Source organism: Heteronotia binoei, chromosome 15 (assembly GCF_032191835.1).
Source record: "Heteronotia binoei isolate CCM8104 ecotype False Entrance Well chromosome 15, APGP_CSIRO_Hbin_v1, whole genome shotgun sequence".
Classification (NCBI taxonomy): domain Eukaryota; kingdom Metazoa; phylum Chordata; class Lepidosauria; order Squamata; family Gekkonidae; genus Heteronotia; species Heteronotia binoei.
The window spans coordinates 60,678,368-60,737,819 of record NC_083237.1 but is presented as its reverse complement, the minus strand read 5'-3'; the positions used below and the strand labels follow the sequence as shown (position 1 = coordinate 60,737,819).

At 46.6% G+C, this 59,452-nt stretch overlaps 1 protein-coding gene across 1 annotated transcript; it reads right to left on the bottom strand.

Moving 5' to 3' along the window:
• Positions 1-1,835: 1,835 nt before the first annotated feature.
• LOC132582923 (cell division cycle protein 27 homolog) lies at positions 1,836-53,235 on the bottom strand. Its single transcript, XM_060254575.1, is given in 21 exon segments — positions 1,836-3,250; positions 7,897-8,077; positions 13,439-13,513; positions 19,537-19,665; positions 19,770-19,887; positions 22,181-22,389; positions 22,936-23,088; positions 24,252-24,424; positions 25,319-25,526; positions 26,898-26,997; positions 27,453-27,568; positions 31,735-31,757; positions 31,760-31,848; positions 33,957-34,168; positions 34,283-34,309; positions 34,311-34,438; positions 38,061-38,158; positions 41,280-41,405; positions 43,048-43,195; positions 43,920-43,995; positions 53,142-53,235. Coding segments are annotated over 21 exon segments (2,499 nt in total). The 5' UTR covers positions 53,169-53,235; the 3' UTR covers positions 1,836-3,167.
• Positions 53,236-59,452: the final 6,217 nt, after the last annotated feature.

Here is a 59,452-nt window from a genome sequence, read left to right as displayed (position 1 = left end):
GCTCAGGAGAAACGGCCCCAGAGCACAATAAATTACGCGGTAGCTCACAACTTTAATTCCAGTAACTCACAAAGTAGACTTTTTGCTCACAAGACTGCAGCTTAGAGGGAACATTGCGGGTGCCCCCAGGACAAATACACATAGCTTCACTTGGAGAACAGAGACCCCTGCATGTGGGGTGTATTATATATTTTGGGATTTAGGGCTTGTTGAAATCACTCTCCAGTATTCGTGGTTGCATTCACAAATAAGGAACTAGGAAATGTGAATAAGGAACTAGGAACCAACCTCAGCCTCATTCACCCATCAGTTGTAACTCCAGCTTTACACTTTGCTTTTAGTGTTGCCAGCCTCAAGGTGTGGCCTGGAGATCTCCCTCTTTTGCAACTGGTCTCCAGCTGGCAGAGATCAGCTCCCCTGTAGAAAATGGCTGCTTTGCAGGGTGGACTCTATGGCATTATACCATGCTGTTGGTTTCTAAGGTGTGACTAGGGTTGCCAAATCCAATTCAAGAAATATCTGGGGACTTTGGGGGTGGAGCCAGGAGACTTTGGGGGTGGAGCCAGGAGACATTAGGGGTGGAGCCAAGATCAAGGCTGTGACAAGCAGAATTGAACTCCAAAGGGAGTTCTGGCCATCACATTTAAAGGTACTGCACACCTTTTTAAATGCTTTCCTTCCATAGGAAATAATGAAGGATAGGGGCACCTTCTTTGGGGGCTCACAGAATAGGACCCCCAGGTCCAATCTTTTTGAAACTTGGAGGGGGGTAGTTTGGGGAGAGGCACTGGATGATATGCTGAAAATTTGGTGCCTCTGCCTCAAAAAAACAGTCCCCCCCCACCCCGAGCCCCAAATACCCACGGATCAATTCTGCATTATTTCCTATGGGGATAAGTTTCCATAGGAGGCATTGATGCCTCTGAAAAGATGGTCTCCAGGGCTTAGGTTGATTGAGCTGCTGGGAGGCTGGCTGAGAGACTCCAAGGCGCTTCGCCCTCTTGCAGCCATCATCTACCGAAGTGCACAGCAGCCAAGAAGGTCAGAGCGCCTGCTCCGGCTGCAACGCCACTGAGGAGGTTCTCCGCAGCTGAGAACGAAACGTCTGGAAGGAAAACTTTCTCCAGTAGAACACGGCACTTGAGCCCGAAAGATTCTACAAACCCTAATTTCTGTGATGTGCTTTCACCATCTCCCAATGTCTCCCACTGTGCGACCACCAGTGTAGAATACTTTTGTTGCTGGACTCATAAATCTCCTAAAACAAATAGATTTGTTACAGTGGGGCACAAGCCTATCTGCAGCGTGCAGTGACAATATCAGACAAATTGTTAGGCTAGTAAGAATCTTTGTTCAACAAGGAAACTGACATTTGGGGGAGGTGGGGTGAAAGAGGGAACTTTGGGTAGCAGAATTTGTTCAGAGGATAATTGCTGCCTGCCTTGTATCTGATTGTGATTCGTGCTCTCCTTTCGCTAACCATAATATCAGGTTTGCTGGATCGACTTTGCAATGGCTGAAGACACTTCCATTCAAGCTCTCACAGCACGTTTATATATCCAGTTAAATACTTCTTTTTTTCCCAAACATGAGCAGATTCACATGGTATAGAAAAGAAAATTTTAACGTCTTGTCCTGACAGTGGAAGACTCAAAATTCTCTGATGATGTTACGCTTGTCCTGGGTGTCTCAAACGGTCACAGATGAAGCAAGGTGCATTGTGTCTACTTTGAGAAGAAAGATTAAAATCCTTGAACGTTTAAAAGGAAACTAGAAAAGCCGCTCTTGAAATTTACACGGATGCACCGGAAGGTATGGAAAGGGATGACAATGCATTGTTGTGAAATTTAAACCATTTTATTGTGCATAATTTGCTTTTTTTTTAAAACTGTAAGGGTATCATACACTTTCTCGATGGTCACTGCAGAAAGGCCAACCAACCTTTGTTGCAGGAATGCTACAAAGGAGGAAATTTTTTGGCTTCTTTAACACAGCTTTAGCGTCCTTCCTCACAGAAATAGCCTCCTGGGATCTAAATTCCTACAAGACATCATAGAGGAAGTACTCGAAACTTACAAGATAAAAAAAAAACAAACAAAAAAAGAAAGAAAGAAAAAAAACAGATAATTGCACATTTTTTTTTTTGCATCTGTTCATTCAGACAACACTTTACAAAATAATTTCGAAGGGGATACTGCCTCGAACAGGTGTGGGACGCACCACCATTGTAAGGTTTTGATTGGATTAAGGCTTCCACTGTCTTCTTGGCATTCTCTCGTTGTTGCGGATGTATTTCATTGCATCCTTTCAACACCGCAAATCTACACGCTAATTTTTCTCTACGATTTTCTTTTATAGTTGCAATAGCATTTCAACTTCCCCAAGTGTTGGATGCCATTGTTAGCACCCAAGGAAAAAAAAAAAACACGTTAAGTTACCGACTTGAGTTGTCTGCGAATACCAACAAACGATGCTTTGGAAGTTAGTTCAGTAAAAGTTAACTCTTGGATGGAATACTAAAGTATTCTACGGAAGTCTCTATCCTGGCAGGTTTACAAAACTAAAAGCAGGGGATACTGGGCTCTGTATTCAGCAACGTGTTTGTTCACAGGAGATACTGTCGCTTTTGAAGTCATTTACATTCTCTGGTATTTAAGTTACACTCTATAACGGTATTCAAAAATGTCTTTTAACACATTCTAGTCCTGTAACTTCCACAATGCAGAATGTGGAAATGGAGAAATTTCAGGTCTCTGCTTACTGGAAAGAGTCAAAACTAAGACACCTGGCTGGAGAAAGAGCTTCGTTAGTTACTCCCTTATACTTTCCAGCTCCCCAAACAGCAAATCTTTCTTCCATGATAGGCTTGCCAACAAAACAAGAGGTGGAAAAAAAAAACCCCCAAGAACACAAAAAGCCCTCTTTCCTTCTAAAAAAAAAAATTCATGTTTACAAAAAAGGTGAAAGAGCCGAAGAGTCAGACTCAAAGAATGGCCACAAATGCATTGCCATTAATTCTGTGTCAATTAAAATCTGATGAAATGATGCGCCTGTGGCGTCGGTGGAGCACTAGAACGACGTTGGCTCTCTGTGGCAGGAAGGGAGGGGGAAAACCCAACAGTTTCAGACAGTCGTACATCCAAGCTCTCAGAATCCGGCTTTCGGAGTTAAAATTCGTCACTTTCTACCGCGTGGAGCTGTGTGTCATCCGCATCGGTCATGCTGCTCGCCTGCGATTCGTCCGTGCCAACTTTTTGTGGAAACAAGGCACAAATAAAGTTAAGAAGATACATGCATATTGCATATATTATAGAGGCAAAATTCTGCAGGAAAAGATTATTAAATACCTTCCACATTATGTTTGTATCCCGCTCTTAATTCCTAGGATAACCTATAGAACTATTATACCGGTTCCTACCAATGTTCCCTCCTAAGCTGTGGAGTCTTGTGAGCAAAAATTCTACTTTGTGAGCTACTGGCATTAAAGGTGTGAGCTATTGCATCAATCCATTTGGCTTTGAGGCCATTCTTCCTGAGCCGAGACAAAAATTAGCGAGCCGGAGGCTTTAAAATTGTGAGCTAGCTCACACTAACTCAGCTTAGAGGGAACACTGGTTACTACCACTGTATCTCTTTGCAAATATTCATCCCTCAACCAAGGTTGCGTTCACCACATGATTTCCCTGCAGCGACTCTGCCTAGGAGAGCAAACTATGGTTTAGTGTCCCTGCTCCTCATCTAGTCATCAAGCTTTCAAGCAGTTTGTGATTACTAATAATAATTGGACTTTGTGCTCTTAATTTAAAGACTGTTGCATGCCGTTCTTTCGCTGCACAACAATCTTTGTTAAATTCAGCATTACTGTTTGCATAATGCAGCTGAAGGAGCAGGAATGCTGTGAATGTGGCTTATTAAAAGAGTACTGGAGTTTATGGTAGAGACAAGATTCTAATATATGAACATATGAAGCTGCCTTCTACAGAATCAGACCCTCGATCCATCAAAGTTAGTACTGTCCACTCAGACTGTCAGTAGCTCGAGTGGAGGTTTTTCACGCCTATTTGCCAGGACCCTTTTTAGTTGGAGATGCCGGGGATTGAGCCTGAGACCTTCTGCTTACCAAGCAGATTCTCTACCACTGAGCCACCGTCCCTCCCCTTTAGTGGCTCTCCAGGGTCTCCAGCTGAGGTCTTTCACGCCTACTTGCCTGGACCCTTTTTAGTTGGAGATGCCGGGGATTGAGCCTGAGACCTTCTGCTTTCCAAGCAGATGCACTATCATTGAGCCACAGCCCCTCCCCTGAAGATTTCTTGATAGCTCAGGCTTTTCACAGGTGTGATACGCTAGAAAAGGAAAGCTAAAACACTGCAACTTCTCTCCCAGTTAACCCTCTTCCTCTTGATCTTCTAAATGTGTCAGCCCCTGCATGAAGCACCGGCTCATATTATTAAGCTGTGGCCAGGCCTGTTCAGCAGCCTTCTGCCCAAATGTCTGCTGCCAATTCAGTCAAATGCTTTATAAAGATCATGAGTACATAATAACGTTTTAGAAACAGAGAGTCATTCTTTGGTAAGTGGTGGTGGTGGAGAAAAGAATGGCAGTGATATACACAAGCAAAGGAAATGGTAGCCAGCAATGCTCCCTCTAAGCTGTGGAGTCTAGTGAGCAAAAATTCTACCTTGTGGGTTACTGGTATTAAAGTTGTGAGCGAGCAATTTGGCTACTGCATACATTAGTTTGCTCTGGGACCAACCTTCCTGAGCTAAGCCAAAAATGTGTGAACTAGAAGCAAAAACCTGTGAGCTAGTTCACACTAACTCAGTTTAGACAGAAGAAGACTGCAGATTTATACCCCACCCTTCTCTCTGAATCAGAGAATCGTAGCGGTTCACAATCTCCCATATCTTCTCCCCCCACAACAGACACCCTGTGAAGTGGGGGCAGATTTATACCCCGCCCTTCTCTCTGAATCAGAAACTCAGAGTGGCTCACAATCTCCCATATCTTCTCCCCCCACAACAGACACCCTGTGAGGTGGGGGCAGATTTATACCCCACCCTTCTCTCTGAATCAGAGAATCGGAGCGGTTCACAATCTCCCATATCTTCTCCCCCCACAACAGACACCCTGTGAGGTGGGGGCAGATTTATACCCCGCCCTTCTCTCTGAATCAGAGTCTCAGAGCGGCTCACAATCTCCTATATCTTCTCCCCCCACAACAGACACCCTGTGAAATGGGGGCAGATTTATACCCCGCCCTTCTCTCTGAATCAGAGTCTCAGAGCGGCTCACAATCTCCTATATCTTCTCCCCCCACAACAGACACCCTGTGAAATGGGGGCAGATTTATACCCCGCCCTTCTCTCTGAATCAGAGTCTCAGAGCGGCTCACAATCTCCCATATCTTCTCCCCTCACAACAGACACTCTGTGAGGTGGGGGCAGATTTATACCCCGCCCTTCTCTCTGAATCAGAGTCTCAGAGCGGCTCACAATCTCCTATATCTTCTCCCCCCACAACAGACACCCTGTGAAATGGGGGCAGATTTATACCCCGCCCTTCTCTCTGAATCAGAGTCTCAGAGCGGCTCACAATCTCCCATATCTTCTCCCCTCACAACAGACACTCTGTGAGGTGGGGGCAGATTTATACCCCGCCCTTCTCTCTGAATCAGAGTCTCAGAGCGGCTCACAATCTCCTATATCTTCTCCCCCCACAACAGAGACTCTGCGAGGCGGGTGCGGCTGAGAGGGCTCTCACAGCAGCTGCCCTTTCAAGGACAACCTCTGCCCGAGCTATGGCTGACCCAAGGCCATTCCAGCAGCTGTAAGTGGAGGAGTGGGGAATGAAACTCGGTTCTCCCAGATAAGAGTCCACACACTTAACCACTACACCGAACTGCCTCTACACCAAACTAGAGGGAACTCTGGTAGCCAGTGTTCCCTCTTGTTCCACCACCACCCCCCCCCCCCCCCCGCTGAGGAAGCAGTGCACATCCTGCACAGAATATAACTGCTGTAACCTTAAAATGGGAAATGGGTAGATTGCTGCTGAATGGACCTTCCTGTGTTAATGATGGCAGGGGTGATGAGTCAGCACTTACCCCAACCCCAGCCCTCACCTCACCACTCCACATTCCTTGAAACTCAAGCCTCTTCCTCTGGGTTAGGCCTAAGAGAGGAAAATGAAGATACATTTTCTTCCCTCAAGCATTTGATTCCCAGTCGTGGGCCCCCGAGACTAGTTTTCTTTAAAACAACACAAAAGAAAACGGTAGTTTTGGGAATGTGAAAATGTCACGAGATTCCAAGACAAAGCTAGACTTTACTGTTGTGGAATTTAATATAAACCATGCACGGTATTTATAATGTCTGTTTTTTAAAAATAAGGCCTTGTTTCATTCATTAGCGCAAGGACGCTTGAATTAGTATTGGCTCATTCAGTCTGCTTACAACTTTCTGCAATGCCACAAGAATTTCCTTGCTTGTTCCCGTTGTTTCGATGATCGGTGTCCTTATTTGGCTAGCACCAACCATCTTAGAACAGGGTTTCCCGAACTCTTTCCCTCCGTTGCCCGGTTCCTTCCCCGTGGTCCGAGCGGAGGACGCTTAGGGAGCAATACATAGACTGTGTGTCAGCCAGGAGCTTTCCCCAACCTCTCTGAAGTTTCTGAACATCAGAGAGGGACACGGGGGGGCTTCTAGCCAGCGCACTGTCTCAGTATTGCTCCCTGATCGTCCTCCGAGCGGAGGACGAACAGGGAGGGATACAGACGCTGAGCATCGGCCAGGAGCTTTCCCCGCCCTCTCTGACGTTTCAGAATATCAGAGGGACAGGGGTGGGCTCCTGGCCAGTGCACAGTCTCAGTATTGCTCCCTGATCGTCCTCTGGGCGGAGGAGGATTAGGGACTGCTACAGACACTGCGCACGGCCAGGAGCTTTCCCCGCCCTCGCTGATGTTTCCGAATATCAGAGAGGGACAAGGGAGGGCTTCTGGCCAGCATGCAGCGTCTGTAGTGCTCTCTGAGTGCGACAGGTGGTGGCGTGGGGGGCAGGGGCTGGAGTGTGGCACACAGCGCCGAAGTTAAATAGAGAGGGGAGGGGACTGTCGGGCTGCCCCTGGTGACCTGATATTGAGGCTTCCATGGCCAGGTCGCAACCCTGCAAATGGGAAACACTGTCTTAGAAGAAACAATGTACGACTAGTTTGTTTGTCTGCCAGCACAAACCCAGGACACAGAATAGTGACACTGTAAACGGCTCCGTGCTTTCTGAAGCTACATGAATACTGAAGTATCCCCTGTGTGCTCAGAGGAACATCGAGTGAGACACAGTTCAATAGAAATGCGGCCTTTTCTTACATGCGCTCCTAGCACTTTGAGATACAGGAAGTTCTCAGATCATGATTCACTGGTGGGTTCTTTTCCTGCAGATTCCTGCATAAGCTTTGGTAGGGCAACCTAGAACTTTGATTCATTCGATTTAGACAGAATACCTACATTTTCTGGTATTAGCTAATATTATCCGTAATAGCTTTTACATACAGTGTCATTTGTGTACCACACTGACTGACTATTGGCTGGGAAAAGGAAGTTCTTGCACTGGACTCGGAATACATAAATAGGTCTTGATAAGTTATAAACGCCTTGGAGGAGCAGTCACTCACCACTTAGCACTGACTTAGCGGTCTGCGTTGCTTTAATTCAACTCCTGAGGCCTCTGGCGTCCTCGCCGTCCCTTCAAGCTAATGCCTTTTCACAAGTGGGTTTTCAAAGACCAGCACATTATGGCGAGTTCCGAAAAACCTTGGGGTTGCTATGACTGCAAGTCCTATAAGAAGCGATTTCTCCTTTTACCTCGAGGGAAACATAGCAAAGAGGAAAAAAAAACACCAACCTGACTCGTACGGGCAGCATTCGCTGATCTGCTCCTCCTGTGTGACAGGCTCTTCGTCGTCAGGAAGGTACCGCTTATCGATGGCCTCTTTGATCTGGTTGTTGGCTCCTTTTGGATCTAAGTCCATTGCCCAGGAAAAGTTCATCAGTGCAAGGTGGGTCTGCCCTAACTTTTTATAAACCTGCGTGTGGCAGAGAAAGAGAGAGAGAGAGAGAGAGACTGAGTTAAGTCTATATGTGGGATCTTTTGTTACAGGAGTTGTCCTTGCTACCTACTAATACGTGTGTACCTGTCAAGTCCCCAGCAGTTCAATGGAAGAATAGTTTTTTTATCGATACGTGACAAGGTCAGGGCAAGATGGTCCTTGCGAAAACTGACTCCGGCGGGTGCTCTGCTCCTTCTTATAGATCAGGCTTAGACCATTACACATTCAAAGGAAAGGTGTGAAGCGAGCAGCCCCTCCCCACAGAGTTCTTCCCAGGCCGCTCGCAGGTGCGAGCTTAATCAGACAGGATGGCCTTGGCCATTCCTGAGACCAGGCAGAAAGGAATGTTTCACTTGTTACACAGAGATAGCGGTGGCGCAAAGCAGAGACAGTGGAAAGTGAAAGCACCCCCTGTTAATGGCAAGAGTCCTCTTGACAGTACCTAAGACCAAACAATTTTTATTTCGTTTTTTAAATGCAAACTTCTGTTCTCCTTGTGGTCATTCCGTATAAGGTTAGTCCCACCTCCTGAGCCTGGAGGATAAACAAGTCTGCCTGGGAGGAGGGAACCAGCCTCTTAACACCCAGATGTTGCAAAAAGCAGTACAGGAACAGGGAGGGGAGTCCCTGTCCTCCCTAGGCTCCATCCTAGGCTCCATCCGGAGGAAATGCGGGCCCTGCGGGAATTTGAACAGTTCCGCAGGGCCTGCAAGACCACCCTTTTTCGATTGGCCTTCACCGACTAAGGGGGAAACTGCTAATGAAATCCACCATTTGTATAATAGCACCAGTATATTAATTTTATTGATTTTAGAGTTTTAGTAGAATTTTAATTAAAGTGTTAATTAGTTTGTTTAAATATTTTGTAAAACTAATGTATTGATCTGTGTTGTTAGCTGCCCTGAGCCTGCTTCGGTGGGGAGGGCGGGATATAAATAAAATTGATATGATATGATATGATCCTCAAGCCTCCAGGAATTTCCCAACCTCAATCTGGCAAACCCTACCTCCAAGGCCGGGGGGGGGGGGGGGGACCTGACAACCTACACACAAAACACCCCTCTGTGAATGGACAACTCTGCATACAATTTGTGCCAGGAGAAAAGGGAACCAGTTTGCCCTGCCTTCCAGTCCTAGGAAGTGGGACCTAACCCTAATTGGGGAGGGACGGTGGCTCAGTGGTAGAGCATCTGCTTGGGAAGCAGAAGGTCCCAGGTTCAATCCCCGGCATCTCCAAAAAAGGGTCCAGGCAAACAGGTGTGAAAATCCTCAGCTTGAGACCCTGGAGAGCCGCTGCCAGTCTGAGTAGACAATACTGACTTTGATGGACCAAAGGTCTGATTCAGTAGAAGGCAGCTTCATATGTTCATATGTCTAAGGGGAGTGACGGTGGCTCAGTGGTAGAGCATCTGCTTGGGAAGCAGAAGGTCCCAGGTTCAATCTCCAGCATCTCCAAAAAAGGGTCCAGGCAAATAGGTGTGAGAAACCTCAGCTTGAGACCCTGGAGAGCCGCTGCCAGTCTGAGTAGACAATACTGACTTGGATGGACCAAGGGTCTGATTCAGTATAAGGCAGCTTCATATGTTCATGTTCATATGTTCTATGTTGATGACCTCTTAGCCACAGGAGAAAAAGCAGAATTTTGTGCCAACAAATTCCAAGTTCTCCACACTCATAATGGATCGTGGAAATTTGAAAAAAAAAAAAACTGCATGCATACTTTTAAGGCAAGTTTTTCAAAACATCTGGATTTTTTTTTCAAAAAACCTGAGAGAGTTAAGAGGCAGGGGAAAGGTCATGGTGGGACGGCAATCACCAGTGACTAAACAAGGCAGATAACAGCAGCCGACAAGAGAAACAATGTGCAGTGCAATGAAGCCAAACGTTGATGGAAGAACTATCCAGGGGTTGAATTCTAGCAGGAGCTCCTTTGCATATTAGGCAGCACACCCCTGATGTAGCTAATCCTCCTGGAGCTTACAAAAAAGAGCCTTGTAAGCTCTTGGGAGGATTGGCTACATCAGGGGTGTGTGGCCTAATATGCAAAGGAACCCCTGCTAGAATTCTATCTCTGGACCCTGTTCTAAGAGCCCTGTAAGCTCTTGGGAGGATTGGCTACATCAGGGGCGTGTGGCCTAATATGCAAAGGAACCCCTGCTAGAATTCTATCTCTGGACCCTGTACTAAGAGCCCTGTAAGCTCTTGGGAGGATTGGCTACATCAGGGGCGTGTGGCCTAATATGCAAAGGAACCCCTGCTAGAATTCTATCTCTGGACCCTGTACTAAGAGCCCTGTAAGCTCTTGGGAGGATTGGCTACATCAGGGGTGTGTGGCCTAATATGCAAAGAACCCCTGCTAGAATTCTTTCTCTGGACCCTGTACGAAGAGCCCTGTAAGCTCTTGGGAGGATTGGCTACATCAGGGGCGTGTGGCCTAATATGCAAAGGAACCCCTGCTAGAATTCTATCTCTGGACCCTGTACGAAGAGCCCTGTAAGCTCTTGGAGGATTGGCTACATCAGGGGCGTGTGGCCTAATATGCAAAGAACCCCTGCTAGAATTCTATCTCTGGACCCTGTATGAAGAGCCCTGTAAGCTCTTGGAGGATTGGCTCCATCAGGGGGGGGGCGTGACCTAATATGTAAAGGAGCTCCTGCTAGAATTCCACCCCTGGAACTACCAAAAGATTCTTTGGATTCCCATTCTCCAATGATTTGGGAAAACCACTGTAAACACTCCAAAGTCTTGTACTTTGGAAATTGCAGAAGTTACTTCAATTGTGTGTGTGGGGGGGGTTGTGACCAGAAATACAGCACTTTAACAGTTACATATTAATATTTGTAAATGTTATCATAATATTTCTTGCACTGAACACATTCACATAACATTATATCAAATGAAATACCACCCACAGTAAGGGCACTGCCCCCTCTACTGCAGCATCAGTATTATGACTTCTATTTAAAAGGAGGGGGGGGAAATGTAGGAGCTAAGGAGAACTCCCCAAATCTGTGTTGAGCCTATATAAAGCGAAACATGTCTGGAGTTCTTTGCTGTCACAGACCCTTTCTTCTCTCTAAATCATTTGCAAGAAGTCTCAATTCAAATAAAAAAACACCAATCTGAAGATTATACAGAAAAGTTGTGGTACACCTGTAAGCTGTAGAGCTGGCGCAAAATTATGCGCTGTAAGATGGCATGTTCCCAAAAAAGCTGGCACAATTGCATCACTTGGTTGCGTCAAACCCAACTAAAGGGGATTCCACACGACAACATTTTTGTGCTGCGGAAGATCTTCTTTTGACGAGTTCAGCCACTAGCAGAGCTTTAAGGGGCAGTTGCACATGGCACTTAATATAGGGTTACATTCCCCGTGGAAATCCACAGGCCTCGGATTCAGCGGGAGCTCCCAGGAACGCAGCTGCATAACATAGTAGGTGCAGCTGCATAACAACCCCTGGATGAGCTCCACCACCTATTTTTCTACAAAACGACCCCTGGAAATCCATCAACATGGGAGAGAGCTCCTCTTGGGAATAAGGTGCTGGTACTGACCTTTAAAGCCCTATATGGTTGAGGGCCTCTGCCTTTCTGCAGGACTGCCTTTCTCCATATATTCCCCAGAGAGCACTGCGCTCAGGAACACAAAATCTGTTATCAATCCCCGGACCAAGGGAGGTCAGACTGTGCTCCGCACAAGCCAGGGCCTTCTCAGTGGCAGCACCAACAATGTGGAATGCCCTCCCAGAGGCCATAACGGCACTGTGGGATCTCTCCCAATTCCGCAGGGCCTGTAAAACTGAATTGTTTCAACAGGCCTTTAATATCCGAGGACCGCCACTCTACACTGCTGAGCGACATCGCTTATGAGGCATTGCATCCACCACAAGATCACTGTCAGAAGAAAGAAAGTTATTATGATCCCGCCTATACTGAACTTTGAGTAGCACCATGAAATGTATTTTAATTGTTCCGAGTCCAGTGGCAGTATTTTAATTGTTATTGGTTATTGTTTTAAACTGTGATTTTAAATTGTGTTTGGATTGACTGTTAGCTGCCCTGAGTCCGCTTGCAGAGACGGCAGGAGAGAAAACTAGAGTAATAAATAATAAATAAACAAATAAGGCAGAAGTCCTACTTCTCAATTTTGCTCCTTCGTTTTTTCCTGTTTTCTGGGAAATCAACAACCGATTATCAGCTTGTGTTCCCAAGCAGGCTTAAGAACAGTTTTCACTGGGTGGCCAGTCGCGAATAATTTCTGCATTTATGTATTTTTTTTATGCTACTGAAGACTGCAACGACAACAATAACGTGCTTCAAAGAGAAGCAGTGAATGTGACTGGCTACAATGAGAAAGGCAGTATTTAAATCCCAGCCCACTACTGCTCCTGAAACAAAAGCTGATACTTTACATATATATATATATATATATATATATATATATATATATATATACACACACACACACACACACACACACTCACTCTGCTCCATATTTTTATCTAACCTCCTCTTGAAGGTGGCTATGCTTGTGGCCGCCACCACCTCCTGTGGCAGTGAATTCCACATGTTAATCACCCTTTGGGTGAAGAAGTACTTCCTTTTATCCGTTTTAACCTGTCTGCTCAGCAATTTCATGGAATGCCCACGAGTTCTTGTATTGTGAGAAAGGGAGAAAAGTATTTCTTTCTCTACTTTCTCCATCCCATGCATTATCTTGTAAACCTCTATCATGTCACCCCGCAGTCGACGTTTCTCCAAGCTAAAGAGCCCTAAGCGTTTCAACCTTTCTTCATAGGGAAAGTGTTCCAGCCCTTTAATCATTCTAGCTGCCCTTTTCTGGACTTTCTCCAATGCTATAATATCCTTTTTGAGGTGCGGCGACCAGAACTGCACACAGTACTCCAAATGAGACCGCACCATCGATTTATACAGGGGCATTATGATACTGGCTGATTTGTTTTCAATTCCCTTCCTAATAATTCCCAGAATTGCCACAAATCAGGTCTGAAAAATATGGCAAAAGAACAAAGAAAACGCCAGCACGTAATGGGCTGCCAGGAAGCAGTCTGGATCTTCTTTCCGAAAATACTGACCAAAGAATGGCAATCCCAGGGCAAAGGCAGAGCCCCTCCATGAATAAAACTGCCAGTTACTATGAAGTGAGGAACACTGCCAGGTGAACTTTCAGTGCAGAACCCTCGATGAGTGTGACGCTGTACTAAAGCCCATCGTCCCATAACCACCAATCACTTGGCTCCTCTATGAATCAGGAAACACAGGGGACCCTTTGCTTACAATGGCAAGTTGGAAGACAATTATCAGGCTTGCTGTTACCTTTCCTATCAAGAAGTAAACAAGAGACTCTTTGGGAACAATCTGCTTCAGTTCTTCAAGTTCTTGCAAAGCATACTGAGAAGAAAAGAAGAAATTAAAGTGATTAACTGAGGTGTTTTAAGCCACAAATCTCAGATACGCATCTGGCATCTCAGGTATAATAAAAATTATTTCATAGCCACTCCTATAATTCCGGCCATCCATTCGACAAATATATTCTATGGGTTTAGAATGTGAAATGCTAAATCCAGCTGGGAAGAGAATACTCCAACAATTCTGATCTCCTGAGAACCCACGAATATGAAATGTGTAACAGGGAAGATACGAAATTAACAGGTAGTGAGATTTGGGGCAGGAGAAGAGAATAGAAGGCAGATTCTTTTTCCCTTAGGAAAAGAGCAGACAGAGCTGGCGTAATTGTAGCACGCAAGGTGTCATCTTGTAGAAGAGCTGAGAAAAATCTGGGTGCTTTGTCAGTTGAACTCCCAAGATTTATTGCTAGGATGCCTAAATATTTCTCAAGTCTTTTTTTCATAAATGGGTACTGATATCGTGAGACGCTTCCATTTGAAATGGAGAAATGCAACTTGCTGCAACGTTTGTGCGTGAGACAGAAAACGTCCTAGTTTCAGAAGCCTTTGGCCAATCTGCCAGTTTGTTTCCTTCCCCACGAACCAGCAATATGACTTGGAATTCTGATCTGCGGGCACGGAAACAAACTCCAGTTTGTCTCAGCGCCTGTATCTGGACATCAGGGCGACCTGGAGCTCCATTCTGAAACTAGGAAGCTTTTTAGCAGCACAGGTCACAAGCAGGAGAAGCATGCAAACATGGCAACCAGCTTCATTTTGTGTGTCATGATGTTTAAAAAGATGTCTGAATACAGCAAGTAAGAACGTAAGAGCCCTGCTGAATCAGACCAGTGGCCCATCTAGCCAGCATCCCGTCTCACACAGCAAACAGGTCACGGAGAACAACCTTGTCCCCCCCACACTCCCCAATTCTGCCTAAGCATTGAGTTTCAGAAGTTTACTGCTTCCAAATACGGAGGCTAATGATTAAAAACCAACCACCATGATTTGATTCAATATACTTACAGCAAATAGACCAGGAATATGTGTCACACAAGGCTGAGGCCAGCAAACAGGTCACAACCTTCCCCCGCCCCAATTCTGCCTAAGCACTGAGTTTCAGAAGTTTACTGCTTCCAAATACGGAGGTTCCCTTTACTCACCATAGTATAGTTTCCAGTGTGAAGGCTAATGATTAAAAACCAACAACCACCATGATTTGATTCAATGAGAGCAAGAATGTGGTCGCAAGGACAACTCTTGCTATTATAAAGCAGTGTGGCCACAGGAATGAGGCTTTAGATCAGGGGTGGCCAAACTTCCTTAATGTAAGAGCTGCACAGAATAAACATCAGATGTCGAAAGCTGCCAGACAGGAAGGCAAATATATTGGGGGGGGGGGGGGAGAAGTGGAAATAAAGCAGATTTAACGTTAAATGCCTTCTCCAAGCCAGCCAATGGAGTGGTGGGGGCTTCAAGAGCCACACAATCTGTGTGAAAGAGCTGCAGGTGGCTTCCGAGCCACAGTCTGGCCACCCCAGCTTTAGATTTTTTAGTAGAGAAATCCCAAAACAAAACTCATGTAGTATCTTCTAAGACCAGCCAAAATGACCCAAAAAACTTGCAAGCTTCCAAGTTCTCTAGAGTTTTTCCTCAAGCCGGTGGACACTTTTAAAGGGTGTATCAGTGTGTGGGTAAGTTCAGGCCATGATCCTAAAGCAACTTGTGTTCATCCTGTAGAGAATGCCCTGGAGAATTAACAGGCACTGGGTGAAACTGGCGTCAGGTTGCAAGTTTTGCCCTCGAATTATTCTTCCAAAAGAGCAAACGTATGATTTGATTCCACTCCACCTCTCTCTCTCGGCTTGACTTCGCAAACGAAGATTTAAGAAAGGTGCAGTAGTCCACATCTGCTGCAGGCTCACTGGTGGCTGACAAGACCAATGCAGGACAGGCAGGTCCGGCCACAGTGGCTGCAGGGAAAAGTCTGATTTGGGGTTGGTGCTGTTGCAGTGCGATTCTTCCTCAATCTCCTTTTGTCCTCAAGACCAGCTATGCGTGCGTTCTCAAAGGAAGAGACAGCCTGGTGGATGGTGTGCCTCCATGCTTTGTGATCTGAGGCTAGGTCAGACCACTGGTGATGGTTGATGCAACAGGTATCAAGGAATTTCTTCAAGGAGTCCTTGTACCTCTTCTTTGGTGCCCCTCTATTTCAATGGCCAGTGGAAAGTTCGCCAAACAGGGCAATCTTGGGAAGGCGGTGGTTTTCCATTCTGGAAATATGCCCTGCCCAGCGCAGCTGCGTCTTCAACAGCACTCCACATAGAGCCTATGAAATCTACAGGCATTTTATGCAGAATGCTTACGTAGCAGTCTTAAGGTCAGGGCCACAAACGTATTGTTTTCTTCCCTCCCTATCTCTCTCTCAGCTAGAATGATGAGGGGGAATGACCATCAATGGCTTCCATGGTGACTAAGGAGAACCTCCATGTTCAGTGGCACTAACTCTGTGAATCTCAGAGCCAGGAGGCAACATCAGGGGAAGGCCTCAGTCTCTATACCCTGTTGGTCCTCCAGAGGAACTGGCTGGCCACTGTGTGAGACAGGATGCTGGACTAGATGGACCACTGGTCTGATCCAGCAGGGCTCTTCTTAGTATCACAGAGAATCATAGAGTTGGAAGGGACCTCCAGGGTCATCTAGTCAACCCCCAGCACAATGCTGGAAACTCACAAACACCTCCCCCGAAATTCACAGGATCCTCATTGCTGAGGGTGATGCTGTTCTTAGGTTCTTATGGGCGATGGCTCAGTGGCAGGGCACCTGTTTGGCAAACAGTGAAGAGGACCAAGTAAGAGGTTCTTTTGGGCGATGACTCAGTGGTAGGGCACCTGTTTGGCAAACAGTGAAGAGGACCAAGTAAGAGGTTCTTATGGGCGATGGCTCAGTGGCAGGGCACCCGTTTGGCAAACAGTGAAGAGGACCAAGTAAGAGGTTCTTATGGGCGATGGCTCAGTGGCAGGGCACCTGTTTGGCAAACAGTGAAGAGGACCAAGTAAGAGGTTCTTATGGGCGATGGCTCAGTGGCAGGGCACCTGTTTGGCAAACAGTGAAGAGGACCAAGTAAGAGGTTCTTATGGGCTATGGCTCAGTGGCAGGGCACCTGTTTGGCAAACAGTGAAGAGGACCAAGTAAGAGGTTCCTATGGGCGATGGCTCAGTGGTAGAGCACCTGTTTGGCAAACAGTGACGAGGACCAAGTAAGAGGTTCTTATGGGCGATGGCTCAGTGGCAGGGCACCTGTTTGGAAAACAGTGAAGAGGACCAAGTAAGAGGTTCCTATGGGCGATGGCTCAGTGGCAGGGCACCTGTTTGGCAAACAGTGAAGAGGACCAAGTAAGAGGTTCTTATGGGCGATGGCTCAGTGGCAGGGCACCTGTTTGGCAAACAGTGAAGAGGACCAAGTAAGAGGTTCTTATGGGCTATGGCTCAGTGGCAGGGCACCTGTTTGGCAAACAGTGAAGAGGACCAAGTAAGAGGTTCCTATGGGCGATGGCTCAGTGGTAGAGCACCTGTTTGGCAAACAGTGACGAGGACCACGTAAGAGGTTCTTATGGGCGATGGCTCAGTGGCAGGGCACCTGTTTGGAAAACAGTGAAGAGGACCAAGTAAGAGGTTCCTATGGGCGATGGCTCAGTGGTAGAGCACCTGTTTGGCAAACAGTGACGAGGACCAAGTAAGAGGTTCTTATGGGCGATGGCTCCGTGGCAGGGCACCTGTTTGGAAAACAGTGAAGAGGACCAAGTAAGAGGTTCCTATGGGCGATGGCTCAGTGGCAGGGCACCTGTTTGGCAAACAGTGAAGAGGACCAAGTAAGAGGTTCTTATGGGCGATGGCTCAGTGGCAGGGCACCTGTTTGGCAAACAGTGAAGAGGACCAAGTAAGAGGTTCTTATGGGCTATGGCTCAGTGGCAGGGCACCTGTTTGGCAAACAGTGAAGAGGACCAAGTAAGAGGTTCCTATGGGCGATGGCTCAGTGGTAGAGCACCTGTTTGGCAAACAGTGACGAGGACCAAGTAAGAGGTTCTTATGGGCGATGGCTCAGTGGCAGGGCACCTGTTTGGAAAACAGTGAAGAGGACCAAGTAAGAGGTTCCTATGGGCGATGGCTCAGTGGCAGGGCACCTGTTTGGCAAACAGTGAAGAGGACCAAGTAAGAGGTTCTTATGGGCGATGGCTCAGTGGCAGGGCACCTGTTTGGCAAACAGTGAAGAGGACCAAGTAAGAGGTTCTTATGGGCTATGGCTCAGTGGCAGGGCACCTGTTTGGCAAACAGTGAAGAGGACCAAGTAAGAGGTTCCTATGGGCGATGGCTCAGTGGTAGAGCACCTGTTTGGCAAACAGTGACGAGGACCACGTAAGAGGTTCTTATGGGCGATGGCTCAGTGGCAGGGCACCTGTTTGGAAAACAGTGAAGAGGACCAAGTAAGAGGTTCCTATGGGCGATGGCTCAGTGGTAGAGCACCTGTTTGGCAAACAGTGACGAGGACCAAGTAAGAGGTTCTTATGGGCGATGGCTCCGTGGCAGGGCACCTGTTTGGAAAACAGTGAAGAGGACCAAGTAAGAGGTTCCTATGGGCGATGGCTCAGTGGCAGGGCACCTGTTTGGCAAACAGTGAAGAGGACCAAGTAAGAGGTTCTTATGGGCGATGGCTCAGTGGCAGGGCACCTGTTTGGCAAACAGTGAAGAGGACCAAGTAAGAGGTTCTTATGGGCTATGGCTCAGTGGCAGGGCACCTGTTTGGCAAACAGTGAAGAGGACCAAGTAAGAGGTTCCTATGGGCGATGGCTCAGTGGTAGAGCACCTGTTTGGCAAACAGTGACGAGGACCAAGTAAGAGGTTCTTATGGGCGATGGCTCAGTGGCAGGGCACCTGTTTGGAAAACAGTGAAGAGGACCAAGTAAGAGGTTCCTATGGGCGATGGCTCAGTGGCAGGGCACCTGTTTGGCAAACAGTGAAGAGGACCAAGTAAGAGGTTCTTATGGGCGATGGCTCAGTGGCAGGGCACCTGTTTGGCAAACAGTGAAGAGGACCAAGTAAGAGGTTCTTATGGGCTATGGCTCAGTGGCAGGGCACCTGTTTGGCAAACAGTGAAGAGGACCAAGTAAGAGGTTCCTATGGGCGATGGCTCAGTGGTAGAGCACCTGTTTGGCAAACAGTGACGAGGACCAAGTAAGAGGTTCTTATGGGCGATGGCTCAGTGGCAGGGCACCTGTTTGGAAAACAGTGAAGAGGACCAAGTAAGAGGTTCCTATGGGCGATGGCTCAGTGGTAGAGCACCTGTTTGGCAAACAGTGACGAGGACCAAGTAAGAGGTTCTTATGGGCGATGGCTCAGTGGCAGGGCACCTGTTTGGAAAACAGTGAAGAGGACCAAGTAAGAGGTTCCTATGGGCGATGGCTCAGTGGCAGGGCACCTGTTTGGAAAACAGTGACGAGGACCAAGTAAGAGGTTCTTATGGGCGATGGCTCAGTGGCAGGGCACCTGTTTGGCAAACAGTGACGAGGACCAAGCAAGAGGTTCCTATGGGCGATGGCTCAGTGGTAGAGCACCTGTTTGGCAAACAGTGAAGAGGACCAAGTAAGAGGTGATACAAAAGACCTCTGCCTGAGAACCTGAAGAACGCCTGCCAGACTTTGTAGACAATACTGACTCTGAGCAACAGTCCGGTTCAGTAGAAGGCAACTTCAAGTTCATCAGGAGGACCAGAAAGCCTGAGCAGTGTTTTATGGTGTTCTGATGGGTCTTTCACACGGCTTCCATTTGAGGATTTTTCTTCGGACCGACACAGCTATCTGGAGCCTCTGTGCGTTTTATCAGAATAAACTGCGATGTACTTAGAGTTACTAACAAGTAAAGGGTGGCCTCTGAATCTGAGAGATTGCTACTAACTTCAGGGGATGTGAGCAGTACGTGGGGTTAGCGACAAGTCAGCAGTTCAGCTCGAGCTGCACGGTTTATGCCTCACCTTGTACTTCTCGTTTGCAAACAATACCGAGGCTCTGTGGAATTTGCAGAGGGGGTTCTTGGGGTCGATGTTAATGGCCTTGTTGAGAGTATCCAAAGCCTTTTCAGATTTCTTCAGTGCATGCTGGACCTGCAAAACAAACGGATATCGGAAGACTGGATCGTGCTTAAAGTTTGAGGCTCGCGGGTGTTAGTCTCGCAGGTGGGGAGTACAATTAAGCGTGATTTACTTACAACTCCGATGTGGCACAGCAAGACAGAACTCTGGGGATTTATATGAAGTGCTTTCTGGAAATGCATTTCCGCAAGACTGAATTTCTCCTGTTTGTAGTATATCATGCCCAAGCCGTACCTGCCAATATCAAACCAAGACTGTCACGCGTGCACGCCTTCTGTATTACTGGAGATCACAGGGCAGGATCCAGCGCAAAATTTCCACTTGCGACAGAGCTCCTGTGCAAGCAGAAATGCACGAAATGAAATGCACGGTAGCTGCCTGTGCTAAACCTCACGTATGGCGCTCCCGTCTGTGTTTCTGCTTGTGCAAGATCTTGTGCAACCCATTTTGGGCACTCAAATATACAGGGGCCGTTATGGCCCCTACATGGTGGAATCAGCTGCCAGAGGAGGTGAGGGCCCTGCGGGACCTTGCCCAGTTCCTCAGGGCCTGTAAGACGACCCTCTTCCGGCTAGCCTACACCTAGCTAAGATGAGAACTCAATGTAGCTTGCCAGACTTCTGTTTTATGTTTTATATGTATTTGGAACGTTTACCGGTTTTTAAGGTTTTAACTGTTTTAAATGTTTGATGGTTTATATATTTAAATATTGTTTAATTTTTATGTTGATCAATTGCTGGAAGCCGCCCTGAGCCACTTGTGGGAAGGGCGGGATACAAGTCATAGATAAATAAATAAAAAAAAAATACAGAGAGCAAAAGCATAAGGTGAAGAAGACGACATTGGATTTATATCCCGCCCTCCACTCCGAAGAGTCTCAGAGCGGCTCACAATCTCCTTTACCTTCCTCCCCCACAACAGACTCCCTGTGAGGCAGATGAAGATATTGGATTTATATCCTGCCCTCCACTCCGAAGAGTCTCAGAGAGGCTCACAATCTCCTTTACCTTCCTCCCCCACAACAGACACCCTGTGAGGTAGATGAAGATATTGGATTTATATCCCGCCCTCCATTCCGAAGAGTCTCAGAGCGGCTCACAATCTCCTTTCCCTTCCTCCCCCACAACAGACACCCTGTGAGGTGGGTGGGGCTGAGAGGACTCTCACAGCAACTGCCCTTTCAAGGACAACCTCTGCCAGAGCTATGGCTGACCCAAGGCCATTGCAGCAGGTGCAAGTGGAGGAGTGGGGAATCAAACCCGGTTCTCCCAGATAAGAGTCCGCACACTTAACCACTACACCAAACTGGCTCAGAGGTGTGCACAAGAGGAACCGTGCTAAGCCCATCTATGCTTTTGCTTGCGCATTACTGGATCCAAGCCATACACTGTGCAGGGTGGATGGAGAAAGAGCAGACAAAACCAGTTCAACAGACAGTAACTTGTTGGGGCGGGGGGGAAAGCACAGTGTCTACACAATTCATTCTACACCAGGGGTGGTCAAACTTGCTTAACATAAGAGCCTCATAGAATAAACGTTAGATGTCTGAGAGCTGCAAGACATAAACATCAGATAGTTTGTGGAGCTGTGAGACAAGGAAGGAAGGCAAATAGATGGGGTGGGAGGAGAGAGAGGTGGAAAAAAGCAACTTTAACTCTAAATGCCTTCTCCAAGCCAGCCAGATAGGGCAGTGGAAGCTTCAAGAGCCATACAATATGCGTGAAAGGTCACATGCAGCTCCTGAGCCAGTTTGGCCATCACTATTCTCAAACATAAGAACATAAGAGAAGCCATGTTAGATCAGGCCAATGGCCCATCCAGACCAACACGCTGTGTCACACAGTGGCAAAATTTTTATATATATATATATACATACACACTGTGGCTAATAGCCACTGATGGACCTCTGCTCCATATTTTTATCTAAACCCCTCTTGAAGGTGGCTATGCTTGTGGCCGCCATCACCTCCTGTGGTAGTGAATTCCACATGTTAATCACCCTTTGGGTGAAGAAGTACTTCCTTTTATCCGTTTTAACCTGTCTGCTCAGCAATTTCATCGAATGCCCACGAGTTCTTGTATTGTGAGAAAGGGAGAAAAGTACTTCTTTCTCTACTTTCTCCATCCCATGCATTATCTTGTAAACTTCAGTCGACGTTTCTCCAAGCTAAAGAGCCCCAAGCGTTTCAACCTTTCTTCATAGGGAAAGTGCTCCAGCCCTTTAATCATTCTAGTTGCCCTTTTCTGGACTTTCTCCAATGCTATAATATCCTTTCTTCTGTGCTTTAGAGCTAAGTTGTGACATGCTGCTTCTAGCACAGAATCAGCTTAAATGCACCTTTCCCATTATTGCCTAAGAAAAAAATCTTCCAAAATAATATCCTGCATAAACCACAATACACACGGAGGGCGTACTGCCCATATGGAAGGCAAAGATTTGTTTATGAGACTGACAGACTTTTGGCTTGCATATTTGGAGGGTTGCTCTTAAGACACTCCGGCCTCTCTCATTAAAAATATTTCTTACCAGGCATTATAATGCCGAAGGTTCATTCTGATTGCATTCCTGAAGCAGGCCAGTGCTTTCTCAAGTTCCTCCGTCAGAACAAATTCATGCCCCAGGAGAGTGTAGGCATAAGCATAGTTTGGATCGACTTGGATAGCTCTCTGGAAAAACTTGATGGCGATGTCATGTTCCCGTTGCAAACTGAAGCAATTTCCTGCCGCGCACCACGCCTGGCAAGAAAGCAAAGCAAAACGGTAGACAGTAGCACAATACGGTTTTCCCTCGTGAGAGAGAGGAAAGCTTGCAACAAATATGGATTCACCTATGGGGTAATATAAGGAGCCCCTTGGCGCAGAGTGGTAAGCTGCAGTACTGCATTCCAAGCTTTGCTCACAAGCTGAGGTTAATCCTGGGGGAAGCTGGGTTCAGGTAGCTGGCTTAAGGTTGACTCGGCCTTCCATCCTTCCCAGGTCGGTAAAATGAGTACCTAGCTTGGTGGGGGGGAAGTGTAGATGACTGGGGAAGGCAATGGCAAACCACCCCGTAAAAAAAAAAGTCTGCTGTGAAAACGTCATGATGTGACAGCGCCCCAGAGTCGGAAACGGCTGGCGCTTGCACAGGGGGACTTCCTTTACGCTTTTTTATGGGGTAATATGGATACACAGCAAGATCTTTATAGTAAAGGCCTTGAAGCAATTTCAAACTTTGGGTTTTTTACGTCTTAGGAGTGAACTGGACATTGAAGCATGCAGAGTCAACATGGGCACAGCGGTTACCTCTGGCGAGTTTTTATCCATGTCCGTTAAGTCTTTTGAAAGAACTGAAAGAGCCACATCTTTCTGCAGATGCCACAGTGTTGTGGAGTAGATTTCCATGCCTTCTACTCTGTAGTTTTCAAGCCTTCTTACTTCAGAGAATATCCTCTCGGCCTACGAGACAAATGAGCAAACTGCATTTCAGCAACACGAGCAGAGGAATGTGTGTGAGAATTTTCTCCGTAGCTTATTCTGGTGCATCCCAATAAGTCCTCATTGACCTTCAAGCTTATTTGCTCTCTCTCTGGATGGCCCCATTGGGTTGTGCTAGCAATTATCCCAGGAACTGCATACTTCTAACAGCAAGAAAGAAATAAGGAACCCAAATGTTATGGTTCCTGAAAAAGAAGAAGACGACATTGGATTTATATCCCGCCCTCCACTCCGAAGAGTCTCAGAGCGGCTCACAATCTCCTTTATCTCCCTCCCCCACAACAGACACCCTGTGAGGTGGGTGGGGCTGGAGAGGGCTCTCACAGCAGCTGCCCTTTCAAGGACAACCTCTGCCAGAGCTATGGCTGACCCAAGGCCATTCCAGCAGGTGCAAGTGGAGGAGTGGGGAATCAAACCCGGTTCTCCCAGATAAGAGTCCGCACACTTAACCACTACACCAAACTGACTCTCCAGATAGACTATGAGCATGGCCCAATATTTTAAAAATACAGAATACCTCCCTTATAGAAGGGCTTTTACTCTTGCCAGGTGTGATGTTATGCCATCTAAGGTAAATGAAGGGAGATTTCGAAGGACCCCATACAGTGAAAGAATCCGTGCATGCCCCATTGGTGAGGTGGAAACACTGGAACATATTCTCATTCTTTGTCCCCTCCATAAGGAAGTTAGGGACAAGACAATTCTCCCTATTCTGGACCAGTCTAAGGGGCTAATGGATAAGATATCTCTGGGGAAATTGTTGGTTGATGAAATACCAGCAATCGCTAGAGTGACAGCCAGGTGTTGCGCCCAAGCGATCACACAGAAAAATAGTTTTAAACGACAGAAGCTTTTTCTTTTGGTGTAGGCTTTGTGGAGCTATTACAAAGGACTGCCGCTATGTACTAACGTTTTATCTACATTTTAACGCTGCTGTATTATATGGACATGTATTATACCTTTGACAGATTTGTACTTTCTGCTTCTGATAGATTTGTGCTTTTTATCTGGTCTAGCATGACTGTTAAGCCGCCCAGAGTCCGCTTATGGAAATCGAAATAAATAAGGGCCATTTTTGTGCATACTTCAGCTCAGAACAACAAGCCATTTCATGCCAGACTTACCTGCATATATTCTCCCAGCTCAAAGTAAGCTCTCCCGATTTGGCACAGCACCCAGCCCGTGTTGTAGTGGTGAGAAGGCAAATGACTCAGGATGTGAATGGCTTCCTTACAGTTGTAAGAACACAAGGCTAAATACCCTTTCCCCATGTCGCGAAGAAGGCTCATCAAACCTTCTAGGAGAAAAACGCAGTAAGGACACAGGAGAACAAAAGAGGCTCAGAAGAACCTGCCTGACTCAAAGTGCCTACGGCCCAGTGTTAAGAAACCGAAATAACAATGTCAAATACTCCCCCCTGCCCACCTGAAACATTTATAAAATAAGTCTGCCGGTGCAATCTAGGGGACAGAGAGCAAGACCAGGGCAGGGAAGACCTGAGTGGGAGAGTAAAGATCAGAAATCTTTAATCTCAACAATGTTGGCAACAGCTTGCATGATGATTGCTAAATTTGGAAGAACGCCCCCCCCCCCCCCCGATTGAAATGCAGTATAATAAGCTACGGGACCGGTACATAATGGGAAAGACGATAACCCTTTCTTCGATAATGATACTGATTTGCCTATAGATTATGATTTGCTTTGGGCCCCAGTTTTGGAATTCCTTGGGGAAATTTCTTTTTTGCCTAACAGAAGGAATTATAGGCTATATCTCAATTCTTAATACCTACCATGTTATATACTGTTTTTGTAAATTGTTTGTTATATGCATTCAATGGTCTAAACTAGATTTTTATACGTTAAGATTTGTATTTTTATTATTTATTCTCCCTATGCTCCCTTTGTATTGGATTAGATTTAATAAAATAAAATTTATTAAGATAATTTTTTTTAAAAAAACCCTTCTGCTGTGAGCCAACACTCTCATTTCCGTAGGCAAGAAGAAGGTGGTGCATTTTTAAAAGATTACTTCCCCACAGCTGTGGAATTCTCTTTCCTTGGGAGAGCATAGGCGTCATTTTAACTGGACCAGAGAAGGTCAAATTTGGAATTATTATATCGTATAGCTACATGTTGCTGGGATAGCACAAACAAGCGGCCTTAAATGAATTCTTAGGAACGCTTCACACACCTGCTGCTGCTTTCTGTAACGTGAACGCTTGGATCTGTGGCGTTACAGAGGCGATCTTTCCTTCTGAAATGATGGACGAATCAAGTTTGGTGATTTCCAAGCTGTCATTTATGTTTGGCTGTGTGATTCCTCCCTTATTGGTTTTACACTTTGTCTTCCGGTTTGCAATTTTCGGTGGAAACTTCATTTTTAACTTTTTACTATTCTCCTATGGGGAGAAGAAACACTTGTAAGAACTCTGACCCTATGGCCAAAAGAGCATAGTAATTCATAGTATTCAGACTGCATGTAACTGTGTTGGTCCAAAGCAAAAATCCCCAAACAAAAGACATTACTAGGACCAAACAAAATAACACAACGCACTGAACAAGCTTTCAAGTTCTCATCAGGCTGAATGATAAAAAGCTATAGAAGGGAGAGAGAAGACATTAAGATGTTTTGGGCCCTAATCTTAAATCCCCACACATCTACTTCCTGTACTTTATGTGAGGAGGTCTTGAATAGACTGAGCAGTGCTTGACCAGAAATTCAGACAAACCTTTTGTGGTTTATTTGTAGGCCATTTATTAGGACATACTGTTTTATTCTGAAATTAGAATCACAAAAAATGGAAGGGGCAAAACGGCCACATAGTTCAACCGCCCTCTACAAAGTAGGGCCTTCCAGTTCCCCACTGACACCTCCCCCATTGACCCACACAATCCTCAATAGAATTGAGCGCATGTACATGTGTTAACAGTCAAATAGCAATATCAAGGGTTGTGAGGCAGGCAACGGCAAACCACCACTGAATGTCTCTTGCCTTGAAACCCACTGGGATTGCCATAAATCAGCTGTGACTTGACAAAAGGAAGGAAGGAAGGAAGGAAGGAAGGAAGGAAGGAAGGAAGGAAGGAAGGAAGGAAGGAAGGAAGGAAGGAAGGAAGGAAGGAAGGAAGGAAGGAAGGAAGGAAGGGAGGGAGGGAGGTTGGTTTTATATTCACCAAATGCTAAGCATCATCTACAACAGGGGTGGCCAATGGTAACTCTCCAGATGTTTTTTTGCCTACAATTCCCATCAGTCCCAGCCATTGGCCATGCTGGCAGGGGCTGATGGGAATTGTAGGCAAAAAACATCTGGAGAGCTACCATTGGCCACCCCTGATCTACAATGGTAACACTTTCATTACACTTTTAAGAAGAAGAAGACTGCAGATTTATACCCTGCCCTTCTCTCTGAATCAGAGAATCAGAGCGGCTTACAATCTCCTATATCTTCTCCCCCCACAACAGACACCCCCTGTGAGGTGGGTGGGGCTGACAGGGCTCTCACAGCAGCTGCCCTTTCAAGGACAACTCCTGCGAGAGCTATGGCCGACCTAAGGCCATTCCAGCAGCTGCAAGTGGAGGGGTGGGGAATCAAACCCGGTTCCCCCGGATAAGAATCCGCACACTTAACCATTACACCAAACTGGCTCATTATGGCTTAAACCCATTCCCATTCTGGACCTTATTCTAGCAACAGGAATAACTCCCCAGCTGTTCACCACCCACTCAGGAGTTAACTGATCTTCAGGGCACAAGAAGAATCCCCTTTTACCTTTGTGGTAGAGCTATCGCTAGAGAACAGACGAGAACTTCTTCGAGGCAGTACGTTAGGTGGAGCAGCAATGGTTGGGCTCAATACCTGAGGTGTTGTACTAAAGAACAAGAGAGGTTCAAAAATTCTTGACTGCTCTTTATGGAAATTAGAAGAGAAGGCATAGCCCCCCCCCCCATTCTGTTCAAGGCAAAGCAGGAGCAGCCCATGAAATACACCAGGAGGGAACGTTTTGTCATCTCGTCCAACCCCCTGTACAATGCAGGAAACTCACAGATACCTCCCCCTAAATTCACAGGATTTTCACTGCTGTCAGATGGCCATCTAGCCTCTGTTTAAAAACCTCCAAGGTAGGAGAGCCCACCACCTCCCGAGGAAGCCTGTTCCACTGAGGAACCGCTCTAATGGTCAGGAAGTTTTTCCTAATGTTGAGCTGGAAACTCTTTTGATTTAATGTCAACCCACTGGTTCTGGTCCTACCTTCTGGGGCCATAGGAAACAATTCCACACCATCCTCTATTGTATTCACCAAAGGCTAACAAAAACATCCCATACCTTGTCTGAGGGCCCGAGCTTTGAGTTTGTGCAACAAGAATTGGCGTTACTTCCCGGCTATTGCCGCTTTGAGAGAAGACAGACTTTGTTCCAGCTTGGCTTATTCTGGTGACCGTCTATATAAAAATATATTAACGTGGTTATGGCTCTGATATACTATTCGCAACCACAAACCCAATATTAACAACCACAAACTTTACTACTTGTGACAAACAACATGGAGGATGCAATCTGCCAATTGCATTTCAGTTCATTCTCCATACTAGATAATGAGTTGTTTTCTTTTTTGTGTGTGTGAATTGTTTTAAATCACATGGTTAGCTCCTCTAACTTTTTGTGCATGGAAGAGCGGGGTGTTTATTTACTTGCTTAATTTATACCTGCCTTCCTCCCCAACAGGGAATCAAAATGCTTTACATCGTTCTCTCTACCATTTTATCCACATAACCACCCTGTGAGATAGGTTAGGCTGTGAGTGTGTGACTGGCTCAAGGTCAGCCGCCCAGCAAGCTTCTGTGATAGAGGGGGGATTCGAAACCAGGTCTTCCAGATGCTTGTCTGACATCCATCCACTATACCACACTGGCTTTATCGAAACATTTCAATTAATCAATTGGCATTATATATTATCTATCCATCTATCCATCCATCCATCCATCCATCCATCCATCCATCCATCCATCCATCCATCCATCTTGGATTTATATCCCGCCCTCCCCGCCGAAGCAGGCTCAGGGCGGCTCACAACACATAACTTACAATAAAGAAATTTACATTAAAAGCATTAAACGGTTTGAAACAATTTGGTGCTAATTCCGATACAGATTTAAGATGGCATTCAATCATCTTAAGCGTCCATTGGATCTGGCGTCTTGGTGGTGGTCAGCCAGTTTAGTGTAGTGGTTAGTGCTATCTGGGAGAACCGGGTTTGACTCCTCCACTTGCAGCTGCTGGAATGGCCTTGGGTCAGCCATAGCTATCGCAGGAGTTGTCCTTGAAAGGGCAGCTGCTATGAGAGCCCTCTCAGCCCTACCCACCTCACAGGATACCTGTTGTGGGGGAAGAAGATACAGGAGATTGTAAGCCGCTCTGAGTCTCTGATTCAGAGAAAAGGGTGGGGTATAAATCTGCAATTCTTCTTCTGTTAAACGCTAACTGAAACAGTGTCATCTTATTAAGCCTTGTGGAACTGGGCAAGGTCCCGCAAGGCTTTGACCTTCTCAGGCAGTTGGTTCCACCAATGAGGGGTGGCAACCAGTGTTCCCTTTAAGCTGCAGAGTCTTGTGAGCCAAAAATCTGCTTTGTGAGCTACTGGTATTAAAGCTGTGAGCTCCTGCATCAATTATTGTGCTCTGGAGTCATCCTTCCTGAGCAAAGACAAAAATGTGTGAGCTGGAGGCTAAAAATCTGTGAGCTAGCTCATGCTAACTCAGCTTAGAGGGAACACTGGTGGCAACTTAGAAGGCTCTTTCTCACATTGTTTTCAGTCTTGTCTCTCTCGGCCCAGGGATCGATAACAAATTTTGTGTTCCCAATCTAAGTACCCTCTGGGGAACATGTGCAGAGATACAATTAATTTATCATGTAATTCTGGAAGCTGCATAGCAAGCAAAACTGTAATTCTGGAAGCTGCATGGAAGCAAGCCAGCTTCCCACTCTGGATGGCGCATCTCTTGTGCCAACCCAGAAGGTGAGAAGCTTGGGTGTGATACTGGATGCCACCCTCTCTATGGAGGTCACAGCTGCTGCACTATCTGCCTTTTATCCTCTCCGGCAAGCCAAACAACTAGCACCTTATCTGGCCCCTCGGGACATAGCTACAGTGATCCATGCAACAGTCGCTTCCAGGCTAAACTACTGTAACTCGCTCTACGCAGGCTTCCCCTTGAGGCTGATCCGGAAGCTCCAACTGGGGCAGACTGTGGCAGCACGATTGCTGTCTGAATCGCCTGTACGGGCGAGCAGTCGGCCGATGCTGCACAGTTTGCACTGGCTACCAATGGAGTACTGGATCCGCTGTAAGGTTTTAGTATTGACATTCAAAGCCTTGAGCGGCCTGGGACCGGCATACCTGCGGAACCGTCTCTCCCCATAGAGCCCCCGAGGTCGCTACGATCGGCCAGCCGACATCTTCTGACCATCCTTGGCCCAAAGGACGTCCAGCTTGCCTCGGCCAGGGCCAGGGCCTTTTTGGCCTGGTGGAATCAACTCCCAGTGGAGGTTCGGGCCCTTCAGGATTTGTTACCATTCTGGAGGGCCTGTAAGACGGAGCTGTTCCATCGGGCCTATGGCTGAGGCAGACGGGCGTCCTGTCCTTTAAATGGGCCCCCCTGCACTGATGGCACTGCACTGATTCCTTGAAACCAACATAGCTGGAATTTGAACACCTAGGTCGGGACAAGTCAGCCTAATCTATACCATCTATGCCACCTTGCCTAATGCGAGCTGTGGCTTAATTGTCTTAATTTTAATGTTTTAATTGTCTTAAATTGGTTTGATTGTTTTATTATGTTGGAAGCCACCCTGAGCCACACTATGGGAAAGGGCGGCCTATAAATCTACAGAAATAAATACCGTATTTTTCGGACCATAAGGCGCTCCGGACCATAGGACGCACCTTCCTCCTGGGGGGCGATCCGCTCCCTCCGCCTCCGATCCCAGCGCTTGCTTTAAGCATCAGAGCTGAAGCAGGCACGGAGGAAGCACGCTGCCCCCTCCACAGCTGGCGCTCGCAAAGCGCTGGGTTTGCGGAGGGGGTGGGTGCTTCCTCCGTGCCTGTCTGCCTGGCTTCAGCTCTGATGCTTAAAGCAAGCGCTGGGATCGGAGGGCGGAGGAGCGATCCTGGCGCTTGCTGTAAGCGTCAGAGCTGGAGCCAGGCAGACAGGCACGGAGGAAGCACGCTGCCCTCTCCGCAGCCGGCGCTCACGAAGCGCTGGGTTTGCGGTGGGGGCAGCGTGGAGCGATCCCAGCGCTTGCTGGGATAAGGTGGAGCCAGGCAGGCGTGGGGAAAGCACCGGGATCAGAGGCGGAGGCAACGGATCCCCCCCCCCCCAGAGGAAGGTACCTTTTTTGGGGGGGAAAGTGCGTCTTAGGGTCCGAAAAATATGGTAAATGAAATAAAAAAGATGGTATGTATGCTGGTGTATAGTGGTCACCTACAGGATAACCACTCACAAATGCTGCAAGTGCCTGGACAAAGTCGTTCCCTGTTCCCCTGTTCTGCCCATGTAGCAAAACCCAGTACAGCAGAACTGCTTGATGAAAAACCCCTAAGAGCAAGCAGGCATAATCCTGCGTGCTTTTCGTTTCAACTGGATGTCAGGATGCCTGCCTTATCTTTAGCCAAGAAAAGACAGAATGGGCTTTTTCCACTTCATCTGATTTGTGGCAAGGCTGCGGGTTTGCCGCCCGTTTCAGGAACCAAGTACTTGCCCCCATGCTTGCAGTTAAGGGAGGTAAGTGAACAACCATTGTGATGTGTGCAACTATCCATTAACTTTGTAACATATAGCCACACCTGTTAGTGTAATCAGAGGCACAAATTTCATGTAGCAAAAAGCACTGGATAAGATGGAAGCTTTGGAGGTTTGAGGGGGGGAAAACACTAGATGCATGTAAGTGAAACGTCTTTGCAGTTCAAGCCATCTCCCTTTCGCTTCTAGACCTGTTTCTTTATTAAGACCAATTTTGCACTGGGGCTTGTTCCAGGTAAAGAGCCCTTTTGCTCCCAGTGCTTCTTTCCGTTTTTGCACAAGTTTCCGCGGGGCTGCAAGTTGGCATGCTGTTCTCCTGTGGCAAGCCGCGGGAGAACAGCGCGCCAACTCGCAGCTCCGTGGCAGAAAACAGAAACGCCCAGAGCAAAAGGACTCTCCACCCGGAGCAAGCCCTAGTGCAAAATCGGTGTAAGTCTTTCTAGATTTATGACAATACGATTCCTTGTGCCTTCTCCACTGGCAGGAAAAATCCTCCCTCATCCTCACTGCTCTGGTATCAACATTTATCCTTTGGGCAAGAATTTTAATTCTTAAGTTCTCCATACAGCCTTAAGATTCTTTTAATACTAAATGAAAACCAACAATAGTTACCTGAAAATATTAAAAAAGCAGAGATTGTTGCAAAGATAAGCCACATTTTGTATTTAGAATGAAATTCAAGCTATGGTCCTTGGAGTAAGGTTGGGAGGAATGAATATTACATTGAGTTTATCTTCTCACAAACTTTTAGAGCTTTTTGCCAGGATTTCATTTCCAACTTCAATTCACATGCACATCAAAAAAAATACCTTCTTAGAAGGGGCTCCTGAGGCGGCACATCAATCACGGAAGAAGAATTTGTGCAGTTTTGTAGATAGGATCCATCTCCAGGACTAGGGGTTTCTAATGGCAAGATTCCAAAGCTGAATGTGTCCAAAGGGGTGGAGAAGGGAAGAAATGAAAGAATTTCACTGTCTAAATGAGAACACCGTAGTCTGTGTACCTTCTAGACCTCCAGGTTGCCCCAGCTTTAAAAAACATGAAGGCAAGAGGAGACAGTGATCAAAAACAAGGTTGTGGAACCCCCTGCCCAGGGATAGTCCTCTGTTTCCCACTATCATGATCTTATGCCGGTAGGTGGAGAGTTTTGTTTCATCTGGCATTCCCTCAATTATCCCTCTTCCCTGCTCCATGTGGATAGATGGATGGATGGATGGATGGATGGATGGATGGATGGATGGATGGATGGTAGAGGATAGATGGATGGATGGATAGAGGATAGATGGATGGATGGATGGATGGGATAGATGGATGGATGGGGATAGATGGATGGATGGATGGCATAGATGGATGGATGGATGGATAGATGGATGGATGGATGGGGATAGATGGATGGATGGATGGGGATAGATGGATGGATGGATGGGATAGATGGATGGATGGATGGGGATAGATGGATGGATAGATGGGGATAGATGGATGGATGGGGATAGATGGATGGATGGATGGGGATAGATGGATGGATGGATGGGGATAGATGGATGGATGGATAGAGGATAGATGGATGGATGGATGGGGATAGATGGATGGATAGAGGATAGATGGATGGATGGATGGATGGATGGATGGATGGATAGAGGATAGATGGATGGATGGATGGATGGATGGATGGGGATAGATGGATGGATGGATGGATAGAGGATGGATGGATGGATGGGGATAGATGGATGGATGGATAGAGGATAGATGGATGGATGGATGGATGGATGGATGGATGGATGGATGGATGGATGGATAGAGGATAGATGGATGCATGGGGATAGATGGATGGATGGATGGGGATGGATGGATGGATGGATGGATGGATGGATGGATGGGGATAGATGGATGGATGGATGGGGATAGATGGATGGATAGATGGGGATAGATGGATGGATGGATGGGGATAGATGGATGGATGGATGGGGATAGATGGATGGATGGATGGATGGATGGATGGGGATAGATGGATGGATGGGGATAGATGGATGGATGGATGGGGATAGATGGATGGATGGGGATAGATGGATGGATGGATGGATGGATGGATGGGGATAGATGGATGGATGGGGATAGATGGATGGATAGATGGATGGATGGGGATAGATGGATGGATGGGGATAGATGGATGGATGGATGGATGGATGGGGATAGATGGATGGATGGATGGATGGGGATAGATGGATGGATGGATGGATGGATGGATGGGGATAGATGGATGGATAGATGGATGGATGGGGATAGATGGATGGGGATAGATGGATGGATGGATGGATGGGGATAGATGGATGGATAGATGGGGATGGATAGATGGGGATGGATGGATGGATAGATGGAGATGGATGGATGGATAGATAGATAGATAGATAGATAGATAGATAGATAGATAGATAGCGCTTTAAATTTGTTTTATGAAGAGAGAGAGAGCTGTAGCTTTAAATTTGTTTTATGATGTGTTTCTTTACTACTCTGTTCTTAGTTATTAGCTGCCTTGGTGGCCCTGATTGGGCTGAAGGGCGGTATAGAAATTGTCTAAATAAATAAGAATAGTGATTGTTCAGAACAGTAATAAGTATGGTGGTGACAGAAACCTCCAAGCTTTACCATGCTAAATAAACACATAAAGTGGAAGATAAAATCTGTGGTCTCAATTAAGCCCTGATGAACAGAACCAAAATTGCTGATGAATTCCAGCCCATGACACCCCCTTCCCGCCAAAAACAACAGCACAGCACGACAGACATACTGCACCTCTTCCGTTTCTGAGAATTTGGGCTCCACCATGTACAGTTTCCCCCCCACTCTGTGCCCGTCATTAATCTGCTAAGTGAGGATAGACCTTCATGCAACTGACGAAACATGCTGGAGTCAATAAATATTTATGTCCCAACAAAAGTGTTAGACTTCAAGACACTACAGGACGTTCTGTCGTTCTTCATTTACCAGTGTTCGACAGCAGACCGTGGGAGATGCCTGGCTTCCCATTTCTTACCTTGGCGTTAACGGACTCAGAGTAGCTGGTCCACCCAGAAGACTCCGGCCAGTTTTTGGTTTGTTTTGAGCTTGCTTAGCTAAGAAGGCAGTCCCTGATCCAAGAGGTACAGCATCTGGCGAAATTACAGCTGAGTCAATATAAGACATGGAGGAATCTGTGTTGGAGGAATATTTAGAGTTGGAGGACTCCAGGTTGAGTCTGTTTAATTCCTGAAATGGAAAACCGTTTTTTTAAAGGCAGCGCACAACTCCTTTTCCCCATGAGTGATCGCTCTGTGAGTATTAATGCTTAAGTAAGTTCCATTAGAAAATAAACCGACTTACAAGCGTGTCTTGCGGTGTTTCCATAAGAAACCGTCTCCGGCTGTCTGTGGGGTATGCTGTGATTAGACACCACTGTTGTGCAGGTGTTAGGCAAGCACGTGCTGAAGTTCTGCATTGATGTTAACTTGAAAGTTTGATCAGGGTCTGGCTTCTCACCTGTATGATTTAAGAGATGGAGGTTTGGGGAGGGGTGGGGAGAAGACTCGTTGTTGATAAGAGCAGAAGCAAAATGCTTTTTACACTTTATACCTAACCTCAGAATGTGGAACAGTTGCCTGGAATTTCTTTTCCGTGATGCAGTAAAGAGGCAAGAGTTTAAAATAAGCATGGGCAAATTTGCATATTAAGTGAAATAATTATGGCAGGGCTTGATAAATCCCAAGTGCCAGGTATGATGTGAAATTTCCAGAAATTTTGAAGCTACCAAAAAACCAAAACCCCTCTTTTTTTTCTCTAGGCAGGGGGGATGGAGGACCAGAAATTTCAATAATTGAAATATATGCAATGCTTACAGTCCTCATCAAACCAAATCAAATCATTTATAGCTTACTTACCAAACCATTTATAACTTACTTAACATATACAATTGCAATATTTGACATATTTATGGAATTTAAAAGTCATAAATACCTTAGTTTTGTATAAACAAAAAATCAAATGTACACAATTCTTGAGAGAAACCTGCAAGCCAATGCACTTTATACTATCATAACACATGTATTTTAATTTTTGCTATCTCACTAGAGACAGCCAAGTTCTCCATTAAAGAAACTGCTATATTAAAGTAAATGTTATTAATCTTTAAAGAGCCGCCAGACTTTTGTTTGGCTATAACAGAATAACACAGTTACTCCTTTGCAATCCATGATGTGATGGCGACTAGAGAACTCCACGTTTATTTACAAACTACAACACTTTGTCATAGCTTGAATACAATTATGAGAAACTGAGAAGAGATTATGATTCGGCTTCTTGCAGCAATAATTAGTGAACATGGCCATTGAAATAAAATCCTTGAAGGCTGAAAAATTAGTATTCTGGCGCATACATTTTTGGGTTGGCTCACAGAGCCAAAGCAAGTTTGTCGTGGCCTGAATTTCGACATGCGAGTCACACATTCAGTGCTTTCTGTGCAATCTTTAGAGACCACTAGGAGCCTCACAGCTGGTTTTCATATTACCAAGGCAATGTATTTTGCCACAAATTTCCATAAGGGGTTTTGCTGGATCAGACCCAAACTCATCTAGCCTCAACGCAGCATTATTCTGCTTCCAACAATACCAGCTAGATGCCTCCAGAAGAGAGGGTTGGCAGATTAGGCGCTATTGCACAAAACACAGAAACCAAATGTATTTTTTATTATTCGTCCTCGAGTCCCACCCAGTTTATTATAAAAACTTTCTTCTGTCAACTGCCAAGTCTCATTAGCTGATACCTCTGGAACAATCAAAAGTGGGAACAAAGGCACTAGTCTCATGTCCTGTAGCTGGTCCATAGTATTAGGAATACAAATTCAATAATGATGTTTTCCTAAGCTATTATGGCTAATGGCCTTGCTAGACCTATCTTCCCTGCTCTGTGTAATTTGAATCCCTAGAATCATAGTCTGTTTTAATTGGTTCAGGATCTGTAACAACTCCCTTCCTGTATCTTAGCAGTGAGGAAACTTGCAGATACAGGATAGCTAGGTGAAAGAACATCCACAAATTTTAATGTTTTAATTCCATTCAAAAAAAATGAACAAAAACACAAATGAAGGCTGCAGTAAAAAAACGTTCCTTCTACATTATTAATCCAAATTATAAGGTATCACCTGCCCTGCCCTATCAGGCGGTTCTCTGAAGTAGATAAGATGTAAAGTACAAATAATGCACGTGCTCCTGTTCTAGACAGAAGAAGAAGATGACAATGATGACGACTGTAGATTTATACCCGCCCTTCTCTCTGAATCAGAGACTCAGAGCAGCTTACAATCTCCTATATCTTCTCCCCCCACAACAGACCACCCTGTGAGGTGGGTGGGGCTAGAGAGGGCTCTCACAGCAGCTGCCCTTTCAAGGACAACCTCTGCCAGAGCTATGGCTGACCCAAGGCCATTCCAGCAGCTGCAAGTGGAGGAGTGGGGAATCAAACCTGGTTCTCCCGGATAAGAGTCTGCGCACTTCACCACCACGCCAAACTGACTCTCAAGATGTTTTACACATTAAAAACACTGCAGAAGGTTGGATTAGATGACTCTGATTCCCTTCCAATTCTATGATTCTATAATTCTATGAATTTACATGCACACTTGAAGTTAACTTGAACACCAGCACTAGTCTTACTGTCCAACGATTTGTAACAGAAACAGGGCTTTTTTAAAGCAGGAATACAGTGCTTACAGACATAAACCAAAAACTTTTAGGAGGGAGGCTGAGAATCACAGAATCATGGGCTCCAGGATCATTTAGTCCAACCCCAACTAAGAAAGCAAGTCTATTGATACAGGGAAGATACAAGGAATCTGGAAAGCAAATTCCAGGGCTTTTGGCAGCGACAAGCAAAGACTGAAGTTGGCAAGGAAAAACCAGCTTGCTTCACGGGTTGTCTGCAATCTGCTTATGCTGCTAGCTGCTTTTGCTCACCAATTTGATATGTGTGCATACACCCACACAGACAAAGATACAGATTAGTTTCAAAACGGAAGCAAGAGAAACCGGAAAGATACGGCTCGGACATCAGGAGTTTAATGAAAAACAAGCAAGCCAGTTTCATGGACAAAGGAAAGAAAGCACCCAGGAGCAACACGTTTCGGCCCTCGCCAATCTCAGATATAATGACAACCCAAAGGAAAAAGCTTCAAACACACTTGCAAAAAACAGGGTGACCCCGATGCCCTACCTATACCGCTTAACAAATAATGAACCCCGATGCCCTATCTATACCGCTTAACAAATAATGAATACAGGAGAACGTTTACTCTTATGAGGTGGGATGTTCTTCCTTCAGCGGTGGTGGAGGGGAGATACAAAAACATGCTGTTCCAAGAACAGTTATGTCCCTGCTGCAATGATGATATTGAATCTTTAGTCCATGTCATATTTGACTGTGAGGCTTATTAAGATCATCGAGAAGTACTTCCATTTTCCACGGCCAGACCTTTTACCAGTAGCCAAAAATTGCAACTCCTTAAGAATCTTCTTGGCGATAAGAACCCTGCGGTTACATACAAATTAGCAAAATCTGTCTGGCTTGCCACAAGAATAAGGAAAACTCTAATAATTCAGTCAGGAAATGGCTAAACACCTTTGGCAATCTGTTTGCGGTGACTGCCATGTTCTGTTATATTTGTAGTTTTACAACAGTATTTTATGCCTTTTTATGTATGATTTTATGGCCATTCAGTTTTAATTTTGTATGATTTTACTGTTTTAAATCCTGGCTTAGGGTGTGAATAAACAAACTGTTACTGCCGTAGATGGACTCAAATGAAGGCCTGACTTCAGTTCCCTTCGAGCTCCTGCTCTTCTTCTGAACCTTTTCCTTTCTTTCATTCTGTTAAAAAGCCTCATGGGCTGGAAACTGAGCAACCAAACTTATATTATCAAAAGAAAGTTGCAAAAACGTGCTCCCCACTTGAAAAGTAACATCACAAACAAAATCCGAAAGAAGCCAGATAACCTTAGATTCAACAGTCACACAAGCATCAGAAATAGGTTGAAAAAAGAGGCATTCCTGAGGGTTACCTTTAGTAGCAAGAACTCAGCTGTTCCCACAAAAGAAGTTGAGCAAAACCTACCTATTTCACATAGTGACTCGAAAGGGGACCAGAGGAAAGGATTTAAACTAAGGCTCTTTTGGTAACATTCAGATCCTTTGGCAAGCCGATCTGTCTTGCTGTAAGAAAAAAAAAGCACATTAGTTTTACCTGCTAAATCAAGTTGAGGAGAGTGTTCAGCGGGGGGGGGGGGGACAAAGGACAAAACCCCCCTATTTCCCATGGCTTGGGCAAATAACTCACAAACTATAAGCATATTTTTCTTTAGGCTTAGGAGAACCCTTCTCACTGCTTCCCAAATGTCCTGGAAGTTCAGCAGATTATCAGGGGATGGAGACTCTGTCCCTCTCCAGATTCAAAGATGTAGCACTTTATAGACAACATGCCATTAGAATAATGAAATCTTATATTTAGTCTTTATTCTGTTCAGAAAACACTTCGCATTTTCTCTCTTCTGCCAAACTTTTAAACTACCGGGCATCCTCTGAAACCTTCCCCCAGCACTTTACTATCCATGCGCTTGAGCTGGGTCAAAGGTCTGAGTCACAACCTAAACTGGTGTCAATGACCTGAAGCTGTCCTAAATTGTACCGACTGCTGAATTATGGCCTCAGGCTGTACCATTGTTGGCTGTACCATTATTTTAATCTGTATGTTTAATTTAATTTGAGATTTTAAAATTGCTGTGTTTAATCCGATATATTTATTCATTGTTAGTGTAACATTTTAATGTTGTAAGCCGCCCTGAGCCCGCTTTGAAGGATAGGGTGGGGTATAAATTGCAAATGAAATGAAATGAAATATTCTGGCAATTTAAGCTGAATACAAAAGCTACTGATGTCACAGAGTAGTTAATATCGATGACTTAAAAATATGAGGAAATGAGGACCTGCATGTTTCCAACTAGATGCTGAAGGAAATGAAAGTGGAAATAAAAAATCTAAATTCAGATGGTTTGGTTGATATTTATTATTTTTGGTTTCTTGATGGGTACCTGGATTTTTACAATTTATTTTGAATATAGCAATTTTGCCTAGATCAATGTAGATTTATAAACATGCTCGAGATTTTGATAGATGGTATTTACTGTTTTAGCATGGACATAAAACAGTATTAAAATAGCTAATAAGACCAGCCAATCTGTTTGAAACTTTGGGGCCAAAAGCTATGAAATGAAGGTCAAGCTTCCTATATAACAATTCAGTGGCATGATACTTTTGGTCTTTGTGCAACCACATCTAAGTATCATTTCTACAGGCCCACCATAAACATGAAATTTTGCCCAAGTCCGAGTCCTTTTCCTTACAGAATTATAAAGGGAAAGGTTCGACCCATATATTTCTTTGAGGTAAAGGGCTAAAGGTTTAATTTTTAGAAAATGAAAGCTGTACACATTCAATATGCCATGGTAATGTTATGCTGTGGCAATAGAGCATTTGCCCATTTTTAAAGAAAGCCCCCCTCCCCCCAAAAAACACTCTGGTGGTGGTGAGAAATGACAGCCACACAGCAGGAAAGTATGAGGAGAAAGGAAGGAAAGTATGAGGAGAAACTGGCATGTGGATGGTGTGTTGCCACTGAGAATACTTGTAACATTTGCAGGGGCAAGAACTACACGGGGAATCACTGTTGTGATTCCTTCTACTTCATGGTAATTGGCCTACATACTACTTCATAGTAACTGGCATACTGCCAAGCCAAACCGCCTCCTACAGCCCCTGGTAAAAATGCCACCATTTCCACCACTCTCCGTACTCAGGCCCAATCTACAGGATGGCTTTTGCCTATGGAAAGAACACAGAATTCCTAAAAACTGGGTGATTACAGCCCTTGGAATTCCATGGGGAATTATAGCCCTTGGAAGTTTTATTCCAGGGACAGCAACGTTCTACACCAGGAGTGCCAAACTGTAGCTCGAGAGCCACATGTGGCTCTTTCACACATACTGCATGGCTCTCAAAGCCCACACTGCTCCATCAACCAGCTTGGAGAAGGCAGTTGTCTCCTTTAAATCACTTCACCAAGACAGCCAGAAGTTAGTTGCTTTCTTTCCATCTCCCCTCCTCATTTATTTTCATTCCTTCCTTCTTTCCTTGTCTCAAACATCTGACATTCACATCTTGCAGCTCTCAAGCATTTGACACTTATTCTATGTGGCTCTTAGGTTAAATAAATTTGGCCACCCCGTTCTACGCTGTGCTACATTTTGCAACGGTATATAAAATTGTCTTATACAAAGTTAGATCGTTAGTCTATTTAATTGACTGGGGCTCTCCACTACCTAAGGCTCCCTTCCTGGACCGCAACGATCTAGCAACAGTGATCCATGCTACGGTCACCTCGAGGTTGGACTACTGCAATGCCCTCTACATGGGGCTGCCCCTGTGCCGAACTCGGAGATTGCAGCTGGTGCAGAATGCCGCGGCCCGGCTGTTATTGGGCCTCCCAAGATGGGGGCACATTCGGCCGGGTCTTCGGGCTCTGCACTGGCTGCCAATAATATACCGAGTCCGGTACAAGGTGCTGGTCATTACCTTTAAAGCCCTATATGGCCTGGGACCTGCCTACCTAAAGGACCGTCTCTCCCCACATGTTCCCTAGAGAGTACTGAGATCGGGAACCCAAAATCTTCTCGCTATCCCTGGACCAAAAGAAGCCCGCTTAAAATCTACTAGGGACAGGGCCTTCTCTGTTATGGCCCCTACATGGTGGAACCAGCTGCCGGAGGAGGTGAGGGCCCCGCGGGACCTTGTTCAGTTCCGCAGGGCCTGTAAGACAACCCTCTTCCGGCTAGCTTACACCTAACTGAGATGGGAAATTAAATGTAGCTCCACCAGATTCTTGCTATACATACTGCTGTAATTCTTCATGTTTTTAAGGTTTTAAATGTTTTGAATGTTATAAATGTTTACATATTTAAATGCCAATTTAATTTTATGTTTGGCTCTCTGTTGTGAGCCGCCCTGAGCCACCTTCGTGGGAAGGGCGGGATATGAATCATAAATAAATAAATAAATAAATAAATAAAAATACTGATGAGCAAGCATCTTGCCTGCTGCTTCATACGGCAGCCGAAGGTGTCTAGTTATAAGTATTTCTTATCCTGCACCTTGTGGGTGGCAAACGACACACCTGCAAACTTATGCGTAAGAACCTCAGGTGTGCAAAGAGAAAGACTGGAACAGTGGGGAGCAAGAAGGTTATTCCTAAGAAGAAGAAGAAGAAAAACCCCAGACATACCAGTACACATGTCCCAGGAGCGAAAGTGTGAAGGATGCAGAGTCACCAAACTCTGTCACAATGTCCTCATGGCTTTTCTGTTTGTTGAACACGCCACCGGATAAGATCTGCTCTCCTTCTGCAAGTCTATTTAATAAACAATAGTAAAAAAATTTTAGGGGTAGTTAAAAGACAGAGAGAGAGAGAGGGGCAAAGTGGATGCCGGCACTGGTACTGCAGCTAAATCCTGCTTCTCCACAAGTGGAGTGCGCACCCTCAGCTGCCGTGCCCCCATTCTTGAAGTGGAACAACAATCATCTCTTTCAGGGGTGTCAAACCCATCTGTTACGAGGGCCAGATCCGACATATATGTCAGTTTGTTAGGCCGGGCCATGTGTGCCATAAAATGTAACGCCAGGTACCAGAGTTATAAACTTGATGACACAGGCAAACCCAGTAAAGCAACTGATTCTCAGGAGTGAAAGCAACTGATTTACTTAGAATCACAGAGTTGGAAGGGACCTCCAGGGTCATCTAGTCCAACCCCCTGTGCAATGCAGGAAACTCACAAACACCTCCCCCTAAATTCACAGGATCTTCACTGCAATCAGATGGCCATCACGCCTCTGTTTATAAACCTCCAAGGAAGGAGAGCCCACCACCTCCGGAGGAAGCCTGTTCCACTGAGGAACCGCTCTAACGGTCAGGAAGTTCTTCCTGATGTTAAGACGGAAATTCTTTTGATCTAATTTCACCCCACTGGTTCTGGTCCCACCTTCTGGGTCACAGAAAACAATTCCACACCATCCTCTATATGACAGCCCTTCAAATATTTGAAGATGGTGATCCTATCACCCCTCAGCTGTTCCTCTCCAGGCTAAACATCCCCAGCTCCTTCAACCTTTCTTCATAAGACTTGGTCTCCAGACCCCTCACCATCTTCGTCGCCCTCCTCTGGACCCGTTCCAGCTTGTCTATATCCTTCTTAAAATGTGGTGCCCAAAACTGAACACAGTACTCCAGGTGAGGTCTTACCAGAGCAGTGTAAAGTGATACCATCACTTCACATGATCTCATCATCATCATCATCATCATCATCATTTTATTTGTATCCCGCCCTCCCCGCCGAAGCAGGCTCAGGGCAACTAGCAACATTGAATCAATGCATTAAGTACAATAATATTCAAAAACAATAACTAATTTAACAATTTAATTAAAATTCTAAAATTAATAAAGTTAATAAAATTAATAAACTGGACACTACACTTCTGTTGATACAGCCCAAAACGGAAGAACCCACAAAACCCTAGCTCTCCTCCCAGATTCCCACAACCCCAGTTCTTATCCCTCCTGCATTTCCCACAGATGCAATGGGGCTGAGGAGCAGGCCTTACAGAGAATCTGTTCCCAAAACGTCCAAGGGGTGCTTTTTGTCCTCCCACAGCTCCCTTTCCCTCATGGGCTAAGAACAGCACCAGTTCCTCGCAGGTGGGGTAAGAATCCTGGACGTGCCGGTTCTGGTCCAAAGGCTGTATGTTTGAGACCCCTGCTTTAGATCATCCCAACTCCCCCCAACCCCCATCTAGCTATGATGCAGGAGGCTGGTTACTTTTACTTAGTATATTCTTGGTTGTTTCTAGAAAAAGGGCCATTGTTTATGAGGCCCACGCTGGAGTACAGAAATAATCTTCCGTTATGTGACGATTCTTAGCCCTAACGAATCAGTGAACAGGATCATTATGGTTTTTTTTACTTCCAACAGTACTGACAAACTCAAAGTGCAACTTACTTGCTGAGGTCAACGCAGCACTTGGCAAGCAAATATTTACACTGTGGGGTGGTACAACTGTGTCCTTTAAGAAGCCGGTATGCTTTATAAGCCTTTCCTGAGCGATAGTAGCAGGTGGCCAATAAGAACAGGGCATCCTCTGAATGCACTGAAGAAATGGGGGGGAAGAAAAATATTAGAATCCTGCCATTATTTGATGCTTGGGGTGGAAGCAGTTAAGCTATAAACCTTGCCTTTAACTCATGTCTGCTGAGCAACTCTACCGTATGCGGCCATAGCCCCTTTCATATCCTATCATTTTCTCCAGACATGAAAAGTATGCTGTGGATGCATGTAGGGTCTGTTCCATTTGAAATCAATACAAGATAGGACCCCACCAGACCTTGCAGGAAAGGGTAGAGAACTATTTTCAAAAACTCCCTTGCACCCAAGGCCACCCCCTCCCCCAGCTTTTTTTACTAATCACTCAGGTGCTCACAGTGTTCTGTGCCACCTGGAGCATATTCACCTGGAGCTTCAACAAGCTCTTCTGAAATCCCTGTTAATTTATGACGTAATTTGACTGCATGGCTGGGAAGGCTCATTGTATTTTTAGGTATCCTGGCTTTGATACTTCTGTGGTATTCCTGTCTTTACATACGTTTATGAAATATTTAAATAAAACTTGGCATTTTTGATTTAAATCAGTGATTCAAATTGGGATGGGTGTGTGTGTGTGTGTGTGACTTAGACTGCTTCTTTAAATCACTCCACTCTGCTGAACATACTTTACTACCAATCTCCGCATTATTATGTCCTAACGAACAAAGCTAAAATACCACCTAGAAAAGTTTCAGAGGAAGCTCAAACTCAGCACCATCGAGCATTCATACCTTCTGCATACAGCCTCTCTGCCAGGAACACTGCATCCCGATAAGCGTAGTGGTTAAGCGCCTGCCATATAGCAGCCTGTATTGGAGGAGGATCGAGAAAAGGAAGATTAGCCTAAACAGAAAAGCAAAAACAAAATCTGCACCACTTCAAGCTATGCTTCAGTGCCAGCATCTGCTTGTTAGAGAGCCAGCATCTGCTTGGAGAGCCAGTTTGGTGTAGCGGTTAAGTATGCGGACTCTTATCTGGGAGAACCGGGTTTGATTCCCCATTCCTCCACTTGCACCTGCTGGCATGGCCTTGGGTCAGCCATAGCTCTGGCAGAGGTTGTCCTTGAAAGGGCAGCTGCTGTGAGAGCCCTCTGCAGCCCCACCCACCTCACAGGGTGTCTGTTGTGGGGGAGGAAGGGAAAGGAGATTGTGAGCCGCTCTGAGACTCTTTGGAGTGGAGGGCGGGATATAAATCCAATATCTTCTTCTTCTTCTTCTTAGCCAAAAGGTTGTTTGTTATTTCATTTGATTGTAAGGTTGTAAAGTGGATTTCGTTTGACTGCAAAAAACCCAAATTATTTTCCCACATTGACTCCATTATACTGCAATTTCTGTAATAACCCATTCTAACTTGTTTCGTTACCGTAATTTTAAGCCGCAGAGAACGGATTTGGCTAAAAAAGCAAGCTAGAAATCTAAAATTGGACAAGCAACATCAAACTTGGTTTTAAACATTCTTTTAAAAAGTGTTTCCTGAATTTAAAACATGTTTACCTTCCACTTCCACACAGTAGGAAAGGAAACCAATTCTGACAAATAAACTTACGTGAAACTTCCCCCATCGCTTTATACAATGATTTATGTAATTTAACCACTCTTGCTGTATTTCAAACCTCTCTCAGTCGTTCATCTGTACAATGAGTTAGTTCAAACGACCAACTTCTGATAATTATCTATCTTAGGCTGATAAAATCCAACAAAGGACACAAGGCTCTTGGATACATGCTTGCCCTGCCCAAGATCTCAGTTCAACCAAAGGCAATTCAAGGGATTCTCAGGCTGACAAAAATCTTTGCCCAAGACCTTCGAGAGCAGCTTCAAGTCAAAACAGACAATTTGGTGCTATGCTGCCTCAGTGGTCTGACTAACAATGTTCTTTTATGAACTTCTTTCCCCCTCTAACAACTTAGAACAGAGTAGGCATTCCCAGACTAGAATGAACATATGAAGCTGCCTTCTACTGAATCAGACCCTGGGTCCATCAAAGTAAGTATTGTCTACTAACACTGGCAGTCTCTCTCCAGGGTCTCAAGCTGAGGCTTTGAATGTTTACAGTTTTAAGATCTTTTAATCCTACCTTTCAGAAGAAGAAGAAGAATTGCAGATTTATACCCCACCCTTCTCTCTGAATCAGAGACTCAGAGCAGCTTACAATCTCCTATATCTTCTCCCTCCACAACAAACACCCTGTGAGGCGGGTGGGGCTGAGAGGGCTCTCACAGCAGCTGCCCTTTCAAGGACAACTCCTGCGATAGCTATGGCTGATCCAAGGTCATTCCAGCAGCTGCAAGTGGAGGAGTGGGGAATCAAACCTGGTTCTCCCAGATAAGAGTCCACGCACTTAACCACTACACCAAACTGGAAAAACCTCAGGGGGCTGACTGCCCAGTTACCCGGGGATAAAAATCCCTGCCTCCCCAACCATACAGGGCAAATGCTTGATGCTGGATCTCAAAAACTTGATTCTGAAACCTCGAAATCTAAACTATTTTCCCACACCCACAACCATGTTATGTTAACATTTGTAACACCACTTCACAGGAAGCTACATTGAAAATCAAGGCCGCTGACCTTTAGAGCCCCATACACCCGCCTCAAAGCTCTCCAGGACAAGGGTTTATAGACAGAAGGATTCAAATTCATCCTCAGCAGAAAGCTGAGTAGTAACAAGTCCATTATTACGACTTCTTGCGGCTACACCAATAGCGCCTGAACACGGTTGCCATCCATAACAGCTCTCTGTATCAGGGGTGGCCAAACTTGCTTAACATATAGAATAAGCATCAGATGTTTGAGAGCTGCAGGACATGAACGTCGGATGCTTGAGAGCCAGAAGGCGGGCAGGCAGACTGGCGAATGAATGGGAGAGGGATGGAGAGGTGGAAAGAAAGCAACTTTAACTTTAAATGACTTCTCCAAGCCAGCAGCTGGCTTGGCTTGGAGAAGTGATTTAAAGAGAGAAATGCTTTCTCCAAGCCAGCCAACGGAGCAGGCTTTGAGAGCCACACACTATGTGTGAAAGAGCCAGATGTGGAAGCCGCAGTTTGGTCCCCCCTGCTCCGTATCAAAGCTGCTTGTTTAATACAATCTACAAGTGTGGGTTCCCGAGACTCACAAGGGGGCAGTCAATCTCCCTACCACTTTATCATTCGGCCTGGTGTGACTCCTGGGCTCTCCCTCCAGCTGCCCCCACAGCCTGCTGTGGTCCCTGTGACTATCACCGGACCCACCACAGTTCTCACCTCCACCACGCAGAAGGAAGGAAGATTTAAGCCCCCCAGTGCATTTTTTTTAAGATTTCAGATTTTCCTGCAAACTTGGGGGCTCACCCACATTTACAGAAAAATCTGTTTTTGTGCAAACAAGGGGGAGCCCCTGAAACTCGCAAGGAGGGGACCCCATCTCCCCTCTCCCGCTGATGAGCTGGTGCTCACCCTGAAGCTCAACTGTGGCAGCAATGCCTAGGAGCTACTGCAAGCCCAGAGCAGCTCCCGGTGGCCCTGAGTAGCTCCTGGAGTCTGCCTGAACTGGAGCTGAGCCCAGAAAGGCTCCTGACGTAGGCTGCCCCAGCAGCTGGGCCACAAGCAGCTCCCAGCACCCATCGACATGAGCGAGCCTGCAGCAGCTCCCACTGTGTGCCGCCACCACAGCTGGACTCGAAGCAGCTCTGGCGTCTCCTGACGCTGCAGCGGAGACCGGAGCAATTCCCCACATCCACAACTGGGCTCCAACGCTGCGCCCAAGTCCGGTGCAGCTCCCAGTGTGTGCCGCCACTGCAGCCAGCTGTAAAAGAAAACCATCGCTACAGAAGAAAAATGCTGGATCTCAAAAGCCTGAGCACAGGGAGATTTTTTTTTGGGGGGGGGGGTTAATTCAGAGGGGATTTAAAAATTTAATTTGGAGGGGATTTAAAAAAAAGGTTTTTCTGCAAACCTGGGGAGTTCCCCAAGTGCGCAGAAAATTTCTTTAGCCTTCACATGGCCCTGATCAGCAGATTTAGCTATCTGCAGGTGGGGTCACGAGTGGCTATTATATAAGATGTGGCCCCAAATCCACCGGTTTAGATATCCGCAGATGAAGGCCACACTTGGGTGTGCTAATACTGGGAGTACTGCAAGAAGCCCTGATTTTGGCTGCTCTTGGAAGGCTGCAAAGATGACATTAGAATCTATGCTTACTACCAAGAAAAAAATAAAAAGTGTCGGGAACGCAGCATACCAATTCCAAGATGATTTTTACTATACTCACAGATAAAGGCTACGAACAGAGCAAATCCCAATACCGGATGTAAATATTAGGCTAGGATTGGGATCGCCCACAGTAGCATTAAAGAAGGCCACAAACGCCAAACAGACTGCTCTTAACATCATAACAGCAGCTTTTTCAGCCAGTGCAGCTGAAAGGAAAGTGAGATTTCCTTCCGTCGTCCTTGGAGGACGCAGATCACAGAAAAGGGGAACACAACATTTAACTGTGTCCTAAGACCCAGAAGCAAGAATTACTAATGACAGCAAAAACAAGCAGGGATTCTTTTGTCAAAATAGGAATCCGCCGCTACAGCAGTGACTTAAGAAGACAGGTGAGACTTCGTGTATTTCTAGCAATTGTCTGTGTCTTCCTTTAAAAAAGGTCTGCATTACATTATAGATTCAGGTGGGCAGTCCTGTTCACCTGACGCGACAGAACCAAGTGTGAATCCAGTGGCACCCTGAAGACCAACAAAGTTTGGTCTTTGGGTATAAGCTTTCATGTGCATTCAAATAAGTGTTGCGTGTGAACAATCACAGCAGCAGGACTATGCAAACATCTGATTCACACACAACTTTTCTCAGGTGGACCACAAAAGCCATTCTGGGCATTACCCCCCCCCCCCTCCCCTTACTCTCTCAATGGAAACCTGCAACAACATGAGCCCAAGAGTCTTGCAGATGAACTGTGAATCCTTGTTTGGGATAATGTTTACAAGCAACAATAAAGGAGATTACGGAACATTCTAGGCTCTAAGGCACGGGTCCCCAACCCGCCCCCCCCCGGGCTGTGAACCAGTACTGGTCCATGTCCCGTTAGCAACTGGGCCACAGAGTGAGGCAGAGCACCTCTGCCACCCCTTTTGCCGAAAGAGGCAGCGTGGCCTTGCTCTGAGGCTGCCTCCCCTGCATACCCACCCCCCACCTGTCCGTGGAAAAAATGTCTTCCACGAAACCGGTCCCTGGTATCAAAAAGGTTGGGAGCCACTGCTCTAAGGCTTTTAAAATCCTTATTGCTAATGCATTATTTTACTTGCTAGCCTGTGCATTGCCCATTAACGCACTTTGAATGTTTACAGTTTTAAGATCTTTTAATCCTACCTTTCAGAAGACGACGACAACGACTTGCAGATTTATACCCCGCCCTTCTCTCTGAATCAGAGACTCAGAGCAGCTCACAATCTCCTATATCTTCTCCCCTCACAACAGACACCCTGTGAGGTGGGTGGGGCTGAGAGGGCTCTCACAGCAGCTGCCCTTTCAAGGACAACTCCTGCGATAGCGATGGCTGACCCAAGGCCATTCCAGCAGGTGCAAGTGGAGGAGTGGGGAATCAAACCCAGTTCTCCCAGATAAGAGAGCTCTGGCTGACCCAAGGCCATTCCAGCAGCTGCAAGTGGAGGAGTGGGGAATCAAGCCCGGTTCTCCCAGATAAGAGAGCTCTGGCTGACCTGAGGCCATTCCAGCAGCTGCAAGTGGAGCAGTGGGGAATCAAACCTGGTTCTCCCAGATAAGAGATCTATGGCTGACCCGAGGCCATTCCAGCAGCTGCAAGTGGAGCAGTGGGGAATCAAACCTGGTTCTCCCAGATAAGAGAGCTCTGGCTGACCCAAGGCCATTCCAGCAGGTGCAAGTGGAGGACTGGGGAATCAAACCCGGTTCTCCCACATAAGAGTCCACACACTTCACCACTACACCAAACTGGCTCTCTGAATTCCAAACTAATAAATAAGGAATAATCAAGTAAGTAATCAAGACTAAGAAGGGGGGGAGGGAAAGGTGTTCTTTTGTGGAATGCATACACAGTCAAAGGAATCCATAGACGTGAGATATTTGTAGTGCTGAGGTTATAAAAATCAGTGGGATGTGGATGTGTGTGTGTATATATGTATGTATGTGTGTGTGTGTATGTATATATATATATACACACACACAGACCTATATATGGACTGTGTGAGCATGTGTGTATGCACAAAATTCTATTGTAATGCAGCAAAGGATAGCCACTTATACAGACAACTGGAAAAATACCAGCTGCCTAGACAGCAACAGCTAGCCTTCTAAAATACTGGTGATGGCTCATAATTTTTGTAACTTTTCTGCTGAACAAAGATGCCAGAAAATGTCATGTGGGCTATATTGTACTCCATGCATGTTAATGTCCTGGGAAGGGCTGTGGGTCAGTGGTGTCTGCGTGACACGTAGGTCAATCCCTGGAATCTCCAGTTAAAAACAGCAGGCAGTAGGTGATGTGAAAGACCTCCATCTAAGACTCTGGGAGCTGCTGCCAGTCTAAGTAGACATTACTGACCTTGACGGACCCAGGGTCTGATTCAAGTAGAAGACAACTTCCTGTGTGCTCATGTGTGGAAGTGAGAGGAAGGGGTAAGCACAAGGCAAACGCCAGTAAAGGAAAAGAAACATATTAAGAGGAAAGCATAAGACAGGGATCTGGGAGATCCAGGTACAAGTGCCCACTCCTGAGTGCAAGCTTGCATGGTTGACCAATCACCCTCCACCAGCCTACCCTGCCTCACAAGGTTGCTGTTGTGAGGATAAAGTGGAAGAGAGGAAGACAATATCGTAAACTGCGCCAGCTCCCCATGGAGGAGAAAAGCGGGATATAAATCTAAAACAGATATAACAAAAACAGAAGGCATGTACGATAAAGAATATGATAGAAGAAGAAGATATTGGATTTCTATCCCGCCCTCCACTCCGAAGAGTCTCAGAGCGGCTCACAATCTCCTTCCCCTTCCTCCCCCACAACAGACACCCTGTGAGGTAGATGAAGATATTGGATTTATATCCCGCCCTCCACTCCGAAGAGTCTCAGAGGGGCTCACAATCTCTTTTACCTTCCTCCCCCACAACAGACACCCTGTGAGGTAGATGAAGATATTGGATTTATATCCCGCCCTCCACTGCGAAGAGTCTCAGAGGGGCTCACAATCTCTTTTACCTTCCTCCCCCACAACAGACACCCTGTGAGGTAGATGAAGATATTGGATTTATATCCCGCCCTCCACTGCGAAGAGTCTCAGAGGGGCTCACAATCTCCTTTACCTTCCTCCCCCACAACAGACACCCCGTGAGGTGGGTGGGGCTGGAGAGGGCTCTCACAGCAGCTGCCCTTTCAAGGACAACCTCTGCCAGAGCTATGGCTGACCCAAGGCCATGCCAGCAGGTGCAAGTGGAGGAGTGGGGAATCAAACCCGGTTCTCCCAGATAAGAGTCCGCACACTTAACCACTACACCAAACCACATATTTGATACATGTGCAAATATGACTAATGGGAAAGGGCAAATTTGGGTTAAAGTCCTGGCAAAGTGAAGAAGGTGCACAGCGCTCTACGATTTTATGATGTTGTACTTCACCGCCAAGCAGTTATCGAAATACCTGGCCAGGAGACCACAGGGAGCCCCAAGCCCACATCTAAATAAAATAAGCAAAAGAGGAGCCTCCTTTGGGAAGACGAGAGGGAAAGGGAGTTCTCAGAAGCAGGGATGCTTCTCCAAAGGAAGAGACACTGCAGACCTTTAATCCTGGTTCTGACATTCTGCACTTGAATCATGGAATTATAGAAATCAACTCTATGAGTTTATGATTCTAGTGCAGAAAATCAGCTTGGGGACAGGGCCTGGGCCAGGCAGAATTAAAGGTCTAGCGCGGAACTGGCCCTGTGGGATAAAAAAGGCAAAAGGTCACTGTTGCGATGGCAAGAGGGATGAAGGCTAAGAGTGGAGAAGGGGCAATAGGATAGGAGGTGGGAGAAACCATTTTTTTAAAAAATGAAAGGAAAGCAAGGTTCCTTCCTGAGAAGGGGGGGGGGGCAGTGGCTAAGGACAGGGGGTGGGCAGCCATGTGGGGTGCAGGGGAAGAAGGGGGGCGATGCCTACAGAGTCAGGCTGAGGAAGGTCATCCCAAAATGGGAGGAAAGGGAGTAGGATTGCCAGGTCCAATTCAAGAAATACCTGGAGACTTTGGGGGTGGAGCCAAGAGACATCAGGGCGGAGCAAGGTTGTAACAAGCCTAAATGAACTTCCCGGCCTCACATTTAAAGGGACTGGGTTCTTTTTTTTTTAAATGCCTTCCCTCCATTGGAAATAATGAAGGACAGGGGCACCTTCCCTTGTGGGCTCATAGCATCGGACCTCCCGGTCCAATCTTTCTGAAACCTGGTGGGTCTTTTCAGGAGAGGCATTGGATGTTATGCTGCAAATTTGGGGCCTCTACCCCAACAAACAGCACCCCACCCCCTCCTCCTCCCCGAGCCCCATATACCTGTGGATCAATTCTCCATTATACCCTATGAGTCTCCATAGGGAATCACGGAGCACCCAGCAGCTATTTCTCTCTCCCCCACCTACACTTTCAGATGACCCTGAAGCGGGGGGAGGGCCTCCAAACCGGGAGATCCCCTGCTCTAGGGTTGCCAAGTCCAATTCAATAAATATCTGGGGACTTTGGGGGTGGAGCCGGGAGACATTGGGGTGGAGCCAAGATCAAGGCTGTGACAAGCATAATTGAACTCCAAAGGGAGTTCTGGCCATCACATTTAGACGGCACACCTTTTCAATGCCTTCCTTCCATACGAAATAATGGATAGGGGCACCTTCTTTTGGGGCCCACAGAATTGGACCCCCTTGGTCCAATCTTTTTGAAACTTGGGGGGGTATTTTGGGGAGAGGCACTAGATGCTATACTGAAAATTCACATTTAAAGGGACGGCACACCTTTTCATGCCTTCCTTCCCTACGAAATAATGGATAGGGGCACCTTCTTTTGGGGCCCACAGAATTGGAAACCCCTTGGTCCAATCTTTTTGACACTTGGGGGGGGGTATTTTGGGGAGAGGCACTAGATGCTGTACTGAAAATTCACATTTAAAGGGACGGCACGCCTTTTCATGCCTTCCTTCCATACGAAATAATGGATAGGGGCACCTTCTTTTGGGGCCCACAGAATTGGAAACCCCTTGGTCCAATCTTTTTGACACTTGGGGGGGTATTTTGGGGAGAGGCACTAGATGTTATGCTGAAAATTCAGATTTAAAGGGACGGCACACCTTTTTCATGCCTTGCTTCCCTACGAAATAATGGATAGGGGCACCTTCTTTTGGGGCCCACAGAATTGGAAACCCCTTGGTCCAATCTTTTTGACACTTGGGGGTGGGGTATATTTTGGGGAGAGGCACTAGATGCTATACTGAAAATTCACATTTAAAGGGACGGCACACCTTTTCATGCCTTCCTTCCATACGAAATAATGGATAGGGGCACCTTTTTGGGGGGGCGCACAGAATTGGACCCCCCGGCCCAATCTTTTTGAAACTTGGGGGGTATTTTGGGGAGAGGCGCCAGATGCTATACTAAAAATTCGGTGCCTCTACCCCCAAAATACAGCCCCCCAGAGCCCCAGATACCTGCGGATCAATCCTCCATGATTTTCTATGGGGATAAATCTCCATAGGGAATAACAGAGTTCCCAGCAGACATTTCCCTCCCCCTCCCCCCGCTTCCTGACGACCCTGGAGCGGGGGGAGGGCCTCCAAGCCGGGAGATCCCCTGCCCCCACCTGGGGATTGGCAACCCCTAAAGGGAGGTCTGACAGGGCCGAGGGGGGGGGAGATGGGGCCTTCCTGTTCTTCTTCCCTCCCTCCCCCTGGCGCCAGCGCAGGCCCCTCGGCGGCGGGGCCGGTAGTACCTGGACGGGTTCCTGCAGCACCGTCATCTTGCCCCGGCTGCCCCCCTGAGGGCCAGGACCCGGATGAGGGAGGGAGGGGGGGGGAGGGCGCCCCCTCCTCTGTTTCTGGCCTCTCCCCCCTCCTCTTTCTGGCAGGCTCCGCCTCAGGGGGTGACGCGTCGGCCGGGCCTCATTTAAACCGGCGGCGACCGTTAAGCGGGCCGCGAAGGAGAGAAGGGAAAGCCGAGGCAGGCCCGGGCCCCCGTCAGGCGCCGAGTGTAGCCGAGCGCTGACGGAAAGGGCCGAAGGTGTCCGAAGGCGCCTTCGTCGGGGCAGAGCGGTTGGGGGAGGAGCCGAAAGTCTTGACGGAAGGAGCCGATTTGAGAAGCGTCGCCTGAGGAGAAGGTGCCCGCTGGACGAATGGCGGCGGCGGCGGCGGCCGAAGGGAGACGAACGGCGTTCCGTTTCCTCCCGTGACGGAAATGACCGAATTGGGACTGAGGCAAGAGAGCGAGAGGTGGCTTCGGGTTCCCCCTCTTTTGGGCGCGTATATTTAGCTTATGAATAATAGAACGGAATGCGGGAGACGAGTGTTTCCGGAAATGCACGAAGACGCTCGGCTGCTTTTACAGAGAGCGGTGGCTCTGGAGCCGTGCGACGGAAATTCCCGAACGGTTACGAGAACGTTCGGGACATTTTTTCCGCTTGCGATTTTGATTGGACGAAAAGGGATTCTGCCGGACGGCAGGATCTCCTGATACAGCTCCCTCTTTCTTTTTTTGTAATGCACCATTTCCTCTTTAGTTAAAAACTAATTTATCTGTAAAAGTTTAATTTACGGTACACTAGGGAAACATATTGGATTTTTGTTTATTTGGATATAGTTCGGTTTAATATGATTTTTGTTTAGTTTTGCCTAATGTTTTAATTTTGTATGTTATGAATACATGTAAGGATGCCTTCACATTGTGTATGTTGAAATCGCTTAAGAAAGACAATTTATAACTTCCCCCCCCCCCCCCCAAAAAAAAGGCTGGAGGTGGAATACCATCCCGCTAAGCAGGGCCGATTCCAGGGATCATGTTGTCCTAGGGTTGCCAATCCCCAGGTAGGAGCAGGGGATCCCCCGGCTTGGAGGCCCTCCCCCCGCTTCAGGGTCATCAGAAAACGTGTGTGTGTGGGGGGGGGGAGACGGCAATTTATTTTATTCGATTTATATTCAATTTATATCCCAATGTCTGCTTGGCACTACATTATTCCCTATGGAGACCGATTCCCATAGAATATAATGGAGAATTGATCCATGGGTATCTGGGGGTGGGGGCTGTTTTTTGAGGTAGAGGCACCAAATTTTCAACATGTCATCCAGTGCCTCTCCTCCAAACACCCACCAAGTTTCAAAAAGGTTTGGACTAGGGGGTCCAATTCTATGAGCCCCCAAAGAAGGTGCCCCTATCCTGCTAAAAAGAGGCGTTGCTTTTCAGTAAGGGCACCAGACTGCTGCAGTTTTCGTCTAGAGGAGCTTGGATATGCTTAGTCTCGCTTGCCTTTAGGAAGCAAACGGATCTGCAGAATGCTCCTGTTGGAGCAATTCTTTTTGAAAATGTTCATGAGGGGCGCCCCTGTGTTTCGCCTTCGTTTCTGTCTTGAGAGTTCCAGCACCTCTTTTTTTTTTTAAAAAAAGTTTTAAATTGTCTTTATTAAGCAATTCCAACATACAGAGTGTGAAGGCATCCTTACATGTATTCATAACATACAAAATTAAACCATTAGGCAAAACTAAACAAAAAAGTCATGTTAAACCAAACTATATCCAACTAAACAAAAATCCAATATCTTCCCTAATGTATCGTAAATTAAGCTTTTACAGATAAATTAGGGGGGTTTTTTGAAGTTATAAATTGTCTTTATTAAGCAATTTCAACATACAGAGTGTGAAGGCATCCTTACATGTATTCATAACATACAAAATTAAAACATTAGGCAAAACTAAACAAAAAATCATATTAAACCAAACTATATCCAACTAAACAAAAATCCAATATCTTCCCTAATGTACCGTAAATTAAGCTTTTACAGATAAATTAGTTTTTTGTAATACTGTTCACTAGGAAGGATGGTTTTGTTGGAGCAAGAATCTACATAAACCCAGTCTGACAGCTACAGTATGACAGCTGGTGATCTAGCTGCCAGGCTAGGTCACAGTGACCTGATCAGCAGACCGGCTTGAGCCGGCAGAAGCCAAGTGATGCAATCTGCTGAGTCAGCATGGCCAGGATTGGCTGCTTGGACTATATATGATCTGTGTGTGCATCACACAGGTCTCTCCCTGTGAGATGGTGGTTAGGCGAAGCACTTTGTCCGTGGAGGTGATATTGTATAGACTGCACAAGAGAGCACTTGTTGTGTATATATGTTAATACACCTTTTGGCACTAGTTGCACGTGTCTGCCTGATTTTCTTTCCTGAAGCCCTGTGTCGGGCAAGTCATCTCCCTCACTCTGCTACTCCCGCTCCGACAGGGTTATGGGCCCAGGGCGGTTCCGCTGCGCGGAGGAGAGAGTTGAGAGTTGAGCTGACTGTGAGTTTGGAAAGAGCCGGAGGCGAGGAACGCCGGTGAAGGACACAGAAGCACCACCGTTCTCTGTTTGAGAGCCAGAGGGACGTCGGCAGCCAGCTGTGAGGAGGAGTCGGCACGATGGCTCAGCAACAGCTTGGAGTAGCCGTTGAGAAGCTCACCTCAGCCAACTACGCGGTGTGGAGCCTGAGAATGCAACACTACCTCAAGCGTGAAGGGCAATGGCTGTTCGTGAGTAACCCCCCTGCTGACTTATCTCCTGCCGAGACTGTGTTATCGGATAAGGCACTGGCCAACATAGTGCTATCTATAGGAGATGACCAGCTGGTTTATGTGCGAGGGAAGGACACTCCCAAGGCTGCCTGGGACGCGTTGAGTGCGGTGCATGTTAGCACCACTGCTGGTTCCCTCATGGCCTTGACAAGGAGGATGTTCCGCACCGTTATGCCGGCTGGAGGGTGTGTGAAAGATCACATCAAACGGCTAACGGACTGTTTCGTTGAGCTGGAGGCAAGAGGCAAGACTGTAGCTCCAGACGACAGAGTGTACATTTTGCTGTCGTCGTTGCCACCTGAGTACACTCCCCTGATAACTTCTCTGGAGACGGTGGACGTAGCGACCCTGACCATGGAATACGTCTGTGCCCACCTGCTTGACTTCCAAGAGAGAATTGCGGCCGTGAGCTGTCCGGGGGTGTCGGCCGGGCAGCGTGCTGTTATCGGTGTGTCCGGGAAGACAGCCAAGAATGAGCCAGCTTTTGCTGCTGGCAGGCGTCCGAAGGTGGAGGAAGTGGAGCCGACTGCGTTTGCAGTCCGTCGCTGCTATGGATGCGGGTCGTCGCAGCACCTGCTCCGAGCTTGCCCTGAGAGGGAGAAGAGGCGGGGGCGTGTGCGGCGAGAGCGGAGGACCGCCAGCCCGTGTGAGGAAGCAACCCGGCTGGTCACGTCTGCAGTAGAGAGCACAGGGTCTGCTTGGATTTTAGACTCCGGGGCAACGAGCCATCTCTGCTGCGAGAAGGAGTTGTTGAAAAACATTGACAGTCCTGAGCATAAGTATGTGAGATTGGCTGATGGGACCACTGCCAATTCTGTTTGCTCAGGCAATGTGGAATTTCCTGCACTGAAATGTATGTTGCAAAATGTGTTGTATGTACCCTCACTGCAGTCTAACCTGTTGAGTGTTAGCACACTGTTTGACCAGGGATACCAGGTGAGATTTGAGAAAACCTGCTGCAAAATCCTGGGAGGTGGGGGAAAGTTGCTTGTGACAGGAAAGAGGGAAGGTAAACTGTATGTGGTCCAGAGTGATTGTGCCCAGGTGGCTCAGGTGTCGAATGAGCCTGTGCACAATAATTGTATACATTTGCTCCATAGGAGACTTGGGCACTGCGGATTTAGGGCGTTAAAGAAAACCCTGGAGCTTGTGCCTAGTTTGAAAGTAAATCCTTGCAAATGTTACTTGGATTGCCAGGTCTGCAAGAAGACCAAAAGCAAGGCGTGTGCTGTTGCTAAAGAAAGCTCAAGGGAAAGCACACGAGCCCTGGAACTAGTCCATTTAGACGTTATTGGCCCGTTGCCAAAGAGTCTGTCGGGGAGGAGATACTGCTTGGTGGCCACCGACGACCACACGAGGTACGCGTGGGTTTTCACCATGGTGCATAAGTCTGAGGTGTATAAGACATTCACCAAGTGGGTCAAAGCAGTGGAGAGACAATTAGGGGTTAATCTCCTGGCTGTACAAACCGACAGAGGGGGGGAATTCTTATCTAACCAGATGAAACGTTGGCTGGAGAACAAGGACATTGCCCACCGTCTGACGAACCCGGCAACGCCCCGAGAAAATGGGCATGGGGCTGTATTGCAGAATGTGATGTATTGCATGTTAGAGGATGCACAACTGCCAATGACCTATTGGGCAGAAACCATACATGCAGCTGTTTTTTTGCAAAATAGGGTTTGGTGTAATACTGTGAAAAATGTGCCTTACAGGTTACTGTTGAACAAGACCCCAGATTTGAGTTCTTTAAAAGTCTTTGGGTCACGGGCTCGGGTTGGCATCCACTCCACGAGTAGCGGGGAGGGGGATGTCCGGGCAGAGAGCCTAATTTTTCTGGGCTACAAGCCAAGGGCCAGGTGTTATCGTTTCTGCAATAGCAAAAGCAAGATAACACTTAATAAGAGTGCCCAGTTCAATGAAGAAAGCAGCTGGCCAAGGTTGCACTCCTTGCAGAAACAATTTGTCCTGCTGCCAAGTAGCGATAACGATGTTGGAGCGCAGCCCAGAACTCCAGCCCAGGAGGTGGCACCCAGTGGGGCTGGAGAAGGTGAGCCGAATGCTGGCACAGAGCCTGACGAGCAGAGTCAGGAGGCAGAGCCTCAAATGCAGGAACTGGAGGTAAAGTGTGAGAGTCAGGAGGTTCAACACCCAATTACAGGGGCAGAGCAACCAGCCCAGGAGGTGGGAACAGAGCAACCCGAAGAAGACAAAGCTGGTCCAAGCACAGGGCCACGGGTGTCTGCCAGGTCCACCAAAGGCCAACGTCCCGCTAGGTACAAGTGTCCCTATGTCACTCTGACTGTCAATCCAGACCCACCCGGATTTGAGGAAATGTTAAAAGAAAAGGCTAAGAAATGGAAAGCCTGGGTGGCAGAGTGCGAGGCAAGGGAGAAGGAGGCTGAAGCCAAGCGTCTGAAAGAGCTGGCTGAACAGGAACACGATGATGTGTTTTACAATCATGATGAGTTCCTGAACGAATTCCGGAAAGGGTTCCGAGCTACGTAAATATGAACTGTAATGTTGCTGGTGGACATGTATGTAAACTGTGTAAAGTGTTTTGGTGCACTGGGTTTAAATAGATTAGGAGGTGTGTTGGAGCAAGAATCTACATAAACCCAGTCTGACAGCTACAGTATGACAGCTGGTGATCTAGCTGCCAGGCTAGGTCACAGTGACCTGATCAGCAGACCGGCTTGAGCCGGCAGAAGCCAAGTGATGCAATCTGCTGAGTCAGCATGGCCAGGATTGGCTGCTTGGACTATATATGATCTGTGTGTGCATCACACAGGTCTCTCCCTGTGAGATGGTGGTTAGGCGAAGCACTTTGTCCGTGGAGGTGATATTGTATAGACTGCACAAGAGAGCACTTGTTGTGTATATATGTTAATACACCTTTTGGCACTAGTTGCACGTGTCTGCCTGATTTTCTTTCCTGAAGCCCTGTGTCGGGCAAGTCATCTCCCTCACTCTGCTACTCCCGCTCCGACAGGTTTTTTTCATAGAAATAAGAAACCAGAGGGGACCACACTGATACCACGTGTTTTTCATACTGTTCATATTTTACATCATATGAATTGTAAGCTAATTTTATTAAAATAAAGATTTCCCATACTCTCTGGTGCCACATGTCCACTGTCGAGATAATTTTGCCCGTCCACCAAGTAGCAATAGTAAGTCTTGCTGTTGCTATTAAAATATGAACTAACTGTGCAGTACTAGAACTCACTTCCGGAACTAACCAGTTATGGAGTAAAAATATATCAGGTTCTAGTGGCAGGTCTATTTGAGTGATTGAGTAAATTTGCTCTTTGATTTGTTGCCAGAATGTGTTCCAGCACCTCTTTATCCAGAAGAAAAAGCCCTTTCTAGAGATAGTTCTAAGTGGGCAGCCGTGTTGGTCAGAAGCAGTAGAACAAAGCAGGAGTCAAGGAGCACCTTTAAGACCAACAAGGTTTTATTCAGAATGTAAGCTTTTGTA